This window comes from Oncorhynchus mykiss, chromosome 11 (assembly GCF_057628025.1).
Source record: "Oncorhynchus mykiss isolate SJ-2025 chromosome 11, ASM5762802v1, whole genome shotgun sequence".
In the NCBI taxonomy this organism is placed as follows: Eukaryota; Metazoa; Chordata; class Actinopteri; order Salmoniformes; family Salmonidae; genus Oncorhynchus; species Oncorhynchus mykiss.
In genome coordinates, this window is record NC_143032.1 from 16949810 (window position 1) to 17017599 (window position 67790).

Below are 67790 nucleotides of genomic sequence, written 5' to 3' on the forward strand. Positions count from 1 at the left end.
TCATGTCTGCTTCAAGTAAGGCCCACACTCTTCAGGAGAAGTATGTTCTTCAATAACAATTATTTTTATTGGTCAAGTGATCAAGTAAGTTTTCCTAGCAAGTCACACACAGTTTTATCTGATGGCATAGGTTGGGGAGCTGAGGTAAAAATAACCTTGGGGATCTGAGGTAAGGATAACCTTGGGGAGCTGAGGTAAGGATAACCTTGGGGAGCTGAGGTAAGGATAACCTTGGGGAGCTGAGGTGAGGATAACCTTGGGGAGCTGAGGTAAGGATAACCTTGGGGAGCTGAGGTAAGGATAACCTTGGGGAGGTGAGGTAAGGCTAACCTTGGGGAGCTGAGGTAAGGACAACCTTGGGGAGCTAAGGTAAGGATAACCTTGGGGAGGTGAGGTAAGGATAACCTTGGGGAGCTGAGGTAAGGATAACCTTGGGGGGGTGAGGTAAGGATAACCTTGGGGAGCTGAGGTAAGGATAGCCTTGGGGAGCTGAGGTAAGGCTAACCTTGGGGAGCTGAGGTAAGGATAACCTTGGGGAGGTGAGGTAAGGATAATCTTGGGGAGGTGAGGTAAGGATAACCTTGGGGAGGTGAGGTAAGGATAACCTTCAGGAGAACTATGACATTGTTCTATGAAAATGATTTTTCTAGAAAGGAAAGCAGTGTAGTAATCTTTTCAATTCAGTAACTGTTGGGGGATGATGTGACCCTTGAACGAGATGGACACATTTAACAGAGCTACGCACAAGTAATTTCCAATTCTTAATCTTACCTCCACATTTCAAGTCAACCCCATTAGCTTAAGTCAAAAAAGACATGGCGGCTACAAAAGGTGACATCAAATGTGACATTTTTACCCGGACTCGAGCAATAGCCACAGATAAAGCCTCAAAGAAACAGTTAGCTTCAGAAAAAGCTAGCGCCAGGAGCAAGAGGACCGGCCCACTGTCACTGGCTTACCAATAAGTGTATTGAGGACTTCATCCCCACAGTGACTGTACATACATACCCAATCAGAAGCCATGGATTACCGGCAACATTCCCACTGAGCTAACGGGTAGAGCTGCCGCTTTCAAGGTGAGGGACTCAAACCCGGAAGCTTATAAGAAATCCTGCTATGCCCTCCGACGAACAGGCAAAGTGCCAATACAGGGCTAAGATTGAATGGTACTACACTGGCTCCGACGCTCGTCTTATGTGGCAGGGCTTGCAAACTATTACAGACTGCAAAGGGAAGCACAGCCACGAGCTGCCCAGTGACACGAGCCTACCAGATGAGCTAAATAACTTCTATGCTCGCTTCGAGGCAAGCAACACTGAGGCATGCATGAGAGCATCAGCTGTTCCAGATGACTGTGTGATCATGCTCTCCGTAGCTGACATTCACAAGGCCACAGGGCCAGACAGTGCTCTGGGCATGTGCTGACCAACAGGCAATTGTCTTCACTGACATTTTCAACATATCCCTGATTGAGTCTATAATACCAACATGTTTCAAGCAGACCACCATAGTCCCTGTGCCCAAGAACACCAAGGCAACCTGCCTAAATGACTACAGACCTGTAGCACTCACGTCCGTAGCCATGAAGTGCTTTGAAAGGCTGGTAGTGACTCACATCAACACCATTATCCCAGAAACCCTAGACCTACTCCAATTTGCATACCGCCCAAACAGATCCACAGATGATGCAATCTCTATTGCACTCCACACTGCCCTTTCCCACCTGGACAAAATGAACACCTATGTGAGAATGCTGTTCACTGACTACAGCTCAGCGTTCAACACCATAGTACCCTCAAAGCTCATCACTAAGCTAAGGATCCTGGGACTAAACACCTCCCTCTGTAACTGGATCCTGGATTCCTGACGGGCTGCCCCCAGGTGGTGAGGGTAGGTAGCAACACATCTACCATGCTGATCCTCAACACTGGAGCCTCTCAGGGGTGCGTGCTCAGTCCCCTTCTGTACTCCCTGTTCACCCACGACTGCGTGGCTAGGCACGACTCCAACACCACCATTAAGTTTGCAGACAACACAACAGTGGTAGGCCTGATCACCGACAACGACGAGACAGCCTATAGGGAGGAGGTGTGAGTGTTGATGAGGACAAGGCTGGAGATCACTCTGTCATGCTGATTGAGTTCGAATAACATACTGGAAGCTTCAAAATGAGGGTGGTGCTTGGAATCATTGTTCTTCCTCTGTCAACCATGGTTACCTGGAAGGAAACATGTGCCGTCATCATTGCTTTGCACAAAAAGGGCTTCAAAGGCAAGGACATTGCTGCCAGTAAGATTGCACCTAAATCAACCATTTATCAGATAATTAAGATCTTCAAGGAGAGCGGTTCAATGTTGTGAAGGCTTCAGGGAGCCCAAGAAAGTCCAGCAAGCGCCAGGACCGTCTCCTAAAGTTGATTCAGCTGCGGGATCGGGGCACCACCAGTACAGAGCTTGCTCAGGAATGGCAGCAGGCAGGTGTGAGTGCATCTGCACGCACAGTGAGGCGAAGACTTTTGGAGGATGGCCTGGTGTCAAGAAGGGCAGCAAAGAAGCCACTTCTCTCCAGGAAAAACATCAGGGAAAGACTGATATTCTGCAAAAGGTACAGGGATTGGACTGCTGAGGACTGGGGTAAAGTCATTTTCTCTGATAAATCCCCTTTCTGATTTTTTGTGGCATCCAGAAAAAAGCTTGTCCGGAGAAGACAAGAATGGTACCAACACATCCTCCGAGAGCAACTTCTCCCAACCATCCAGGAACAGTTTGGTGACGAACCATGCCTTTTCCAGCATGATGGAGCACGTTGCCATAAGGCAAAAGTGATAAATAAGTGGCTCGGGGAACAAAACATCGATATTTTGGGTCCATGGCCAGGAAACTCCCCAGACCTTAATCCCATTGAGAACTTGTGGTCAATCCTCAAGAGGCGGGTGGACAAACAAAAACCCACAAATTCTGACAAACTCCAAGCATTGATTATGCAAGAATGGGCTGCCATCAATCAGGATGTGGCCCAGAAGTTAATTGACAGCATGCCAGGGCGGATTGCAGAGTTCTTGAAAAAGAAGGGTCAACACTGCAAATATTAACTCTTTGCATCAACTTCATATAATTGTCAATAAAAGCCTTTGACACTTAATGATCGCTACCTGCACCTACCCGCCTGTCCAACATCACTACTCTGGACGGCTCTGACTTAGAATACGTGGACAACTACAAATACTTAGGTGTCTGGTTAGACTGTAAACTCTCCTTCCAGACCCATATCAAACATCTCCAATCCAAAGTTAAATCTAGAATTGGCTTCCTATTTCGCAACAAAGCATCCTTCACTCATGCTGCCAAACATACCCTTGTAAAACTGACCATCCTACCAATCCTCGACTTTGGCGATGTAATTTACAAAATAGCCTCCAATACCCTACTCAACAAATTGGATGCAGTCTATCACAGTGCAATCCGTTTTGTCACCAAAGCCCCATATACTACCCACCATTGCGTCCTGTACGCTCTCGTTGGCTGGCCCTCGCTTCATACTCGTCGCCAAACCCACTGGCTCCATGTCATCTACAAGACCCTGCTAGGTAAAGTCCCCCCTTATCTCAGCTCGCTGGTCACCATAGCATCTCCCACCTGTAGCACACGCTCCAGCAGGTATATCTCTCTAGTCACCCCCAAAACCAATTCTTTCTTTGGCCGCCTCTCTTTCCAGTTCCCTGCTGCCAATGACTGGAACGAACTACAAAAATCTCTGAAACTGGAAACACTTATCTCCCTCACTAGCTTTAAGCACCAACTGTCAGAGCAGCTCACATATTACTGCACCTGTACATAGCCCACCTATAATTTAGCCCTATCAACTACCTCTTTCCCAACTGTATTTAATTTATTTATTTATTTTGCTCCTTTGCACCCCATTATTTTTATTTCTACTTTGCACATTCTTCCATTGCAAAACTACCATTCCAGTGTTTTACTTGCTATATTGTATTTACCTTGCCACCAAGGCCTTTTTTGCCTTTACCTCCCTTCTCACCTCATTTGCTCACATTGTATATAGACTTGTTTATACTTTATTATTGACTGTATGTTTGTTTTACTCCATGTGTAACTCTGTGTTGTTGTATCTGTCGAACTGCTTTGCTTTATCTTGGCCAGGTCGCAATTGTAAATGAGAACTTGTTCTCAACTTGCCTACCTGGTTAAATAAAGGTAAAATAAATAAAAAAATGAAATGCTTGTAATTATTCTTCAGTTTTCCATAGTAACATCTGACAAAAATATCTAAAGACACTGAAGCAGCAAACTTTGTGAAAATGAATATTTGTGTCATTCTCAAAACTTTTGGCTGTACATATTACCTCAATTAGCCCGACTAACCGGTGCTTGTATATAGCCTCGCTACGGTTATTTTTCACTGTATTGTTACTGTTGTTTTTTAGTTCTTTACTTATCTATTGATCACCTATACCTATTTTTAACTTGAAAATGGCACTGTTGGTTAGGGCCTGTAAGTAAGCATTTCACTGTAAGGTCTACTACACCTGTTGTATTCGGCACACGTGACAAATAAACTTTGATTTGATCTGATTTGACACTTCAAAACTCCTGAAGAGGCAAAGAGTTTTTTGAAGTACAATCATGGCCACTGAGAAATAGACCAATGACTAAAAGAGATTATTGTTATTACTAATGAAGGTAAGACAACCTATAGCTGCTATCGAATGACCCACCCGCCCTGACAAATGTCATTATAGCCGTCTAGTTTGTATTTATTTTATTTTAGCTGAGAGAGGGATAGGCCCTATAGCATATCCTAGGCCTACTAACGTTTTAGCCTACTTTTATTTCCCCTTTTATGTCAAGTGAGAGAATGAACCATTTACAGCCTGTTATCTTGTCTGTAGAACATATAGGATATTGGCAGACAAAGTGATCAGATACTGTCAATTTATATTAGGCCTATAGCCTACTTTTGTTATTTGTATTTCTAATTTTCACATAGGCCTTCACCATTGATAGCCTTTGATTACGACACATCTACACACCTAACGAGAGGTTCAGTGTGTCCATTTTATGCCTATGGTTATGACCGCCTTATCCTGTTGATATTTCGTTTTAATAATAACAAACTTATTCTATAGATCCCTCTTAGGTATTTGCTCCCTCATTTCGGTTTTATTTAGTCCAAACGATTAGGCCTATGTCCTTTGGGGGATGTATTTGTAGGCTGGGCTATTGATTTTATTTACTTAATTTCTCCCTCTCTTTTTTACTGTGGTCTGGATGGGGGCTAGGTTGTCACTTACTTAATGTGGGGCGGAGAGAATCAGGCATTTTTTTATTTCTCTCTTGGGAGACGTTGTGCGTTGCGAACTGTTCCCATTTTTCGGAACACAGAATTGTGCATATCCAACAGGATATGTCGAGTTGTTTAGCAACTCGGCTGGGGTTTTCTTAGGGTAATTTCCTGCTGGAAGATGAACCTCCGGCCCAGTCTCAAACCTCTTAGAGACTGAAACAGGTTTCCCTTAAGAATTTCCCTGTATTTAGCGCCATCCATCATTCCTTCAATTATGACCAGTTTACCAGTCCCTGCCGATGAAAAACATCCCCACAGCATGATGCTGCCACCACCATGCTTCACTGTGGGGATGGCGTTCTCGGGGTGATGAGAGGTGTTGGGTTTGAGCCAGACAGCGTTTTCCTTGACGTCCAAAAATAAACATTTTAATCTCATCTGACCAGAGTACTTTCTTCCATATGTTTGGGGAGTCTCCCACATGCCTTTTGGCGAACACCAAGCGTGTTTGCTTATTTGTTTCTTTAAGCACTGGCTTTTTTTCTGGCCACTCTTCCGTAAAGCCCAACTCTGTGGAGTGTACGACTTAAATTGGTCCTATGGACAGATACTCCAATCTCCACTGTGGAGCTTTGCAGCTCCTTCAGAGTAATCTTTGGTCTCTTTGTTGCCTTTTGCCTTTTGGTAGGCCGTCATTGTAAATAAGCATTTGTTCTTAACTGACTTGCCTAGTTAAATAAGGGTTAAATAAAATAATAAAAGTACCCACCACAAACCCTAGATCGGCAAAGATGTTGAACTCTCTTACTAAAGAGATGAGACTGATATATATCTAGAGAGACTTATAGCTCATCTATGGACTACACATACTACTGTAATGTCCATAACACCTACTCCTGAATAGATTACATTTTTATACAAAAGTGTTCCATACATTCTGCCCCTTGTACAATCGGACCCATAGCACTTTCAGATCACGCCTTTGCCTGCCTCCACTTTGACCTCTGTAAATACATCCCGAGGTCAAAGAGTTGTAAATTCAACACCTTAATGTTATCAAACAAAGCATTCCATAAATTGGTTACTACATCGATAGGCAACTACACACAAGACATCAAAGACTCTCCTGTTTCTCTGGCCACAATGCGGGATGCTGCCAAAGCCACACTTAGAACTCATCTAATTGCATATGCTTCCTCTAAGAAAAAAGCAATGGAAGCACACAGGTTAGATCTTGAGAGGGAGCTGGAATGCTGCGAAAAAGTACATAAACAATCCCCAGACAGCGCCTCCTGGAGTCAACTTAAAGTAGCCAAAACCAAACTAAACTTGGATTATTGTCATGTTGTGTCTTGTCTCTGTCCTTTCCCTTCACCCTGTCTCCCTCTGCTGGTCGTTGTTAGGTTACCTTTTCTCCCCCGCTTTCTCCCAGCTGTTCCTTGTCTCCTCTAACTACCCATTCACCCCGTTTCCCACCTGTTCCCTTTTTCCCTCTGATTAGGTCCCTATATCTCTCTCTGTTTCTGTTCCTGTCCTTGTCGGATTCTTGTTTGTGTTTCATGCCTGAGCCAGACTATCGTCATGTTTGCTGTAACCTTGTCCTGTCCTGTCGGAATCTGCCGGTCTATCTGAGCCTACCTATGTTTGGTTATTAAAGAAGCTCTGTTTAAGTTAGTTCGCTTTTGGGTCCTCATTCACTCACCATAACAGAAGAATCCGACCAAGAATGGACCCAGCGACTTCGGATCCTCTCCACTCAGCCGTCGGGATCCAGGGAGCGATGCTAGGCAGACACGAGCAGGAAGTGTCTGCTGCTCGACATGCCGTTGAGACCCTGGCCACCCAAGTCTCCAACCTCACAGAACAGGTTCACCATCTCCGCCTCGATCCACCGGCCACTTCCAGGGCTTTCGAATCTCCGGAGCCCAGAATCAATAACCCGCCGTGTTACTCTGGGGAGCCCACTGAATGCCGCTCGTTCCTCACCCAGTGTGATATTGTGTTTTCTCTCCAGCCCAACACTTACTCCAGGAGCACTGCTCGTGTCGCCTACGTCATATCTCTCCTTATGGGACGGGCTCGTGAGTGGGGCACGGCAATCTGGGAGGCAAGGGCTGAGTGTACTAACCAGTATCAGGACTTTAAGGAGGAGATGATACGGGTTTTTGATCGATCTGTTTTTGGGGAGGAGGCTTCCAGGGCCCTGTCTTCCCTATGTCAAGGTAATCGATCCATAACAGACTACTCTATTGAGTTTCGCACTCTTGCTGCCTCCAGTGGCTGGAACGAGCCGGCTTTGCTCGCTCGTTTTCTGGAGGGTCTCCGCGCAGAGGTAAAGGATGAGATTCTCTCCCGGGAGGTCCCTTCCAGCGTGGATTCCCTGATTGAACTCGCTATTCGCATTGAGCGACGGGTTGATCTGCGTCACCGAGCTCGTGGAAAGGAGCTCGCGTTCTCCGTTGCCCCCCTCTCCGCATCACTACCATCTTCCTCTGCCGGCTCGGGAGCTGAGCCTATGCAGCTGGGAGGTATCCGCATCTCGACTAAGGAGAGGGAACGGAGAATCACCAACCGCCTCTGTCTCTATTGCGGTTCTGCTGGTCATTTTGTCACTTCATGTCCAGTAAAAGCCAGAGCTCATCAGTAAGCGGAGGGCTACTGGTGAGCGCTACTACTCCTGTCTCTCCTTCAAGATCCTGCACTACCTTGTCGGTCCATCTACGCTGGACCGGTTCGTCAGCTTCCTGCAGTGCCTTAATAGACTCTGGGGCGGAGGGCTGTTTTATGGACGAGACCTGGGCTCGGGAACATGACATTCCTCTCAGACAGTTAAAGGAGTCCACGGCCTTGTTCGCCCTGGATGGTAGTCCTCTCCCCAGGATTCAGCGTGAGACGCTACCTTTAACCCTCACTGTTTCTGGTAATCATAGCGAAACCATTTCTTTTTTGATTTTTCGTTCACCTTTTACACCTGTTGTTTTGGGCCATCCCTGGCTAGTTTGTCATAATCCTTCCATTAATTGGTCTAGTAATTCTATCCTCTCCTGGAACGTCTCTTGTCATGTGAAATGTTTAATGTCTGCTATCCCTCCTGTTTCCTCTGTCTCTTCTTCACAGGAGGAGCCTGGTGATTTGACAGGGGTGCCGGAGGAATATCACGATCTGCGCACGGTGTTCAGTCGGTCCAGGGCCACCTCTCTTCCTCCACACCGGTCGTATGATTGTAGTATTGATCTCCTTCCGGGAACCACTCCCCCCCGGGGTAGACTATACTCTCTGTCGGCTCCCGAACGTAAGGCTCTCGAGGATTATTTGTCTGTAGCTCTTGACGCCGGTACCATAGTCCCCTCCTCCTCTCCCGCCGGAGCTGGGTTTTTTTTTGTCAAGAAGAAGGACGGGTCTCTGCGCCCCTGCATAGATTATCGAGGGCTGAATGACATAACAGTTAAGAATCGTTATCCGCTTCCTCTTATGTCTTCAGCCTTCGAGATCCTGCAGGGAGCCAGGTTTTTCACTAAGTTGGACCTTCGTAACGCTTACCATCTCGTGCGCATCAGGGAGGGGGACGAGTGGAAGACGGCGTTTAACACTCCGTTAGGGCACTTTGAATACCGGGTTCTTCCTTTCGGCCTCGCTAACGCTCCAGCTGTCTTTCAGGCATTAGTCAATGATGTCCTGAGAGACATGCTGAACATCTTTGTTTTCGTTTACCTTGACGATATCCTGATTTTTTCACCGTCACTCTAGATTCATGTTCAGCACGTTCGACGTGTCCTCCAGCGCCTTTTAGAGAATTGTCTTTTTGTGAAGGCTGAGAAGTGCACTTTTCATGCCTCCTCCGTCACATTTCTCGGTTCTGTTATTTCCGCTGAAGGCATTAAGATGGATCCCGCTAAAGTCCAAGCTGTCATTGATTGGCCCGTCCCTAAGTCACGCGTCGAGCTGCAGCGCTTTCTCGGCTTCGCGAACTTCTATCGTCGTTTCATCCGTAATTTCGGTCAGGTGGCCGCTCCTCTCACAGCCCTTACTTCTGTCAAGACGTGCTTTAAGTGGTCCGTTTCCGCCCAGGGAGCTTTTGATCTCCTCAAGAATCGTTTTACATCCGCTCCTATCCTTGTTACACCTGACGTCTCTAGACAGTTCGTTGTCGAGGTTGACGCGTCAGAGGTGGGCGTGGGAGCCATTCTTTCTCAGCGCTCCCTCTCTGACGACAAGGTCCACCCATGCGCGTATTTTTCTCATCGCCTGTCGCCGTCGGAACGTAACTATGATGTGGGTAACCGCGAACTGCTCGCCATCCGGTTAGCCCTAGGCGAATGGCGACAGTGGTTGGAGGGGGCGACCGTTCCTTTTGTCGTTTGGACTGACCATAGGAACCTTGAGTACATCCGTTCTGCCAAACGACTTAATGCGCGTCAGGCGCGTTGGGCGCTGTTTTTCGCTCGTTTCGAGTTCGTGATTTCTTATCGTCCGGGCTCTAAGAACACCAAGCCTGATGCTTTGTCTCGTCTCTTCAGTTCTTCAGTAGCCTCCACTGACCCCGAGGGGATTCTCCCTGAGGGGCGTGTTGTCGGGTTGACTGTCTGGGGAATTGAGAGGCAGGTAAAACAAGCGCTCACTCACACTCCGTCGCCGCGCGCTTGTCCTAGGAACCTTCTTTTCGTTCCCGTTCCTACTCGTCTGGCCGTTCTTCAGTGGGCTCACTCTGCCAAGTTAGCCGGCCACCCTGGCGTTCGGGGTACGCTTGCTTCCATTCGCCAGCGTTTTTGGTGGCCCACCCGGGAGCATGACACGCGTCGTTTCGTGGCTGCTTGTTCGGTCTGCGCGCAGACTAAGTCCGGTAACTCTCCTCCTGCCGGCCGTCTCAGGCCGCTTCCTATTCCCTCTCGACCGTGGTCTCACATCGCCTTAGATTTTGTCACCGGACTGCCTTCGTCAGCGGGGAAGACTGTTATTCTTACGGTTGTCGATAGGTTCTCTAAGGCGGCCCATTTCATTCCCCTTGCTAAGCTTCCTTCTGCTAAAGAGACGGCACAAATCATCATCGAGAATGTTTTCAGAATTCATGGCCTTCCGTCAGACGTCGTTTCGGACAGAGGTCCGCAATTCACGTCTCAATTTTGGAGGGAGTTTTGCCGTTTGATTGGGGCTTCCGTCAGTCTCTCTTCCGGCTTTCACCCCCAGTCTAACGGTCAAGCAGAACGGGCCAATCAGACTATTGGTCGCATCTTACGCAGTCTTTCTTTTCGCAACCCTGCGTCTTGGTCAGAACAGCTCCCCTGGGCAGAATACGCCCACAACTCGCTTCCTTCGTCTGCGACCGGGCTATCTCCTTTTCAGAGTAGCCTCGGGTACCAGCCTCCGCTGTTCTCATCTCAGTTCGCCGAGTCCAGCGTCCCCTCCGCTCAGGCTTTTGTCCAACGTTGCGAGCGCACCTGGAAGAGGGTCAGGTCTGCACTTTGCCGTTATAGGACGCAGACTGTGAGGGCTGCTAATAAGCGTAGAACTAAGAGTCCTAGATATTGTCGCGGTCAGAGAGTTTGGCTCTCCACTCAGAACCTTCCCCTTAAGACGGCTTCTCGCAAGTTGACCCCGCGGTTCATTGGTCCGTTCCGTATTTCTCGGGTCATTAATCCTGTCGCAGTTCGACTTCTTCTTCCGCGATACCTTCGTCGCGTCCACCCGGTCTTCCATGTCTCCTGTATTAAGCCCGTTCTTCGCGCCCCCGCTCGTCTTCCCCCCCCCCCCCCCATCCTTGTCGAGGGCGCACCCATCTACAGGGTCCGCAGGATTTTGGACATGCGTCCTCGGGGCCGTGGTCACCAGTACCTTGTCGATTGGGAGGGGTACGGTCCTGAGGAGAGGAGTTGGGTTCCCTCTCGGGACGTGCTGGACCGTGCGCTGATCGAGGATTTCCTCCGTTGCCGCCAGGTTTCCTCCTCGAGTGCGCCAGGAGGCGCTCGGTGAGTGGGGGGGTACTGTCATGTTGTGTCTTGTCTCTGTCCTTTCCCTTCACCCTGTCTCCCTCTGCTGGTCGTTGTTAGGTTACCTTTTCTCCCCCGCTTTCTCCCAGCTGTTCCTTGTCTCCTCTAACTACCCATTCACCCCGTTTCCCACCTGTTCCCTTTTTCCCTCTGATTAGGTCCCTATATCTCTCTCTGTTTCTGTTCCTGTCCTTGTCGGATTCTTGTTTGTGTTTCATGCCTGAGCCAGACTATCGTCATGTTTGCTGTAACCTTGTCCTGTCCTGTCGGAATCTGCCGGTCTATCTGAGCCTACCTATGTTTGGTTATTAAAGAAGCTCTGTTTAAGTTAGTTCGCTTTTGGGTCCTCATTCACTCACCATAACAATTATACTCGGGAGACATACCAGAAATACCATGAGTATAGCAATAGGCCTCTGAATTGCTTCCTTATCAATTAAAAAAAGAGCAGTCAGAACGTACAATCATGGCCATCTGAACAGCAGAGGACGAGGTCACATATGATCCAAATGAGATACATTTAACTTTCATGATTTTTACTGCTAATTATATACTTCTGAGAGAAAAGATACGGAGGCAGAACTCCATTCCTGCCTAGAGGGAATCTTGCAACCAAAACTATCAGAGACCGACCAAGAAGATCTCAACTCCCATTTTACTCCTGAGGAGGTCCTAGAGGCAATTATCTCCATGCCACCTCACAAGACCCCAGGCCCAGACGGATTTCTCAGAGAGTTCTACAAAGCTTTTTGGCCCCAGCTAAGCCCTATTTTCATGCCAACACTGGATGACTTTTACAAAAACAGTGCTCTCCCAGACTCTATGTACACAGCCCGCATTACGGTGTTGCTCAAAAAAGACAATTACCCTCTATCCTGCTCGTCCTTCCAGCCCATAAACTTGTTGAATTTCAACTATAAAATAATTACCACATTGCTTGCTAAAAGACTAAACAATCTTCTTACCAAAATATTACAAGCGGACCAAACTGGATTTATTAGAGACAGGTACTCTTCTGATAACATCCACCGTCTTTTTGATATTATAGATCAAGTAAATGAACAGAAGACCCCTGTCCTGCTGGCTTCACTGGGTTCTGAGAAGGTGTTCCACACCCCTGTCTTGTTGGATCACTGTATGCTGAGAAGGTGTTCCACGTCCCTGTCCTGCTGGCATTACTGGGTGCTGGGAAGGTGTTCCACGCCCCTGTCCTGCTGGCTTTACTGGATGCTGAGAAGGTGTTCATTGCCCCTGTCTTGTTAGATCACTGGATGCTGAGAAGGTGTTCCACGCCCCTGTCCTCCTGGCTTTACTGGATGCTGAGAAGGTGTTCCACGCCCCTGTCCTGCTGGCTTTACTGGATGCTGAGAAGGTGTTCCACACCCCTGTCTTGTTGGATCACTGGATGCTGAGAAGGTGTTCCACGTCCCTGTCCTGCTGGCATTACTGGATGCTGGGAAGGTGTTCCACGCCCCTGTCCTGCTGGCTTTACTGGATGCTGAGAAGGTGTTCATTGCCCCTGTCTTGTTGGATCACTGGATGCTGAGAAGGTGTTCCACGCCCCTGTCCTCCTGGCTTTACTGGATGCTGAGAAGGTGTTCCACGCCCCTGTCCTGCTGGCTTTACTGGATGCTGAGAAGGTGTTCCACACCCCTGTCTTGTTGGATCACTGGATGCTGAGAAGATGTTCCACACCCCTGTCTTGTTGGATCACTGGATGCTGAGAAGGTGTTCCACACCCCTGTCTTGTTGGATCACTGGATGCTGAGAAGGTGTTCCACACCCCTGTCTTATTGGCTTCACTGGGTTCTGAGGTGTTCCACACCCCTGTCTTGCTGGCTTCACTGGGTTCTGAGAAGGTGTTCCACACCCCCTGTCTTGTTGGCTTCACTAGGTTCTGAGGTGTTCCACACCCCTGTCTTGCTGGCTTCACTGGGTTCTGAGAAGGTGTTCCACACCCCTGTCTTGTTGGCCTCACTGGGTTCTCAGGTGTTCCACACCCCTGTCTTGCTGGCTTCACTGGGTTCTGAGAAGGTGTTCCACACCCCTGTCCTGCTGGCTTCACTAGGTTCTGAGGTGTTCCACACCCCTGTCTTGTTGGCTTCACTGGGTTCTGAGAAGGTGTTCCACACCCCTGTCCTGCTGGCTTCACTAGGTTCTGAGGTGTTCCACACCCCTGTCTTGTTGGCTTCACTGGGTTCTGAGAAGGTGTTCCACACCCCTGTCCTGCTGGCTTCACTGGATGCTGAGAAGGCGTTTGACAGGATGGAGTGGAGCTTTCTGTTCTCAGTCTTAGAAAAGTTCAATATGGGCCCAAACTTTATTAAATGGATTAAGTCCCCATATTCTCATTCAAATGCCATGGTGACTACTAACGGTCTGAATACTGACAGATTCCCTTTGGGAGGTGGCACAAGACAAGGATGCTTGCTGTCCCCCTTGCACTATTTGTTGTGGGCGGAGCCTTTGGCGGAGTTGATAAGGGGCAATCCAAGTATTATGGGTGTTTCTGCAGGCGGCCTTCAGTACCTCTGAAAGTGGAACCTGTATGCATGTATTTCGGAGTTGTAGAGAGATTATCAGATTTTGTCAATCTATACATACTGCTGCACAGAAAATATTAGATGTACAGTTTTATATGACCCTGTGTCTCTAAATTCTTAATGCCCAGCAGGACTTTGTTCTTGAGCCAGACAGAGAAAATGTGTTTATGACTATCACATACTTTGCTAAGAAATGTATTCTTCTACTGAGGGCTTTTAATTCTTCTCCTACATTTAAAATGTGGATTGACCAGATTGTGTATTTCTTACTCTTGAAAAGCTCACGTATGACCTTGGCAAGAGACAGCCCAGGTTTGATAGACTCTGGTCTCCACTACTCAACTATATTTGAAATTGGACAGAGAGAATGGGGTGATTTGGGAAATTAGTGTATATACATGTTATGTCAGATGCTGTAAAAATAAAAATTATGATTTGCTCATTGTCTCAGCTAAAGCTGGAAATAGCTAACATGATCCCAGATAGTGCTGCTGCAAATTTGTTGCTTTGTTTGATATTTTATTTGATACTATTATTTATATCTGCCACATCTGTGAATGTGGAATGTGTTTTGTTTGTGGATTGAAAAACAAGAAAACGTTTAAAATCTCGGAACCATGCAGCTCAAAGATGCACTGTCCTATTTCAGTCTATAATAACTGTCAGAGGTGGTTTGGTGTAGGACCCTTGTGTGATGTGTACCCTTGCCTAAGACCTGAAGATGTGTGTTAGCTCTCTTTGCTAATGCTTTGGCATACAACACAGTATTGTGGCATCCAATCAGTCACAAACACAAACGATGGCCTCCGCTCAGTTAAAACCACTAAACCAGGTGTCTGGGATAAATCCACTGCATTCTTCCTACTCAGCTATTTGAAGGTAGAAATGTTACATATAGCTCCCAAATAAACAAAAGAGTAATTAGTTGACTTAAACCCTTGGCCTAAGTAGCATAGGCTGTTGGCAAATGTAAAATATTCATTATTGGTAACTATCAGGAAACGACACTATACCATTACCATGTAATTGCTGAGTACATATCAGGTAGAGAACAGTAAAATAAATCTTGTCTCTGTCTGAAAGGTTTTTATGATTGGATCTGTCCATCCTATTTGTTTAGGGAGTTTTTATTAGGTTGCTAGGCAGAGTGAGGGGTGGAGGTATAGAGAGCGGGAATATCAGTTACTCACCCCTCCCAGTCCCAGCTCCCTCCCACTCCAACTATTAATAATAACCACAGAGGTCCGTATTAGACTGAACACTGGGTTATTCATAGGACTTACCATTAGGCCGTGAGACAATGTAGACATTAATTGTGCCTGTGTGCCATTCAAAGGGTGAATGGGAAAGACAAAAGGTTTAAGTGTCTTTGAATGGGAGAAGGCAGTAGGTGCCGGTTTGAGTGTGTCAAAAATTGCAACGCTGTTGGGTTTCCCGTGTGTATCAGAACGGTCCACCAGCCAGAGGACATCCAGCCAACCTGACACAACTGGAGTCAACATGGGCCAGCATCTCTGTGGAACTCTTTCGACACCTTGTAGAGTCCACACCCCAACGAATTGAGGCTGTTCGGAGGGAAAATGGGGTCTCAACTCAATATTAGAAAGGTGTTCCTAATGTTCTGTATGCGCTCAGTGTATACACGTACTGCGACATACACACATGCACGTGCACGCGTGCCCACGCACACACACAGTTACAGAGGAAAGGCCCTTCATACACACACACACACACATGGTTTTAGTGCATCTAACAATCTCAAAACAATTTTGAGCAATGAACAATCTCACTTAATTTGAGATGTCATCTAATTTCCAACCACTACAGAAACGACAGTTCCTTCCTGTGTGTGTTAGTCAATCTGACTCCACTACGTCCACTATGAGGAACATATAGGTCACTTTTTCCTACTCAATGCACATGACTGTAGTGTAAGCATAGCCGTATATGGCTATTTCTGTCAGTTACATAAATATGTATAGAGGACTCTAGTAACCAAAAGTCAATTTTAGCATAGGCAGCACCATTGAGGGCTTTCACCATTTTGAAGTAGTCAACTGGGTGGGACACCTTATGGGTTAAAGAAAGATCACATAATTCCATCCAGGTCATGAGGATGGGAGGGATCAGCCAATTAATTATAATTGAGAGCAAGCATTCCAGACTGCAGGTGGCAGTAAACCGCCAACCTTGGCCTTGATACCTTCTCCACCCTCAGCAGGACGGACACAACCAGATGCATCCGGTTTTCAGGGGGAATGGAATGGAAAGAGAGCCTGTGTCATGACTTCCTCTTTTTGATCAAGGCAACACTCCAGCTTAACTCCTCATCCACATTTACTGGATTGGTTGAACAGTGCAAAAGAGAACCTCCTCACACAGTTTTCTGAAGAAGAAAAGAAACGCTGCTCAGGCGTGTCTTTTACGCCTGCTACATTAGGTTATACCTGTTCAAACTACACACTTAAGGTGGCAGTTTCCGTTTGTTTACCAACTCATACATGTAGTAGAAGAAGAAAATTGCCTCCTTCTACTATATTTTGACATAAGAAATACATTCTTCCCCAAAATTGTAAAACAATATGAAACATTTGAAAACCTAAATGATGAAGACAAACTTAAATAAATACCAAAATGCTCTGTTTTGGCAGCCAAATTTGTGGCCAGAGGAAGGCCCAATAAAGGCCCAAAAAATTGTCAAAGACTCCAGTCACCCAAGTCATAGACTGTTCTCTCTGCTACCGCACGACAAACGGTACTGGAGCTTCAAGTCTAGATCCAAAGTGCTCCTCGACAGCTAATACCCCCAAGCCATAAGACTGCTGAACATTGACACCCCTCCCCCCCTTGTTTATACACTGCTGCTACTCTCTGTTTATCATCGATGCATAGTCCTACCTTTACCCCTACCATGTACAAAATACCTCGACTAACCTGTACCCCCGCACATTGACTTGGTACCGGTACCCACTGTATATAGCCTCACTATTGTTATTTTATTGTGTTGCTTTTTGGTTTATTTAGTCAATATTTTCACAACTCTAATTCTTGAACTGCATTGTTGGTTCAGTGTTTGTAAGTAAGCATTTCACAGTAAGGTCTACACATGTTCTATTTGGTGCATGTGACAAATAACATTTGATTTTATGATTTGAACATGAGAGACAACCAGTGAAACGTGTGGTGTGATTATTCATATTTGCCTATTCATTATTATTAGAGGTTCAAGCAGCAAAGCTGGTGAAACACTATTGTATTTTTTTAATGGTTTATTATTATTATTATTATTATACGTATTCCGCCAATTAGGTGGAAAAAAATGCTAATTCCCATAAGATGGTGAGGCCTAGGAGGTTGCAACCTTGCATGAGGGTAAAGGGCCAAGAGCCACACCCTCGCCTGCAATGCCATGCCAATTATCCACATGGTGCCATGATAACAACCGCTTGAAAATGCTAACTTTGAAAGCTCACTCCCCTCCGCCCGTTTGAGTTGAGTCCTGAAATTGGGTATATGGGTCCCCCTCCTCAGGTTATCACTAGTTAATACAACCACAAAGTCAAAATTGGCTATATCTGAAAAATTAATGGAGAAAAAAAAGACATTTTGATCTTAATTTAAGGTTAGGGTTAGGCATAAAGTTAGCAGTGTGGTTAAGGTTAAGGTCAGGTTTAAAATCAGATTTTAAGAAAATAAATTGTTGAAATGGGAAGGGTTTATAACTTTTTGGCTGTGGTAACTAGTGACAACCCATTCCTCACAAAGAACAAATTTGCCTCAAGGACTCATAAAATCTGCCATGATGTATTTTCCTCCATTTAGAATTTGTATTAAAAACACTTAAAACGCCACTCCTCAGGCACTGAATGACCAATTTGCACAAAACTTGATACAGGGCATCTATGAACCAAGTTCTCACAATGCAACATTTTCCAGGTTAGCATCTCAAACAACACGGCATCTACAGACCAATAAACATTCAGATGGGCGTGACCTAGCACATAAATGCATATAAATTAAACACAGATATTCGTATTGTAACAAAACTTGGTACACGTGTTCCAAACACTGTCAAGACTCAACATATGCAACAGCACATGTTTATATCTCTTTAGTCTGTTTGACTTAGAGTGATGGAATTTGGCATACATTCTCAGAGATATGAGTCAAGCTAACCTGTAAAGTATGGTTCAGTTTGGCTGCATGGTGGTGCTGTTGGACAGGAAAAAACATTCATGCATGCTCATTGGCTTATAGCGGTCATATTGTTCGAGCTAGAGTCCTAGAAAAATAGGTCCCTCGGTTCTGGAGAAGAAGACATTTAAAGTAGTTAACATCATTATACGTGCGCTGGAGATAAGGGTGAGGGATATTGGGTCTGGGCAAGTGTGATGTAGTTGAAGTTTGTATAATGTTGTTGTTGTTACCGCCCCAATAGATGCACAGACGATGCAATCGCCATCGCAGTGCACATTGCCCTATCCCATCTGGACAAGAGGAATACCTATGTAAGAATGCTGTTCATTGACTATAGCTCAGCATTCAACACCATAGTACCCTCCAAGCTCATCATTAAGCTCGGGGCCCTGGGTCTGAACCCCGCCCTGTGCAACTGGGTCCTGGACTTCCTAATGGGCCGCCCCCAGGTGGTGAAGGTAGGAAACAACACCTCCACTTAGCTGATCCTCAACACAGGGGCCCCACAAGGGTAGGTGCTCAGCCCCCTACTGTGCAATAGCGCCTCTTCAACCTCAGGAGGCTGAAGAAATTTGGCTTGGCACCTAAAACCCTCACAAACTTTTACAGATGCATAATTGAGAGCATCCTGTCTGGCTGTATCTCTTTCTGGTACGCCAACTGCCCGCAACCACAGGGCTCTCCAGAGGGTGGTGCGGTCTGCCCAATGCATCCCCGGGGGCAAACTACCTGCCCTCCAGGACACCTACAGCACCTGATGTCACAGGAAGGCCAAAAATATTATCAAGGACAACAACCACCCGAGCCACTGCCTGTCCACCCCGTTATCATCCAGAAGGCAAGGTCAGTACAGGTGCATCAAAGCTGGTCCTGACCGACTGAAAAGCAGCTACTATCTCAAGGCCATCAGACTGTTAAATAGCCATTACTAGGCGACTTCCACCCGGTTATGTAACCCTGCACCTTAGAGGCTGCTGCCCCATATACATAGACTTGAAATCACTGGCCACTTAATAATGGAACACCAGTCACTTTAATAATGTTTACGTATTTTTGCTATACTCATCTCATATGTATATACTGTATTCTATTCTACTGTATTTTAGTCTATGGCACTCTGACATTGCTCATCCTAATATTTATATATTCCTTAATTCCATTATTTTACTTTTAGATTGTGTGTATTGTGTGTATTGTTAGATATTACTGCACTGTTGGACCTAGAAACACAAGCATTTCACTAGATCCTCAATAGCATATGCTAAATGTGTATGTGACAAATACATTGATTTGATTTAATCTATTCAACAAGCTATAGTGGATGTTGAAAGATGGTCGATTGACTGGGGTTTTAAACTGTCAGTCTTGTTGTATGTTCTTCTCAAAGAAAAAGTTGCTAATAATATACAGTTGTTTCTGTATGGACAGCCTATGGGGAGGGAGACTAAGTATAAATATTTGGGTCTATGGTTCAATGGGCAAATTACATGGAAAGATCATGTCATAAATGTTGAAACAACGTGTAAGCAGGTCGTGAATCTTATCCGCTCGGTCTCTGGATATGAATGGGGTGCTGACAGACACTCGTTGATTGATGTTTATAGAGCTCTGATCAGGATGACAATTGATTACAGGTGTATAGTTTATGGAACAGCGGCAAAAACTTGGCTTCAGAGGCTGGACAGAATCCAATATATAGCTTTAAGGATATGTATTGGTGCATTTAAATCAACATATGTGCCTTACTAGTGGAGGCAGGTGAGATGCCTTTGGATGTATGGCGTAAAAAAGTGTCATTAGCTAATTTTGCACGCCCAATTTTTCAGTTTTTGATTTGTTAAAAAAGTTTGAAATATCCAATAAATGTCGTTCCACTTCATGATTTTGTCCCACTTGTTGTTGATTCTTCACAAAAAAATACAGTTTTATATCTTTATGTTTGAAGCCTGAAATGTGGCAAAAGGTCGCAAAGTTCAAGGGGGCCGAATACTTTCGCAAGGCACTGTATAATTGATATTAATGTTCCACTGGGTAGAGGTGAGGCCAATTGTAAGATCAGAGCCATTTTGATAGATGTGTGGCAGAAGAGATGGCCCAAGGGCCGGCATTTCCAGTGCATCGGAAAGTATTCAGACCCCTTGACTTTTTCCACATTTGTTACTTTACTGCCTTATTCTTAAATATATTTTTTAAAATTTTCCTCACTCTACACACAATAACCCAAAATGATCATGTGAAAACAGATGTTTTAATTTTTTTGCAAATGTATAAAAAAAAAAAACAGAAATAACTTATTTACATAAGTATTCAGACTCTTTGACATGAGACTCGAAATTTAGCTCAGGTGCATCCTGTTTCCATTGATCATCCTTGAGATGTTCCTACAACTTAATTGAAGTCCACCTGTGGCAAATTCAATTGATTGGACATGAGGTCCCATAGTTGACGGTGCATGTCAGAGCAAAAACCAAGCCATGAGGTCGAACGAATTGTCCATGGAGCTCCAAGACAGGATTGTGTCGAGGCACAGATCTGGGGAAGGGTACCAAAAAATTATGCAGCATTGAAGGTCCCCAAGAACATAGTGGCCTCCATCATTCTTAAATGGAAGAAGTTTGGAATCACCGAGACTCATCCTAGAGCTGGCCGCCCAGCCAAACCAAGCAATCTGGGGAGAAGGGCCATGGTCAGGGAGGTGACCAAGAACCTGATGGTCACTCTGACAGAGCTCAAGAGTTCCTCTGTGGAGATGGGAGAACCTTTCAGAAGGACAACCATCTCTGCAGCACTCCACCAATCAGGCCTTTAAGCTAGAGTGGCCAGGCGGAAGCCATTCCTCAGTAAAAGGCACATGACAGCCCGCTTGGAGTTTGCCAAAAGGCACCTAAAGGACTCTCAGACCATGAGAAACAAGATTCTCTGGTCTGATGAAACCAAGATTGAATTCTTTGGACTGAATTCCAAGCGTCACGTCTGGAGGAAACCTGACACCATCCTTATGGTGAAGCATGGTGATGGCAGCATCATGCTGTGGGGATGCTTTTCAGCAGCAGGGAGACTAGTCAGGATCGAGGGAAAGATGAACAGAGCAATGTACAGAGAGATCTTTGATGAAAACCTGCTCCAGAGTGTCCAGGTCCTCAGACTGGGATGAAGGTTTACCTTCCAACAGGACAACGACCCTAAGCACACAGCCAAGACAACGCAGGAGTGGATTCAGGACAAGTCTCTGAATGCCCTTGAGTGGCCCAGACAGTGCCCGGATTTGCACCCAATCGACCATCTCTGGATAGACCTGAAAATAGCTGTGCAGCGACGCTCCTCATTCAACCTGACAGAGCTTGAGAGGATCTGAAGGGAAGAAACTCCCCAAATACAGGTGTGCCAAGCTTGTAACGTCATACCCAAGAAGACTCGAGGCTGCAATCGCTGCCAAAGGTGCTTCAACAAAGTACTGAGTGAAGGGTCTGTGATCAGTTTTTTTTTAAAAATGTTATACAGTTGTAAAAAATAAAAAGTAAAAACTGTTTTTGCTTTGTCATTATGGGGTATTGTGTGTAGATGGATGAAAATACATTTCCTAATAAGGCTGTAACATAACAAAATGTGGAAAAGTCAAGGGGTCTGAATAATTTCCGAATGCACTGTATATACCCTCCAAAGAAAGGTTGGTGGACCAAGATTCAGCAGTCAGATTAGGAAGGAAAAGGTGGTATCTGGTTGGCATGCATGTGAATGGTTTGTGTCTGGAGTGTATGGTCAAAGAAACAGACCATGTGTTATTACATTGTTGTTAGTATGTTGAAGAGATGGAAAGATTGAAGTGTAGGGTCATTGAGGTTGGACGAGGTTGGGGGGGTTTGGAAGGGATTTTCAGGATGGGGGAGAGTCTTTTAGAAGTTAGTGGGGGTCTTGTTTATTTTCGCAGAAGTACTGAGTTAGGTAGGAGGATTTAGAAATGTTGTAAACCGTGGTTGACCACACACTCCAGCACAGGTGGTGGCGTGCACCTTTAACGGTTGTTTTCCGACCGCCATTATATCATAGAATAAGAAATAAAAGAAGAGAGCAACAGCACCCCCTGTTTGATTGACTGCAGGGAGGAAAAGGGAAGGGAGAAGAACATCCACAGCTAACAATAGCAGCAGGCTACACAAACCTATTTCCATATTAGCTACTCCAATAGTACAAAGAAGTGTTCTTCGAAAGCTGTGGTCCTGGTGATGCAGCCGGTGCAAGTTTGCGCGGCTGGCATAAATGATGTGTACCCTTGCCTGAGACCTGAAGATGTGTGTTAGCTCTCTTTGCTAATGCTTTGGCATATAACACAGTATTGTGGCATCCAATCAGTCACAAACACAAACGATGGCCCCCGCTCAGTTAAAACCACTAAACCAGGTGTCTGGGATAAATCCACTGCTTTCTTCCTGCTCAGCTATTTGAAGGTAGAAATGTTACATATAGCTCCCAAATAAACAAAAGAGTAATTAGTTCACTTAAACCCTTGGCCTAAGTAGTATAGGCTGTTGGCAAATGTAAAATATTCATTATTGGTAACTATCAGGAAATTACACTATACCATTACCATTTAATTGTTAAGTACATATCAGGTACATAGACAACAGTAAAATAAATATGGTCTCTGCCTGAAAGGTTCCGATCAGCTTCAGTAAAATATGACATTTGATTTTATGATTGGATCTGTCCATCCTATTTGTTTAGGGAGTTTTGATTAGGTTGCTAGGCAGAGAGAGGGGTGGAGGTATAGAAAGCTGGAATATAAGTTACTCACCCCTCCCAGTCCCAGCTCGCTCCCACTAAAACTATTAAAAATAACCACAGAGGTCCGTATTAGACTGAACACTGGGTTATTCATATGATTTACCATTATAATAAAAGATCCATACACCAAGTGTACAAAAGATTAGGAACACCTGCTCTTTCCATGACATAGATTGACCAGGTGAATCCAGGTGAAAGCTATGATCCCTTATTAATGTCACCTGTTAAAACCACTTTAATTAGTTTAGATGAAGGGGACGAGACAGGTTAAAGAAGGATTTTTAAGCCATTGAGACAGATTGTGCCTGTGTGCCATTCAGAGGGTGAATGGGCAAGATAAAAGATTTAAGTGCCTTCGAATGGGGTATGGTAGTAGGTCCCAGGTACACCGGTTTGAGTATGCCAAGAACTGCAACGCTGCTGGGTTTTTCATGCTCAACAGTTTCCAGTGTGTATCAAGAATGGTCCACCAGCCAACTTCACACTACTGTGGAAAAGCATTGGAGTCTACATTGGCCAGCATCCATGTGGAACGCTTTCGACACTTTGTAGAATCCATGCCCCGATAAATTGAGGCGTTCCTAATGTTCTGTACACTCATAGTATACTCATACTGCTGCACACGCACGCGTGCCCACGCACACTCACAGTTACAGAGGAAAGACCCTTTATACACACACACACAGTTTTAGAGCATCTAACAATCTCAATTTGAGATTATCAATTATCTAATTTCCAACATCTGTGCAGAAATGACACTTCCTTCCTGGGGGGGGTTAGTCAATCTAATTCCCCTATCTCCACTGAGGAACCTATAGGTCAGTTTTTCCTACTCAATGCACATGACTGTTGTGTAAGCATTTCTGTGTCAGTTACATAAAGATGTATAGAGGACTCTAGTGCCCAAAAGTCAGTTGTAGCATAGTCAGCACCGGAGGCCATTTTGAAGTAGTCAACTGGGTGGGACTTCCTATGGTTGAAGGAAGGATCACATAATTTCATCCAGGTTATGAGGAGGGGGGGATCAGCCAATTAATTATAATTGAGAGCAAACATTCCAGACTGCAGGTGGCAGTAAATCGCCAACCTTGGCCTTGATACCTTCTCCACCCTCAGCAGGACGGACACAACCAGATGCATCCGGTTTTCAGGGGGAATGGAATGGAAAGAGAGCCTGTGAGGTGACTTCCTCTTTTTGATCAAGGCAACACTCCAGCTTAACTCCTCATCCACATTTACTGGATTGGTTGAACAGTGCAAAAGAGAACCTCCTCACACAGTTTTCTGAAGAAAAGAAACGCTGCTCAAAATGTCTAAAAAACGGTTTTCGCTCTGTCATTATGGGTTATTGTGTGTATTGATGAGGAAAAACATGTATTTAATCTATTTTAGAATAAGGCTGTAATGTAACATGTGGAAAAAGTGAAGGGGTCTGAATACTTTCTGAATGCACTACATGTCCCTCTCCTCAGGTTGTCACTAGTTACCACAGCCACAAAGTCATAATTGGCTATATCATAAAAATTCACAAAAACATATTACATTTTTGGTCTTAATTTAAGGTTAGGCACAAGGTTAGCAGTGTGGTTAAGGTTAGGTTTAAAATCAGATTATAATAAGATAAATTGTAGAAAGAGGCAGAGTTTATGACTGTGGCAACTAGCGATGAGAAACAAAATTGCCCTTTGGCCCATAAAGTCCGCCATGACGGATTTTCAGTGATTTTGAATAAAAACACAAAATGCTACTCCTCAGGCGCATATTGACCAATCTGTTTTCACAACATAAAGATTTTACAGGCTAGCATCTCAAACAACATGGCCGCTGACCAATAAATACTGACCATTAAAAACATTCAGATGCGTGTGACCTGGCACATAAAAGCATATAAATCAGACATGGATATTCGTACTGAAACAAAACTTGGTACACATGTTCCAAACACTAGTCAAGACTCAACATTTGCAAGCACATTCAGATTGACCACACGGTGGCGCTATAACCGACACGTTTATATCTCTTGATCTGTTTGACTCAGAGTGATGGAATTTGGCACACATGCTCAGGGATGAGTCTAGCTTACCGGTAATGTACGGTTCAGTTTGGCCGAATGGTGGCGCTGTTGGACAGGAAAAACATTAATGCAAGCTCATTGGCTTATAGCAGCAATATTGTTTGAGCTTGTCCTAGAAAATCTTGCGTTTAAAAACATGGGTGTATACAGTGCCTTCGGAAAGTATTCAAACCCCTTGACTTTTCCGCATTTTGTTAGGTTACAGCCTTATTCTAAAATATATTTTTTTCCATCAATCTACACACTATACCCCATATTGACAACGCGAAAACAGGTTTAGACATTTGCTAATTTATAAAAAAATAAAACTGAAATATCACAGTTGAAGCACCTTTGGCAGCGATAACAGCCTCGAGTCTTCTTGGGTATGACGCAACAAGCTGGGCACACCTGTATTTGGGATGTTTCTCCCATTCTTCTCTGCAGATCCTCTCAAGCTCTTTCAGGTTGGATGGGGTGCATTAATACACAGATTTTTTTAGGTCTATCCAGAGATGTTCGATTGGGTTCAAGTCCGGGCTCTGGCTGGGCCACAAGGACATTCAGAGACTTGTCCCAAAGCCACTCCTGCGTTGACTTGGCTGTGTACTTAGGGTTGTTGTCCTGTTGGAAGGTGAACCTTCACCCCAGTCTTGAGGTCCTGAGGTCTCTGGAGCAGGTTTTATCATGGATCTCCCTGTACTTTGCTCCGTTCATCTTTCCCTCGATCCTAACTAGTCTCCCAGTCCCTGCCTCTGAAAAACATCCCCACAGCATGATATTGCCACCACCATGTTTCACCGTAGGGATGGTGCCATGTTTCTTCCAGACATAACGCTTGGCATTAAGTCCAAAATGTTTAACTTGGTTTCATCAGACCAGAGAATCTAGTTTCTCATGGTCTGAGAGTCTTTAGGTGCCTTTTGGCAAACTCCAAGCGGGTTGTCATGTGCCTTTTACTGAGGAGTGGCTTCCGTCTGGCCACTCTACCAAAAAGGCCTGATTGGTGGAGTGCTACAGAGATGGTTGTCCTTCTGGAGCTCTGTCAGGGTGACAATAGGGTTCTTGGTCACCTCCCTGACCAAGGCCCTTCTCTCTCGAGATTGCTCAGTTTGGCTGGGCGGCCAGCTCCAGGAAGAGTCTTGGTGGTTCTTCCAATGAAGAATGATGGAATCCACTGGGTTCTTGGGGACCTTCAATACTGCAGAAATGTTTTGGTACCCTTCCCCAGATCTGTGCCTCAACACAATCCTGTTTCAGAGCTCTACGGACAATTCCTTCGACATCATGGCTTGGTTTTTGCTCTGACTTGTACTGTCAACTGTAGGGCTATGTAGACAGGTGTGTGTCTTTCCAAATCATGTCCAATCAATTGAATTTACCACAGGTGGACTCCAAACAAGTTGTAGAAACATCTCAAGGATGATCAGTGGAAACAGGATGAACCTGAGGTCAAACTCAAGTCTAATAGCAAAGGGTATGAATACTTATGTAAATAAGGTTTCTTTTTTGGGGGGGCAAAAGTTTCATTATGGGTTATTGTGTGTGGATTGATGAGGATATATATATGTTTTAATACATTTTAGATTAAGGCTGTAACGTAACAAAATGTCAAGGGGTCTGAATAGTTTCCGAAGGCACTGTAAAGGGAATGTACTAAATTTGGTGCAGATTGGTCCAGCTGTTCTCGAGATGAAAGCGTTTAAAATAGTCAACATCATTACATATGGTCCAAAATGTGTCCGATGTCCTGATTGGGGCACATTGGGTGAACAGCTTGAACCCTGGCATTACCTAGTTAAATTAATGTTAAACAAAAAATAAATAATTTGCTGCATTTGTTGCAATTGCTATTAATATGATTACTACCCTCATTATTATTGCTTGATTACAAACAATCTAGTATATTCCTGTCTTTGACCATCTTTGGTATATGTTTACATTGACAATGTAAGTGTTTACTTTCCATGTCAATATAATATATTGACTTGAGAGAACACTTATGTAACCAAGGGAACCAGTTTGAATTGTATTCTCGCGAGATGTGAGCAACAGCGCCCTCTGTTTGATTGCCTACGGACGGGGGAAGAAAAAGGAGGGGCGAAGAACCTCCGCGGCTAGCGATAGCAGCAGGCTACACGAACCTATTCCAATATTAGCTACTCCAATAATACACAGGAGTGTTCTTCGAACGCCGACAGAGGACTTCGTAACACCGACTGCTTTTCTGCTCATACCCAACCGGAGAGGTGGTAAAAAACGAGGGACTAACTCCAAAAAGAGGAAAAGCGGCCTATTTTTGTTCCTGATGCCGCCGCTCCAAACTGGCGCGGCTGGCGTAAATATACTCCGGTGCTCTCACGGGCGCTTATTTTACTTCAACAAAGGTTTCCATACTATCTTTCCATCTCCACTACCTCTTCCAGTATACCCCCTCTTATTAGCTATCCTGCGCTAACTGGCTTTACCTTTAGCTCAGTGCGCTAGCAGGAGCCAAGACGGCCTGTTTTGTTTTCGCGGCGTAGCCGCCATGAACCACAGACAACAACAGAATCTGTGTTGCTCGCTAACATTAGCTATCCCTGCCTATTTGCCCCGAATATGCAGGCCAAAAGGAGAGGAGCCAACTTTAGCTAAGAATGCGAATAATAAAAATGCGAATAAGGATGGTGGAAGGAGGGAGAATGAACGAATAAGTTATAACTATTAACATTAACAAAGCAGCTATTTTTGAATTTGGTACGAAGGTGGCTAGCAGTGTATAATTGGAGGCCGGAGAAGGAGAAAGAGCGCCACCGACCACACCAGTGACTGTATTGTTGTCGAATAACCAGCGAGGTCTGCTCGCACCACGGATTTCGTGGAAGACATGCGAACGGACTTTGATGAATTTATTCAATTTTGAAAACATTTTTGCTCCAGATTTATTTTTATATAGCTAGCTATGCTATTAATGGGATTTACAGATTTATTTTTATGCCATGATGATCATTTGGGCATATTTTGTGCCATGGAAAAGGGGGAAGCGATAGTCTTAAAGATGGATTGGTTGTGGTTATGAACACAGTAATGTAATGTTCAACCCGTACTACCAGATCATATACTTCATGTGTGTGTGTTTTGTAGTTGTGATTTGCTGCATCACACATCAATTTGCCTATTTGGTGCATATAATATACCTTAGCCAAAATAGTGCTGGTGTCAAGCTAAACTAAGTTAGCAGCTAACTACATCACCCATCTATGCCCTCGACACAGCTCGCCTGCTCCCCGCCTCCTTTGGCCAATAATAAAACGGACAAAAAGAGAGTCGCGAGCCCCATCCCCGCTTAACGGGAGCCACGGGACTTTCGTTGAGGTCGGACGTGTGCGTTTGTTTTGCTTTTTTCTCGGACTGGATGTTTCTGTCTCTTGGCTGTTGAGATGAACCCGGTGAATGCGACCACACTGTACGTGTCCGCGTGTCGTTCGGTGCTGCAGTGCGACCCTCGCGACCCACGGGCCCTGGCGGAGCTCTACAAGCTGCTCCCGTTCTTCCGCCAGTCGCTGTCCTGCCTCGTGTGTGGTAGGTGCACTGGTATTATTATTTTAACAGTCTCGGTTCCCCTGTAGATATCCAGCTAGCTGCAATAGCTAACTAGCCTAGCTCTCCCCGCCATGACACACCCCCATTTCTATTGAATGTCGGAGCAACTATTTAGCCGATGGCGTAGAGCTGTCTAGCTTCGCAAGCTAGCTACTGCACATTTCACCATGATCCAATAAAATGTATCTCATAGCTATACACACTGATCCAGGGTGGCTAATTTGACCGGTTTGTTTGCATGTGTTAGCTATTGAACTGGTTAGTTAGTTCCGCATGCATCATAGCTAGCTAACCTCCCTTCTCCGCCTCCATATGTAACTAAATCACTTTCAGACAGGTGCATGTAGGCAGAAGAGGTGTCTTCCCCCCCAAAATGTATTCATTAAGCATCCATCGTGTGTGCGCAGTCTTTAAAAATGCATCTCTAGATTAACCCCCCAGTGCGGAGCAGATGCAAGAGCGCGGTATAGACTACTAGTGCTGTGTGTTTTCTCCTTTTTTTATTATTTGGAACGGTTGCCTAAGCATAGATATAGCCGTCACCGTTACAAATTATTAATGAGTATGATGTTCATTCAATGGGGTGATGTTTTCCCCTGTTACTCCAGTCCTCACACGCAATGTTTACTTTGACAGGTGCATAGTAGAATACGTATTTTGTTGTGTGTAGGCAGCGACTCGGGTAACTGCCAAAATAAAGCAAACGCCAACAGTGTCTTAATAGGGGGTTGGGCCGACACGAGCCAGAACGGCTTCAATGCACTGTGGCATATATTCTACAAGTATCTTCAAATCAAATTTTATTCGTCACATACACATGCTTAGCAGATGTTAATGCGAGTGTAGCGAAATGCTTGTGCTTCTAGTTCCAACCATGCAGTAATATCTAACAAGTAATCTAACAATTTCACAACTACCTTATACACACAAGTGTAAAGGAATGAATAAGAATATGTACATATAAATATATGGATGAGCGCTGGCCGAAAGGCATAGGCAAGATGCAGTAGATGGTATAGAGTACAGTATATACATATGAGATGAGTAATATAGGGTATGTAAACATGATATAAAGTGGCATCTTGAACTCTATTGGAAGGATGCAACACCCTCTTCCACGAGAAATTACATAGTTTAGTGTCTTGTTGATTAATGGTGGTGGAAAACACCAAGGCGCTGCTCCTTAATATCCTATAAGTATTCAATTGGGTTGAGATGGCATATGGTTTACATCAAACAATTCAGTGACCACTCGTGCCCTGTGGGTAGACAAAATAATGGCATCCTGGCATTTTTATACATTACCCTATGCATGATTGTATGTTAATTGTCAAATGTATTATTATTATTTTACCTTTATTTAACCAGGTAGGCCAGTTGAGAACAAGTTTTTCGTTTACATTAAACCAGGAACCACACCTGTGTGGAAGCACCTGCTTTCAATATATTTTGTAGCTCTCATTTACTCAAGTGTTTCCTTTATTTTGTCAGATACCTGTACATTTGATTTTTGGTGCCATAAAACTGCAGTCTTGTTTAAACTTTTTGTTGCACACTTTCATGATACTTTTTCATTTTAGAGTATATTAATGAATTGTGTGTGTGTGACGAGTAGAGGATGCATCCTAGTCTGTCCTGTATCTAAGGCATGTTTGTTGTCCTTTATAAATGGAACTCCCTTCATCCCTCCCACAAGCCCCCTCAGCTGCCGTCCCTAACAACCGGCGTAGCTAAGGAAGCTGCTTTCAAAGCACAGCTGTCATCAAGCCTTGCAGAGGCAGTCGGTCTTGAGCAGCCTCTTAATTTTACCTTTTATAAATGGTTGAAATAAGCATACAGAATAGGAACCCTCTACACTTACTAACTTGAATCATGTTAAACTACACAGAACAAAAATATATAAGCACATGTAAAGTGTTGGTCTCATGTTTCATGGGCTGATATAAAAAATCCCAGAAATGTACCATACGCACAAAAAAATGTATTTCTCTCAAATATTATGCACAAATTTGTTTTCGTCCTTGTTAGTGAGCATTTATCCTTTGCCAAGATAATCCATCCACCTGACAGGTGTGGCATATTAGAAGCCGATTAAACAGCATGATCATTGCACAGGTTCACCTTGCACTAGGGACAATAAAAGGCAACTTTAAAATGTGCCGTTTTGTCACACAACACAATGCCACAGATGAGGAGTATTTATGTCTGTAATAAAGCACTTTTGTGGAGAAAAACTCATTCTTATTGCCTGGGCCTGGCTCCCCAGTGGTTGGTCCTGGCTGCCAAGTGGGTGGGCCTATGCTCTCCATGGCTGCATCCCAGCCCACTTATGTGTAATCCAAAGAAATCCATAGATTAGGGCCTAATTTATTTCAATTGACTGATTTCCTTAAATGAACTGTGACTCTGTAAAATCTTTGAAATTGTTGCATGTTTTGTTTACATTTTTGTTCAGTATATTAAGATGGCAAAGGGGTTAATTTAAACTTTTATGATTTAAAGTTGTTACACTTAATTGATATGCTGTTGCTTTGGTGTTGTGCTCATTGCATTAGAGTTGAATATTCAGAGCTGAACAGCAATTGAATTAATCACTTTTATATATAGCCCACCTCAATACTCATATCAGTCCACCGCTAAGCTTCATATCATTGACTTGTTATGAATAATTATGGCTCCTGTTTATGGTTTGAGTTGTCATGTTGCATGGACGGGTTATAATGCTGCCGCGGGAGAGATTTCCCTCAATGGTTCCTACCCAATTGAATAAAGGATAAGTCAATGTTGTCTTGCCATAAATTACATCTAACTTTTCTCCGTCTCTGTCCAGGTAACCTGCTGCAGGACCCCATAGCACCCACTAACTCCCAGTGCCAGCACTATGTGTGTCGGGGCTGTAAGGGCCAAAGGATGCTGCTAAAGCCGTCCTGTTCCTGGTGTAAAGACTACTCCCGCTTCCAGGAGAACAGGCAGCTCTCCTTATTGGTCCACTGCTACAGGAAACTCTGCCTCTACATCGCCCAATCACCGCTCGCCCCGCACATCGCCAGTGCAGCCAGCGATTCGCCCGACCTCCTCGCCATTCTTAATGAGGGCCTTTTATTGGCCGAAAGCGGGCAGGAAGGGGAGGACACTGCGAGCCAGTCTCCCCCGACGGCCCCCTCAACGTCTGGCCTCAGACCTGATGAGGCTCCGGCTGAAGAGGAGAAGCAGGAGGGCCTTAGCCCTGTGGGCGGGGTTAATGGGCTGCATGACTGTAACGGCCTGACCAATCAGGATGTGCCACCACCTGTTACCTTAGCTACAGGGGGAGGTGTTCTGAAGCAGGAGAGCTTGGGGGAGGAGCTACCTGTGTGTGTTGGCATGTTAGGTAGTGGGGAGGTGGGACTTTGTGACATAAGCACATTTGGGGAGGAGCTTAATAAACATGGCGGAGATACGCTATTGTTGAGCGTGGAGGAGGTTCTTAGGACCCTGGAGCCCGAACCTGAACCGCCTGACCCCCAGCCAGACTTTCCCTCTGTTCCCCCCCACAACGGATCTTACTGCCATCCTACCCGTGACTCCCCTTGCCTCACCCCCTCCCTCCCCCCAGAGAACATCCCTAGACTTCCCCTGCCTCTCCCCCAGCCCATCCCTGTTCTCTCCCGCCTACCCCCTCGCTGCCACCGCAAGCGTTCACGCTCTGAGAGCGACAGTGAGAAGGTGCAGCCCCTCCCCATCGCCAGCATCCTCAGAGGCTCACCCCTGAGCACCACCAACACCTCTCACCTCCCCAACCCAGCCACCACTGTCAAACGGGAGCCCAAACTTCACTCCGCCATCACCCCGACTCACCTGGCACCCGTGCCCAATGGCGGGCCTCCAAAGTTGGGAAAGACAATGCTGGTGTCATCCAAGGGCCTGAAGAAGAGCCTGGAGCACCACGGGGGCCCTAAGAAGGCCTACTCCAAGGCCAGGCAGGGAGTCCCCAAGCCCCGCGCTCAGCCCCGTGACCGCCTGCCACCCCACGGCCATGCTCACCCTCTCTCTCACCCACCCAGCCCCTCCAAGCCCCTGTACAAGAAGCCGGTGGAGAAGAAGGGCTGTAAGTGTGGGAGAGCCACTCAGAACCCCTCTGTTCTCACCTGCAGAGGGCAGCGCTGCCCCTGCTACTCAAACCGCAAGGTGAGTTACTATGGCTTTGTCTGAAATGACATTGTTCCCCTGTAGTCCACATGTAGTTCACTGATTGTAAATTTTAATAATATGAATATTTCTCCTCCAAGGCATGTCTGGACTGTATCTGCCGCGGCTGCCAGAACTCCTACATGGCAAACGGGGAGAAGAAGCTGGAGGCGTTTGCGGTTCCAGAGAAGGCTCTAGAACAGACGCGGCTCACACTTGGCATCAACCTCACCTCCATCACCGCTGCTGCCCTGCGCAGCCCGGCAACCAGCAACACCCCACATGGCAACCAGCTCATCACCACGGCAACAGGAGCGTCTGGGGTGACGGGAGTGTCCTTCCTGTCCAGTGTGGGGGCGGGTCATGAGGACAGGGGGTTTGATGATTCGCTGGACATGAGGTTTGACTGTTGAAGACATGTCCTCCTCAGACATTATTGACCAATGGGCTGTGAAGAGGGACCTGGAGGGGTGGGGTTAAGAATAAGGCAGCTACTGTGACGGGCGGGAGAGGAAGTGTGACTAAGAGACACATGCACACTGTCCAGCCAGCGCCCGGAATGTGCTTTTGGTCTTACGTACTGATGATGGAGGAAGAGGGATATCGTTACTGTATGTTCAGAGATTTCATTTTGTGAGGGTTAGAAGTTTTGTTTTGTACTATCAGTGATGTGTAGGGCATGACGTTTCGGCTTGAGATGGACTTGTCGCACTCTTTGTCAGAGGGGGGAGGGGTGGTTCAGTGAAAAGTGAGTGTCCCAAATGGCATCCTATTCCCTAGATAGTGCACTATTTTTGGTTAGGGCCTCAGTCCACTAGATGGGTAATATGGTGTTGTTTGAGGCTGGCCCTGGGTTTGAAGGACCCAGACACAGACAGACATCCATAGACTGGCTGTAATTTATGAACTTTTGTTTTTGTACACAGAACTTATCAAATTCCATTTAAAAGGACATTTTATGATATATTTTATAAGTTACATTAACAACAAACATTTGCAGTATTTATTGGAGGTCACCTAACCTAGGTAGCGGTTGGCCACACCCACACCAGCTGCCAGCCTATCAGATCCAGTGTGGGCGGTTCTGTCTAAATTATGTCGCTGTCCTGTTAGTGCTAGTTTCTGCTGTCTCCAACTGTCCTTTGGTTTCATTTTCCCTCTGGGCATTTAAAAACCTGTAATATAAGTGTAACATATTTCCACAAAAAAGAAAATCAAAACCTAAGATGTGTCTCTCTTTTCCACACTCAAACAGAAATCATATCCAATAAGATAATCACAATTCACTTTACATTACTTAAAGGAAATTGTTTCATTAGTCCACTGTTGACAGTCACAGAATATTAAGCATGTTGGACATTTCAGAGTTTCCTAGTTCCGACTAGCATGTGAACGCACCATAAATATCTTTGGTATGACCCTCTGGTTCTGTTGAGTCAGCTGCAGTCTTCAGTATCAACACTAGTTTGCGATGTTTAGTGATACACTACCTGCACAACCCACATGGTGGCAGCAGAAACTCGTAAGCTTGTTACCAGGAGGTACATGATGTAATGTCCACTCATAACAGACAGCCTTGGCCCAGCTGTTTTGTTGTGCTAGACTGTTACTGAAAGACTAACCTCTGAACGCTTTCAACTGTGACTACTATACAGCTGTGGTAGCCTAATACTATACAGTACCAGATTTAACTAAAAAAAAATCATTTTCCACCATTTAGCAGACATTCTTTTCCAGAGCAATTTACAGAAGCAATTAGGATTAAGTACCTTGCTCAGGGGCATGTCGACAGATTTTTCACCTAGTTGGCTCTGGGATTCTGGCCCAACGCTCTTAAACGCTAGACTACCTGCCGCCAAAGCAGCTATGGTAGCCTACTCGTGTTGAGAAATGATTAGAGTGCATCCTTTTCATTTGGACAGTGTCTTTATTGTACACACATACTTACAGATTCCGTTCTACATTAGTCAGAGTACTAGTCGTTTTAGCTAGCATTCCACTACTTGCCACATGTCATTTACCAAAAGAGTATGCACCTCTGGCAAATTACACGGAGCACAAGAAGTGGAATGAAATGGCTGAAAAGAGACAGCAACCAGGCTAATTCTACATGAACATGAGAGCAGTTGGACTCGTGCATGAGTCTGATTCATATTGATGAAAGATTTAGTGTGAGTCTCCATGGTAACCGTCGCCTCCACAGCCCACACAAACACTATCTGGAGTCATGATTGTAGGGGCTGTGAAAACAATTCTTCCCCAAAAACATCTGCATATAATTCTCCTCTATTGAAGCGGCTAAACTGACAACCCTATCCAGACCCCTGTCTCACTGCATACTGGTCTGTATGTATCTACAGATACATCTATATCAGTCCACCTGTCTGTCGGTGGGAGAATCAAGAAATATTTTAGTAAAGTCCTCAACATTACCCATGTCCTAGCATTGGTTCCAATAGCGACGGTAGGCCTGGGCTACAGTAGGGCTTCCTGGGTCATGGCCTGAAACGTTTAAACTGAAACGAAAGTGAAAAAGTGCTGAATTGAACATGTGGTTGCAGGCAGTGTCGCTCAGGTGAGAGCTTGGGGTTGTGTTAAGAACGTAAAAGTCTACAATCAAGCAACATACATTCAATGTATTTACAGTTATAACACAGACTCACAACACAAAAACACCCTACATTCAAATATTACATTGAAACCCATCTCTGAGAGTAAAAAAAAAACAGGAAAAAGAGACACTCATCCTTTTAATATGAAAAGAGCAGTAAGACAGTTATCCACAATCATCCCCTCGCTGATTCATTGTCGGTCAGTTGTCCTGAAGTTCTAAAGCAGACATTGGCCCCCGACCTCACGCCACTCATCTGCTTTTCATCTAATCAGCACAGGCCTGCTGGCTTCAGGCACAGCTAATTGGATGAGCCATGAGGGAAGGCTAGGCCATCGGCACCAGAGTGGAAGATAATAGGATAACCACACCAGCTCTGCTCACGCCTCCTCGCATGTCCAGCCTAGCAGTCAGAGAGCTTAAAGCTTTGTACATCTGTACACCCATACAAACACACATACTCACACACAGCTCTCAGAATGATCTGTCTGTCAGTACACACACACATATGGCTCCCAAACGGTGAGTATGCTGGTGTCCGTTAGCCCCAAACCATCCAAGCCACCATATAGACTAACCCCTGACCACTAGCTGACCAGGACAGCCCCGAAAAAGCTGCTCCTCTCATCCATGTCGATGGCGGAGGCGTTGCTAACGGTGACGAGGAGGCGGTCCCCGGTGGCCAATGGGAACAGCCCTCCCTGGTGGGCCGAGTGTAGAGAGAACTGGGAATCCCGGGACCAGCAGGAGGTACGGCTGGTCTTCATTAGCAGGATGGGTACCGGATAGGAAGACACCTGGAAGAGGGGGCACACAGCACCACCACTATGCAGTGAGATATAACTGTTGAAACTGGAAAAACGTATTGGACAAGTTCAGATGGCACCTTAATTTCAAACCATTTTCTTGTTTAATGTCTACAAGCCCCCTGAACATGACCCTGGCCCTGTGAACTCACTTTCTTATAAACATACTGCAACATAGGCCTCCCCCTCTGCTCCCTCTCCTCTTCCACCTCTTCCTCCCCCTCCTCTCCCCCAGGGTGGGTGTGTCTGAAGTAGGTCTGGGCATAGATATAGTAGAGTCCTGGGCAAGGCACCACCAGCTCTCCATCAATCAATCGAACGTCCTGAAGGAATGCCAGCCCTTTATGCCCCTCCCACCACGAGATCTTCTGCCCCTGCACACGCCGCCCGGGAGAAGCTGTGGCCAGACAGGAAGGAGACAGGTGTTAGTAGGCAGGGTCAAGGGTCAGGATTTAGACAGGGCTGGGTCTTAAGACAAAATAGAATCAGTTAAGAATAATATAGAACAGCTCTAGTGAAGTAATATTTGATATATAAATATATATGCATACCTCACATGCGACCCATAATAACACTATGTAATTAGTATGATCAGAGTATTAAAATATTTATTTGACTCCATAGAGATGAGTTACATAAATTGTTTATCAAGAAAGGTTGGAGAGTTGATATTATCAAAGGCAGTAATGAATGAACTCACACAAGGCATAAACTTAAGTTACAAGGCATTATTAATCTGGGAATGATCAGAGAGATGGATACAAAGAATCCATGGAAAGAGAGAGAAGTCATAGCCTGAAAGGCCATGCCCCAAGAGTCCCCGGGGTGGAGAAAGAAAGCGCCAGAGTGTATCGCACCAGAGCAGATCAGGAACAAAGAGAAAGAGTCAATGAATCTGAGACTCCTTTATAAACATCTGATTGTTTGGATTCAAAAGCTGAGTTGTTAACCAATAGCATTAGTGTAAAGTTAACATCTAATCACATAGAGCTACAGGATGTTATCACAACAGAACCTCTGCTTCACAGACGTGTGTGACAGAATGGGGGTGTCAAGAGCAACACAGAGAAGGCTGATTTCCTGAGAAGACAATAAACCCTCTTGCCTACAGTAGATAGGGCTGGGTCTTAAAACAGAATAGAATAGGTTAAGAATTGAACAGCCTCAATCCCTTGAATACCTACTGTATTATGGAAAGTGTGCTGCTCTAAAATGCCATAGAGCTCACATGGGACAGATATACTGCATATATTACCAGTTACTGTAGTGATATAAACTCAGCAAAAAAAGAAACGGCCCTTTTTCAGAACCCTGTCTTTCAAAGATAATTCATAAAAATCCCCAAAATCCAGATTTTTATTGTAAAGGGTTTAAACACACACACACATATGGCTCCCAAATGCTTGTTCAATGAACCATAAATCGGGGCGGAGTGTAGCCTAGTGGTTAGAGCGTTTGACTAGTAACCGGAAGGTTCAAATCCCCGAGCTGACAAGGTACAAATCTGTCGTTCTGCCCCTGAACAGGCAGTTAGCCCACTGTTCCTAGGCCGTCATTGAAAATAAGAATTTGTTCTTATCTGACTTGCCTAGTTAAAGGTAAAATAAACAATTAATGAACATGCACCTGTGGAACGGTTGTTAAGACACTAACTAACAGCTTACAATTAATATCACAGTTATGAAAACGCAGGACACTAAAAAGGCCTACTGATTCGGAAAAACACCAAAATAAATATGCCCAGGGTCCCTGCTCATCTGCGTGAACGTGCCTTAGGCATGCTGCAATGAGGCTTGAGGACTGCAGATGTGGCCAGGGCAATAAATTGCAATGTCCGTACTGTGAGACGCCTACGACAGCGCTACAGGGAGACAGACAGCTGATCGTCCTCGCAGTGGCAGACCACGTGTAACAACACCTGCACAAGATTGGTACATCCGAACATCACACCTTCGGGACAGGTACAGGATGGCAACAACAACTGCCCGAGTTATGCCAGGAACGCACATCAACCTCCATCAGTGCTCAGACTGTCCGTAATAGGCTGAGAGAGGCTGGACTGGCTTGTAGGCCTGTTGTAAGGCCGGCAGACATCACCGGCAACAACGTTGCTGGACCAGACAGGACCAGACAGGACTGGCAAAAAGTGCTCTTCACTGACGAGTCGCGGTTTTGCAATGACTGAGCTTGTTGTCATTGCAGGCAATCTCACCATTGCTGGACCAGACGTTACCGGGAAGACATCCTCCCTCATGTGGTACCCTTCCTGCAGGCTCATTCTGACATGACCCTCCAGCATGACAATGCCTCCAGCCATACTGCTCATTCTGTGCGTGATTTCCCGCAAGACAGGAATGTCGTGTTCTGCCATGCCCAGCGAAGAGCCCGGATCTCAATCCCATTGAGCACGTCTGGGACCTGTTGGATCATAGGGTGAGGTCCATTCCCCCCAGAAATCTACGGGAACTTGCAGGTGCCTTGGTGGAAGAGTGGGGTAACATCTCACAGCAAGAACTGGCAAATCTGGTGCAGTCCATGAGGATGAGATGCACTGTAGTACTTAATGCAGCTGGTGGCCACACCAGATACTGACTGTTACTTTTGATTTTGACCCCCCCCCCCCCCCTTTGTTCAGGGACACATTATTCAATTTCTGCTAGTCACGTCTGTGGAACTTGTTCAGTTTGTCTCAGTTGTTGAATCTTATGTTCCTACAAATATTTACGCATGTTAAGTTTGCTGAAAATAAACTCAGTTGACAGTGAGGGCGTTTCTTTTTTTCCTGAGTTTTTATAATCACTTTGAAGCTCTCCCCTCACTGTGGTGTACACACACACACACCTGAAAAACATAGCACACACAAGTGTGAGCCACATGCCCCCAGAGTCTAACCTGCGTTCATCTAACACTCATCATCAGTATTCAAAGGGTTATACACACACACCCACACACATAGTGTCTCTAGAGTATGAAGGGTGTAAACTAAAACATGTCTCACCTCCTCCCTCCCTCGCTGCTTTGGGAGCGAAGCTGCCAGTGACGTGGGCGGCAACTTTGGGACGAGAAGAAGCCTGGTCCTCCATTGCCAGTGAGGGCAACACCCTGGACATCTCGTCTGACAGAGAGAGAAAGAACATCAGTTAGTGTGGTCATCAGTCAGTGATAACAGCATAGAACTTGAAAAATAGACACAGGGAACAAGGTGCTGTTTTGCTCCAGTTGTGTGACTTAGTTCTATAGGTCAGACAGGTAATTACACTATATATACACAAAAGTATGAGGACACCCCTTCAAATTTGTGGATTCAGCTATTTCAGCCACACCCGTTGCTGACAGGTGTATAAAATTGAGCACACAGCCATTCAATCTCCATAGACAAACATTGGCAGTATAATGACCTTACTGAAGAGCTCAGTGACTTTTAACGTGCACAGTCATAGGATGCCACCTTTCCAACTAGTCAGTTTGTCAAATTTCCGCCCTGTTAAAGCTTCCCTAGTCAACTGTAAGTGCTGTTATTGTGAAGTGGAAACGTCTAGGAGCAACAACAGCTCAGCTGTAAAGTGGTAGGCCACAGAAGCTCACAGAACGGGACCGGCGAGTGCTGAAGCGCGTAGCACATAAACATTGTCTGTCCTTGATTGCAACACTCACTACGAGTTCCAAACTGCCTCTGGAAGTAACGTCAGCACAATAACTGTTCTTTGGGAGCTTCATGAAATTTGTTTCCATGGCTGAGCAGCTGCACACAAGCCTAAGATCACCATGCGCAATGCCAAGCATCAACTGGAGTGGTGTAAAGCTCGCCGCCATTGGACTCTGGAGCAGTGGAAACGCGTTCTCTGGAGTGATGAATCACACTTCACCATCAGGCAGTCTGAAGGACAAATCTGGGTTTGGCAGATGCCAGGAGAACGTTACCTGCCCTAATGCATAGTGCCAACTATAAAGTTTGAGGCTGTTTTTCATGGTACGGGGTTGACCTCAGTTCCAGTGAAGGGAAATCTTAACGCTACAGCATACAATGACATTCTAGACGATTCTGTGCTTCCAACTTTGTAGCAACAGTTTGGGGACGGCCCTTTCCCTTTGCATACAGAAATGGTTTGTCGAGATCGGTGCGTAAGAACTTGACTGGCCTGCACAGAGCCCTGACCTCAACTCCATCGAACATCTTTGGGATGAATTGGAACGCTGACTGCGAGCCAGGCCTAATCGCCCAACATCAGTGCCCAACCTCACTAATGCTCTTGTGGCTGAATGGAAGAAAATCTCTGCAGTAATGTTCCAACATCTAGTGGAAAGCCTTCCCAGAAGAATAGAGGCTGTTATAGCAGCAAAGGGGGAGCAACTCCTTTATTAATCCCCATAAATTTTGAATTGAGATGTTCGACAAGCAGGTGACCACTTACACGACATGACCAAAAGTATCTCACCTCTAACTGCTGAGGAGATCTCCCTCTGATATCGCTGAAACAGAGACTGGAGAGAGACAGAGAGACAAAGAGAGAGATAAGGATAAGATACAGGCAATTTGTTTAACACATTTAAAATAAAAGCACAAAACAGTACTGCACAAACTGTGTGTGTGTGTGTGTGTGTGTGTGTGTGTGTGTGTGTGTGTGTGTGTGTGTGTGTGTATGGGGTCTGTGTGTCTCTGGCCAGGTGAGTACATTCCAGTGCTGATTAAACCACAGCGGATCCCATCCCGGACTGCACCATAAAGACCCCATTGTATGTCTGAAACTCTGCTGAGGGGAGTGAAGTTGCTGATCTTAGGTCAGTTTTGCGTTTCCCCTCCTAATGGTTAAAGGCCCAGTGCAGTCAAAATTGTGTTTTTTCCTGTGTTTTGTAGCATATTGTACAACAGCTGATGAAACTAACACTGTAAAAGTGTGAAAAATGATAGCTGTTATTACCAGATAGATTCTGGTAGAAAATACAATCTATACTGAACAAAAATATAAACACAACATGCGACAATTTCAAAGATTTTACTGAGATACAATTCATGTAAGAAAATCAGTCAATTTAAATAAATGCATTAGGCGCTAATCTATGGATTTCACATGACTGGGCATGGGTACAGCCATGGGTGGGCCTGGGAGGGTATAGGCCCAACCACTGGGGAGCCAGGTCCAGCCAACAATAATTAGTTTTTCCCCACAAAAGGGCTTTATTACATTGGAGGTAGCTTATGGTAGAGAAAGTAACAAAATTATGTGAAAACAGCTATGTTGGACATTCCTGCAGTCAGCATGCCAATTGCACACTCCCTCAAAACTTGAGACTTTAGTGTTGTGTAACAAAACTGCACATTTTAAAGTAGCCTTTTATTGTCCTCCAGCACAAGGTGCACCTGTGTAATGATCATGATGTTTAATCAGCTTGTTGATATGTCACACCTGTGAGCTGGATGGATAATCTTGGAAAAGTAGAAAAGTAGAAATGCTCACTAATAAGGATGTAAACAAATTTGTTTTGGATTTTTTTATTTGAGCTCATGAAACATGGGACCAACATTTTACATGTTGGCCAGTGTACACAGGACTTTCTAATCAGCATATTTTGCATGGGTGGAGTTTTGGCTAGCTTGGTGACATTACTAGGCGGTAAATTAGACCAATAACAAAGAGTTCCAAACCTCTTTGCCAATAACAGCTAGTTTTCCCCTCCCAGGCAGACCAATCCCAGGCTGTTTTAGCAAAATTCTTACATGAGAAATAGTTTTTGTTAAAAGGCCATTTTTGTTTATTTTTGACCATTTTTATGAAAACCTCTGTAATAGTACATACAGTACTTACTTGTTACCCAGAAATGATTTGATATTGATATAAAAAATGGTTGCATTGGACCTTTTAAAATTAGGATTAAGGGAGAATAATCTGATCCTAAATCTGTGGTTAATGGTAAATTCCATAGGGAGCACCTCTGTCCTTTTTATTTTATTTAGCTAGGCAAATTAAGGCAAGTTAAGAACAAATTCTTATTTAAAATGACGGCCTACCCCGGCCAAACCCTAACGACGCTGGGCCAATTGTGCGCCGCCCTATGGGACTCCCAATCACGGCCGGTTGTGATACAGCCTGGGTCTGTAGTGACACCTCTAGCACTGAGATGCAGTGCCTTAGACCGCTGCACCACTCGGGAGCCCTCCTGGAAGATCTGGGCCCCGTGCCAGGCAGATACCTACTCGATGAGGATATGTGTGTGTGTGTGTGTGTGTGTGTGTGTTACCTTCTCTATGAGGGTGTGTAGTTGCTGTGTGACCTGCCAGCAGGGGTCTCCTCTCCCCTCGGTCGGAGAGCGCACGTACCCCCCTCTGAGGTCAGACCGTGTCAGACAAGACACACTGCTCCTTGCAAATGTCTCCTTCATCTGAATAACACACACATTTAATTTCAATAATACACACCTCCTACATAACACAATGTGTATTGTCGTTGGGGGTACTTGGGGGACCGGAGTTGAGAAACAAAACTGTAGTTTACTTCAGGGCCTCCCTTTTACACTGTAATGAAACTAATACTGCCATGTTCAAATGGAGTGACTGTCTAAAGTCTTTATAAGTAACATTCCTCTGTATATGTATTTTAGGTTTCAGTTTCCTACTGTATACAGGTTGGTAATGATTAACATCCACAAACACTGATGACAATCACTGAGAGGCAGACAGAGAGAAGTAGAGGGGGACAGAGGAAAGAGAGCTGGGGGAGTGCTAGGGGGAGGGAGAGAGGGGGGAGTATAGGGAAGCAGAGAGGGAGAGGGGGGAGGGAGAGAGGGGGGGAGTATAGGGAAGCAGAGAGGGAGAGTCAGCATTGTTGCTCAATCATTATGGAAATAATCCAGGTTACTAAAGTACAATCAAATCAAACTGCATTTGTCACATACTTCATAGACAACAGGTGTAGACTAACAGTGAAATGCTTCCTTACAGGTCCATTTCCAACAATGCAGAGAGAAAGAGAAGATAGAACATGTCATAAAAATAGAGTTCAGCTGTAGGAGAGGATAACACAGAAGGCCTAACAAAAAGTCAATCATTTACAGTTTCACTAGCACTTGAACAATGCACTTGAGAACGCACTAAACTTTCCCTGCAAAAATAAGGTGAAACAACAAGCAAACAATAAAGCTGGAAAATTGGCATATCAATAGTCTGAGTTTTGGTTCTCTACACAGAACTTCCTTGTATCCCAGCACAGCACTACAACTCACAAACACTTTATTTTACAGAATGCACTGAGCGTTCTCTGCAGTGCACACATTGGCAATTTTTATTACAATATTATTTTCCCACCTTTATTTAACCAGGTAGGCCAGTTGAGAACAAGTTCTAATTTACAACTGCGACCTGGTCAAGATGAAGCAAAGCAGTGCGACACAAAAACAACACAGAGTTACACATAAACAAACGTACAGTCAATAACCCAATAAAAAAAATCATTTTTTAACATTAAACAAACAATTCAGGTAATTAACTTGCAAGGCAACACGTTTTCCTGCAAAAGCTTTATTGGAGAAAACCTACTTTCTCCAACTGTATGCGCACTGCCACTGCGCAAGACATCGCATAAGCACAAACAACCCGTGTCAAATACATTTCAAATGCTTTCATCGTTGGCCTACAGACTTTGTTTGCCCGAAACAATGGGGCCAATGGAATAGTCCCAAAAGTGCAAATGTCAAGCTACATCAAGCGACCTCATATACTTTAATAGTAAGTGTCTGTATACTACACTCCTTCTTTCCTGGTTCTTACCGTGTTGAGGACGTTAGTGAAGTAGAGCACGGTGACGGTAACGGCCACGGTCTGCAGCAGAATGGCCGCGAGCAGCAGAACCCCGAGAAATGTGAAGCCGCTCGAGCCTCCCGCCATACCGACCACCGCCTCTCGCCCTGCTCTGCTACGCTCCGGTTTCAGAACAAAAGCGATGAAGAGAGAGTAACTATAACTTCTGCCCCCCTTCCTCCCGCACAGAAAGAGAGAGGTAGAGGGAGGAGAGGGAAAGAGAGAGGGAGGAGCAGGCAAGGCCACGGTGAAGAACAAAAACATGACTTGAGTCATGGAGAAGATTTCGGTTCTGGCTAGAGCTGAACCAACACTGATACGCAGTTATTATTAGGCTAGGAAGTCAGTCTGCTATAGACTATCTGTTGTTGATCACAGAGATTTAGGCCCAACGCTATAGGCCTATACATCTGCCCTTCTATTCAACCACTGTAGGTATTGCATATAGCTACGTGGCAATAATAAATGTTTATATTATTCAATTGTTCTATTCCAAACGAAAAACAGGATTATTCTGTTCGGTTTATACATGGATCTTGTTTCTCTGTTTCTGTATTGTAAACATCTGGCCTCAATCTGTGCTCCATGCATGCGTGTCCCCTGAGAGTCTCGGACTTATTCGGTTTCACTTGGTATTCTGAGTGTGGGGGGGTTCAGTCAGTTCCTTGTTCTTATTAATTCCAGTTGAAATGTGTGTGTGTGTCTGTCCTCTCCCAGCCAGCTCTGTTTCGGGGACATGGGGAGGTCTGAGTGATAGAGTCATCATCATTATCCCTGCTGAGAGTGGGTGGACAGGAGTCACTTTATCTATGATTTTACACACACACACACACACACACACACACCATAAGATAACTTTTTTACTCCCCAAATCCCTCCCCCTTTCTCCAATTTTTCAGTTCTTTCCCAACTTTGTCCTCTAAAAATACTCAACTACTAATGCTACTACTACTACTAATAATAATACTGTACTACTACTACTACTAATAATAATAATAATACTGTACTACTACTAATAATACTGTACTACTACTAATAATAATAATACTGTACTACTACTACTAATAATAACTGTACTACTATTAATAATAATACTGTACTACTATTAATAATAATACTGTACTACTATTAATAATAATACTGTACTACTATTAATAATAATACTGTACTACTATTAATAATAATACTGTACTACTATTAATAATAATACTGTACTACTACTACTAATAATACTGTACTACTACTACTAATAATACTGTACTACTACTAATAATAACTGTACTACTACTACTACTACTACTACTAATAATAATAATAATAATAATACGGTACTACTACTCTACTCCCCCACTCTCTATTTTCTGTTTCTTTCCAAACTCTCTCTCTAGACCTTGATGTTGACATGACCTCTTCAGAACTCTCTCCCAGCTAAACAATTCAGTCAACCACACGGCTGTAACACACACACAGACAGACACACACACACAATACAGCTAAACAATGCATCCATGACCATTGCAGTAATATCTGGCACACGCACACTACAGGGGGGAGGAAGGCGGGAGACAATAGAATGGGCCAATTGAAAGATTGGGAATCAAAGAACCGACCAATGGCCAATGAGGAAATGTTGGGTTTTCCAGAGTTCTGTTTTTTGGCATTGTTTATTTTTTCTGACGCCAGGAAAAGCCCCAACTAAAGTTGATATACTGACTGTGTGACTGTATGACTGTGTGTGTGTGTACCTAGCACCATTGTAGTGGGAGCTGCTAACTCAATGCCTCATTTCACTTCAGGAATCAGGCAGTCAGTCAGAACCAACCTACAACGTGGGGGGAAGAGAGAGGGGAAGAGAGTGAGATACAATATCAGAAGGCCTTTTCTACCTGGTGCTAACATGCGCCCTTTGTCATGATCTGGTCCACATCCTCATTGTGCCCACATTTTTAGACAGGTGTAAACAATTAAAGGACACACGGATTTGATTGTGATCAGCTCATCCTGACCGCCTCCTCAATCAAGTGTAAACATATCTGGATGGTCAAACCATTTCAAATATCATTATACCAGCCTCTAATTTCATTGGCAGGTAGCACTGTTGACTTATTGCATCAGTAATTGTCTTAAAATAAATACATTCATATTTTTTTAAAAGAATATCCATTGGATAATTTGCATACACGGAAGCCCCAGCTTATATACAGTGCCTTGCGAAAGTATTCGGCCCCCTTGAACTTTGCGACCTTTTGCCACATTTCAGGCTTCAAACATAAAGATATAAAACTATATTTTTTGTGAAGAATCAACAAGTGGGACACAATCATGAAGTCGAACGACATTTATTGGATATTTCAAACTTTTTTAACAAATCAAAAACTGAAAAATTGGGCGTGCAAAATTATTCAGCCCCCTTAAGTTAATACTTTGTAGCGCCACCTTTTGCTGCGATTACAGCTGTAAGTCGCTTGGGGTATGTCTCTATCAGTTTTGCACATCGAGAGACTGACATTTTTTCCCATTCCTCCTTGCAAAACAGCTCGAGCTCAGTGAGGTTGGATGGAGAGCATTTTTGAACAGCAGTTTTCAGTTCTTTCCACAGATTCTCGATTGGATTCAGGTCTGGACTTTGACTTGGCCATTCTAACACCTGGATATGTTTATTTTTGAACCATTCCATTGTAGATTTTGCTTTATGTTTTGGATCATTGTCTTGTTGGAAGACAAATCTCCATCCCAGTCTCAGGTCTTTTGCAGACTCCATCAGGTTTTCTTCCAGAATGGTCCTGTATTTGGCTCCATCCATCTTCCCATCAATTTTAACAATCTTCCCTGTCCCTGCTGAAGAAAAGCAGGCCCAAACCATGATGCTGCCACCGCCATGTTTGACAATGGGGATGGTGTGTTCAGGGTGATGAGCTGTGTTGCTTTTACGCCAAACATAACGTTTTGCATTGTTGCCAAAAAGTTCAATTTTGGTTTCATCTGACCAGAGCACCTTCTTCCACATGTTTGGTGTCTCCCAGGTGGCTTGTGGCAAACTTTAAACGACACTTTTTATGGATATCTTTAAGAAAAGGCTTTCTTCTTGCCACTCTTCCATAAAGGCCAGATTTGTGAAATATACGACTGATTGTTGTCCTATGGACAGAGTCTCCCACCTCAGCTGTAGATCTCTGCAGTTCATCCAGAGTGATCATGGGCCTCTTGGCTGCATCTCTGATCAGTCTTCTCCTTGTATGAGCTGAAAGTTTAGAGGGACGGCCAGGTCTTGGTAGATTTGCAGTGGTCTGATACTCCTTCCATTTCAATATTATCGCTTGCACAGTGCTCCTTGGGATGTTTAAAGCTTGGGAAATCTTTTTGTATCCAAATCCGGCTTTAAACTTCTTCACAACAGTATCTCGGACCTGCCTGATGTGTTCCTTGTTCTTCATGATGCTCTCGGCGCTTTTAACGGACCTCTGAGACTATCACAGTGCAGGTGCATTTATACGGAGACTTGATTACACACAGGTGGATTGTATTTATCATCATTAGTCATTTAGATCAACATTGGATCATTCAGAGATCCTCACTGAACTTCTGGAGAGAGTTTGCTGCACTGAAAGTAAAGGGGCTGAATAATTTTGCACGCCCAATTTTTCAGTTTTTGATTTGTTAAAAAAGTTTGAAATATCCAATAAATGTCGTTCCACTTCATGATTGTGTCCCACTTGTTGTTGATTCTTCACAAAAAAATACAGTTTTATATCTTTATGTTTGAAGCCTGAAATGTGGCAAAAGGTCGCAAAGTTCAAGGGGGCCGAATACTTCCGCAAGGCACTGTATGTAACCATTTCACTGTTAGTCCACACCTGCTGATTACAAAGCATGTGACAAATAAGATTTGATGTGATTTCACTTTCCAGATCTGTCTACATTAGTAAGATATCTAGGCACAATGCGTGCCTGACTACCTCCGGAGGTGGTCAAAAAAATCTGATCACAATGCATCTTTTAATCATCTACATTTGTCTGAAAATGTGGGCACAATCAGAATTTGGAAGTCATCTTTTTTAATTTAACTAGGCAATTCAGTTAAGAACAAATTCTTATTTACAATGACGGCCTACACCAGTCAAATCAAGACGACACTGGGCTAATTGTGCGCCGCCCTATGGGACTCCCAATCACAGCCAGTTGGGATACAGCCTGGATTCAAACCAGGGTGTCTGTAGTGACCCTTCTAGCACTGAGATGCATTGCCTTAGACCGCTGCGCCACTCGGGAGCCCAAGACAAAGGATGCATGTTAGAACCAGGTATAAACAGGGCTAGATACAGACTGTCTTTATGTTAGTCTCTAGCACACTGCCCTGAAGCACAAACTCTCACTCTTTCTACCCCTCTTCCTCCCATTCTCTCTCTCTCTTTCCCTACTTCTTCCTCCCCTACTCCCCCCTCCATCTCTCTCCCTAATTCTCCCTGTCAGGAAGCAGTGAACAATGTAACCTTTACTCTCAGTGATAACATTCTCCTCTCACATTACCCCATCGACTCCCACACTTCTTTTTTCACATCCTCTCCATTTTCATTCTGTAGGTTTTGTTTTCTTTTGAAATAATCATCCAGCAGCATGTGATTAACAGGTTACTCCCCAGGGCACAGAGACTAACTCCCCAAACAAGGTCAGGGACACGCACAAACACACTGACATGCAGTCACTAACATGTAGTCACTTGCGTACACACACACACACTCAGATGTGTTGATCGAGCATGTACTGTACCTGTTCACTTTCTACTGTCATGTCACAGGTCATGTGATCATCTGATGGGTCAGGTTACCCTCTTCCTCTTCAGGGTATGAGAAAGAAAAGAGATAGGGAGACAGAGACCAGGAAAGAAAGGAAGGCAGAAGTCGAGAAAGAGAATGCGAAGGGAGAGCATGAAAGATAGAAAATTAGAACAGGTTCCCTAATTCTCAATTTGGGACACCATCTCCTGCCTAAAACCTTCTGCTACCATTCAATTCACACACTCCCATATAGCTGGCGTGCTAGTGTGTGTGTATGTGTGTGTTAGTGTATGTGTGTGCACTGTATGTATGTATGTATGTATGTATGTATCTGTCTGTGTGTGTGTGTGTGTGTGTGTGTGTGTGGTTTTACCCTGTAGCAATAAAGAGACGTGCCACTCAGTTTCAAAACACCCTGGAGGTTCAAACTGCATTCTTTAAACTGGAACAGCACACACACACACACACACACAATTGTTATTTTTAACAGGAAGAACATTTTTCACCTCCTGAGTGGCGCAGCAGTTTAAGGCAATGCAACTCAGTGCAAGAGGCGTCACTACAGTCCCTGGTTCGAATCCAGGCTGTATTATATCCGGCCGTGATTGGGAGCACACAATTGGCCCAGTGTCGTCCGGGTTACGGTTTGGCTGGGGTAGGCCATCATTGTAAATCAGCATTTGTTCTTAACTGACTAGTAGTTAAATAAAGTAAAAACATTTTTCACCTGTAAGTACCCTGCTCAAAAAAATAAAGGGAACACTTAAACAACACAATATAACTCAAAGTCAATCACATTTCTATGAAATCAAACTGTCCACTTAGGAAGCAACACTGATTGACAATAAATTTCACATGCTGTTGTGCAAATGGAATAGACAACAGGTGGAAATGATAGGTAATTAGCACTCCCAATAAAGGAGTGGTTCTGCAGGTGATAACCACAGACCACTTCTCAGTTCCTATGCTTCCTGGCTGATGTTTTGGTCACTTTTGAATGCTGGCGGTGCTTTCACTCTAGTGGTAGCATGAGACGGAGTCTACAACCCACACAAGTGGCTCAGGTAGTGCAGCTCATCCAGGATGGCACATCAATGCGAGCTGTGGCAAGAAGGTTTGCTGTGTCTGTCAGCGTAGTGTCCAGAGCATGGAGGCGCTACCAGGAGACAGGCCAGTACATCAGGAAACGTGAAGGAGGCTGTAGGAGGGCAACAACCCAGCAGCAGGACCGCTACCTCCGCCTTTGTGCAAGGAGGAGCAGGAGGAGCACTGCCAGAGCCCTGCAAAATGACCTCCAGCAGGCCACAAATGTGCATGTGTCTGCTCAAACGGTCAGAAACAGACTCCATGAGGGTGGTATGAGGGCCCGACGTCCACAGGTGGGGGTTGAGCTTACAGCCCAACACCGTGCAGGACGTTTGGCATTTGCCAGAGAACACTAAGATTGGCAAATTCGCCACTGGCGCCCTGTGCTCTTCACAGATGAAAGCAAGTTCACGCTGAGCACATGTGACAGACGTGACAGTCTGGAGACGCCGTGGAGAACATTCTGCTGCCTGCAACATCCTCCAGCATGATCGGTTTGGCGGTGGGTCAGTCATGGTGTGGGGTGGCATTTCTTTGGGGTGCCGCACAGTCCTCCATGTGCTCGCCAGAGGTAGCCTGACTGCCATTAGGTACCGAGATGAGATCCTCAGACCCCTTGTGAGACCATATGCTGGTGCGGGTTGGCCCTGGGTTCCTCCTAATGCAAGACAATGCTAGACCTCATGTGGCTGGAGTGTGTCAGCAGTTCCTGCCAGAGGAAGGCATTGATGCTATGGACTGGCCCGCCCGTTCCCCAGACCTGAATCCAATTGAGCACATCTGGGACATCATGTCTCGCTCCATCCACCAACGCCACGTTGCACCACAGACTGTCCAGGAGTTGGCGGATGCTTTAGTCCAGGTCTGGGAGGAGATCCCTCAGGAGACCATCTGCCACCTCATCAGGAACATGCCCAGGTCTTGTAGGGAGGTCATACAGGCACGTGGAGGCCACACACACTACTGAGCCTCATTTTGACTTGTTTTAAGGACATTACATCAAAGTTGGATCAGCCTGTAGTGTGGTTTTCCACTTTAATTTTGAGTGGGACTCCAAATCCAGACCTCCATGGGTTGATAAATTTGATTTCCATTGATAATTTGTGTGATTTTGTTGTCAGCACGTTCAACTATGTAAAGAAAAAAGTATTTAATAACAATATTTCATTCATTCAGATCTAGGATGTGTTATTTTAGTGTTCCCTTTATTTTTTTGAGCAGTGTATATTACAATACTGTGCTCAGAACAGGAAGTTAGCTGAACCAAGCCACTGACACTTCAGATCCATTTAGACTCAACATCAGATAAAATATATATTTTATGTACATATATTCATTAGTTTAAATTCTCTCCAGTGATAATATAAAACTTCACAGTTTAAGCTCAAACGGAGGCCTTTGTTCCCTACCAGTTTACAGTCAGGTGATTCTTGGAAGGGGTTTTCTAATCTGTAGGGCACAACAGTGTCACCATCTGTCTAGTAGTGGTATTACACCCAGGGTCAATAGCCAGGCCCAGAGACATATGTCTAAATGTATGACTTTGGCCAGGCCTAAAGTACATTGAAATGTCCGAGTGGTCAACAAATAGCAGGCAAAAGGAAAACACAACATAATACGCCAAACCAACAGCTACGTACATTGTGTGAGAAAGGAGGACAGCCCATTTGGAATACCTGGAATTCCTGGTTCACGTGGCTTTATATCTTCACATAACACAAACACCTGATCCTTTGACGGATTTAGAACAGACAACATTCCTTATACTAAAAAAACACACACGTTCTATGGTCAATGTTCTCTCTGCACATAACATATTTTCACACTGGGCACAGACATCATTTCAATGTGTAGTTTTGATTTACATTTGGTTGAGTTGTCAATAACGTAAATTCAACGTGAAATCAACAAACAATTTCACCATGTCATTGGATTTAGGTCAAAAGTTGGGTGAAAAAAATGACAAAATTCCCTTAGGTTAATGACTTTTTGCGAATCCAATCAATTTTCCATCACAGATTTTTTTTAAGTGGAAAAAATGCTGATTCAACCATTTTTGCCCAGTGAGTTACTTCATTTCTAAAATAATATCTATAAAAATACTTTTCAGCCTGTCTGGTCTCATGCCGTGTCAGATTCTCTCTTAGTGGTCCTATACCCTGGTAAAACACTGTTCCTCGGGGGCTGTAGTTAAAACATGTGGTGAGGTCTGTTTTTGGCCCTCTTCTGCCTGCTTCTCTATGCTTGGAATGGTCAAATAAATAAATACAACATATTATTGCACAACCCAGAGATTCCACACAGATGTGTATGTTGGTCAGTCTTTCAGTGTATCAGACTGTTAGCATTCAAAGCTTTAAATCAGTTTCCATAGACAGCTGACAGTTCACGGTCTTTACATTGAACAACCACAGGATCAGCTAGGTAGTCAAAAGGAAAGAGGCATGGGAGGTGTGGTTGTCTGGTTGCCTGGACATTTTAGTCCTAGTGGTGCTCCTATTGGGTTCTAGGTTGTAATCCTATAGTTTTGATTCTCAACATAACTTGGGTTCCATAGGGTTCTGTCGTGGTCTAGACTACTATTTTAGATGGTCTGGTCACACAAATTTCCTAAGTGGCAAAGGTCGGTCCGGATGGGTATTGTCATCTGTCGGCGTAGTAACAAACCCGCCCTTCGCAACGCATGTAACTCTAAACTGTTCAAACAATTCACACCCCTTCTGCTGGCGGAGAACAAACGTAGCAGTTTTAAAGCAAATTTCTTGCAATTCTACACATTTTGCCATGTCTTCTTATGTGTGTTCATATGATACCTGAGTGATTCAACAAAATCCATGGGGGCCCCCTTGGGGTCGAGTCCCCTGCCCATGATAACTACTCAACAGCAGTAAGTTTAAAGCCTGATTGATTTCTTAAAAAATAGATTTTAAACACACTGTCCGTATCGACCCTCTTCTGGGTCCGGTTCCAGACCGCGGTCCGCCTGTTGAGTATGGCTGTTCTAGAGGTTGTCGTCTAGCCACTGGATGTAGTTGTCCAGACTCCTCTGGCCAACGGAGGACAAAAACGGCCAAAAGGAGAAGACCATGCAGCCGTGGAAACCGTCGTCATAGTGAACACTGGTAACCGTGACGCCCGCGTCCTGTAGTCTCCTGGCGTACATCAACCCATCGTCCCTCAGAACATCAAACTCACACGTCATCACGTACGCTCGCGGCGTTCTACCCAGAATCCCCTGTTCTGCAAGCAATGGCGCCGCTCGCACATCCACCAACCCCGGCACTATCCCCGTGACCTCCCGCGACCCAGTCTCCATGCCAACGGGACGGTAATGCTTTTGGTGTTTGGCCGCGAGCAGGGAGGTCCAGTTGAGATGAGAACGGATGGAAGGAGAGATGGAGGGATGAAGGAGGGAGGAGGGTGAGGAGAGGAGATGAGGGAGGAGAGAGGGATCAGCCCCCAGGTAAATCAGCCAGAACCTAGAGAGTGAAAGGAAGGTTAGTAACAGGTGTGTGTGTGTGTGTGTGTGTGTGTGTGTGTGTGTGTGTGTGTGTGTGTGTGTGTGTGTGTGTGTGTGTGTGTGTGTGTGTGTGTGTGTGTGTGTGTGTGTGTGTGTGTGTGTTGTACCTGGCCATGAGGTGTCGGTGCAGGATGGGTACGTTGTGGTTCTGTTGGTAGGACGGGGTGTTCAGGTCTAGAGCCTGGAGGACTGGGTAGATCAACGCCTGGATACTGAACTTCACACTCATACTGTCATCTGCAGAAATCTGTGGCCAGAAAAAAAATGTGAGTGTGTGTGTGTGTTTATGTGTGTGTGTGTGCATGTGTGTAAGTTTACATGTGTGTACCCGCTGGGCCACGGCTGCAGCGAGGTTCCCTCCAGAGCTGTCTCCAGACACCCCCACCCTGGCTGGGTTGACCCCAAAGCGCTGCAAGACCTCTGGGGACAGGAAGGCCCTGGACGCTGCTAGAGCATCATGGTACTGGTCTGGAAACACTGAATCAGGGGCCAAGCGGTAACTATGGTAACAACAATTAACACGCCATAAGTTAAGTTAGTATAAGTGCCTTGCTCATGGGCACAATGGTAGCCTTACGGTTTACAGTTCGGTTCCCATATGATTTATGTAGATATTTTTTAAGTATTATTCTGATACTCACTCAACTGACACAACGACTGTATCCAGCTCTTCAGCCATCCTCCTACACAGCAGGTCATAAGATCTCATTCCTACACATACATACAAATGCAGAACATTTTGTGCATAAACACATATGGAATGTTTAAAAAGACACTCTAGCACACACACACTTACGTCCGCTGCCAAGGGCCCATCCCCCACCATGGAAGTAAAGCACTCCCCTCCTGAGCTTGGCTCCTCCTCCAACTGGCTGGAACACTCGTGCGGGCACGCCCCCCAAGGCGGAGTCAGTGACACGTACAGTAGGACTAGACCATGGCTCAATCACCTCCAACCGAGACACCACAGAATTCAACATATGAACACTGTGACACACCCCTAGAGCTTGCGCCGCATCACCCTGGAACACACACACGCTCAGTTTAATATCTGCACACAGTGATGGGATGTATAAACAACAACCAGCCATCCAGATATACTGTATAGGGTGTGGGGACTGGTACTGCAGGTCCCAGTGTGATCAGTGTGTGTAATCTTCTACAGTATTACTAATAAGCTAGGTAGGTGTTTGGACTGGTAGTTCAGGTTAGAGGGAGGTTAGGTAGAGACACAGGTTAAGGCGTGTTGATGACTCTCAGCCACTCCCCACTCTCTATTTCATCAGATCCTTACTGTTGTTGACCACTGTTGCACAAGGCCAGTGACCACTGTGACAATTTTCATGATGTATTTATTTGAATGGAGTCACTATTGAGACCAAGGTCTCTTCTGCAAGGGAGCAAGGAGCCCTGCATATACACAATTCTCCCCCCAAAAAATAACACACAATGTAAAAAAATAATACAAATGGTCAAGAAAAACAACCACATTCCACAACAAGGAGGTCTCCAATCTGTTCTATACATGGGCTGCAAATGAACTAAAAGCAGTTTTACCTAACTCTGAGGAGACCAAAGGGATTTTCAGGGTTAGCCATCCCTGAGATCGGATATAGTAACTAAAGATGAATAATGATGTTAGGCACGGCGGGAGTTTTTGTAAGAGAGATTTATAGATAAAAAGAGATCGATGAATCAACCTACGTGGCTTCAAAGAGGGCCAGGCTACTTTCTGGAAAAGAATGCAGTGTACTGAACTTATCACCACACAAGGCCTGTGTGTATGTCCTCATTGTAGCTGGCCAATGATAGAGGTTCAAAGTTCAGACAGTCTGGTCAAGTAAAGGCCTATAATGTCATTCTACTATTCTCCAACCCAAAACACTATTACCAGAGGCGTCATGCCCATAGGGGTTTTCATTTTTTCTCTGTAACACTACTAGCCTACCTGGTTAAATAAAGGTGAAATAAAAAAATACTCAAAAAAATAAAAAATGTTTCAGAGGACGCATGTCTCGACCTTCGCCTCTCCCAAGACTGTTAGGGAGTTGCAGCAATGAGACAAGGTCGGGGTAAAATGGGGTAAAATTTTTAAAATATATAGAAATAGACCGATTGTTTTTACAAAGAATTAAGCATATTTATTATGGCTCAAGATTGCTGTCTCAGGTGTTTGAAAAATGTTCAATTCTCAAATGTATTCCCCAGACCACATCCCTTACATACTTTGTGCCCCCACAGATTTTTGGGGTGCATGACGCCCCTGATTGGTGCCCTTAATGGACTGTCAAGGTACTATCCTGACTGTCCTGTGGGCTGTATGACCTGATGGGACCCATAGGCTAACCAGTTCACTGCACTAATGTCATGAACCGACTAATTCTAGTATTCAATACTATTTACAGCAAAACACCTGCCTTAACGAATACGTTCTATTCTATTTTCAAGTCATTACCAGTCAGTCCTACCGCATGTATGAAGCTCCGGAACAGCGCGTCCAGCAGAATGAGCTTCCAGGGCTCGCTCACCGCACTCGGTAACGGAGTATAGACGTAGTAGGCAGCCGCCACCGACAGCAGCACGCCCCCGGACCAGCGGAGCCTCATAACTGCAGGGAAAACGGACTGTCACCGGGGCACGTTCACCCGATAAAAGAGATGTGAATTGAATTCACGGTGACTCGTTTTTTTCTGTATCCCCGTGGTTGGTAGAGGTCGGTTTAACATTGGGGGTAAACCAGAAACGTAGACAAGAATGAGGATTAATAGTGGTGTCAGAATAAAAGTCCTGTTATGATTGAATCTTTTATTGGATTCCACGTATTTTTGTTCAACAAGCCCATTAGAGTCCAGTAGGCCTACAATATAAAATCAAATACAAGAGCATCTGTTATCAATATTATACCGTTCAAAATAGGCCTAGATGTTGTGGATTTCAGTCTGAGGTGGCTTTTATTTTGAAGTTTGCTCCCGGCTTTTGCTTTCGAAAGTTAGCTGCATTACGTAAAAGCTGATAAGAAATCCTCAGACGCGTAGCGCTCATGGGAACTGTAGTTTATACTAGTCAAACTATTCAGACTCAACTACAACAAGATGGAGAACTTGACGAATGTTTCGTCAGGAATAATTGAATACGTTTGAAGGGACAACCACAAAGTAGATATATGTAATTAATAAGGAGTGACAATCAGTGCCGGGATTGAACGTCTACTCACCCGTAGCATGAAGGCACAGAGTTTCTAAACCCAGTAAACCCAGAGACGCAACATCGCAAACTGTCACGTTTTCATGTTCGTCAAAAACAACTTTAAGGAATGCCTGATTTGACGTTCGCATTTCTGCATGACACGACCATTACACCCGTCGACGTGTTTCTACGCATGAGTTTAACTAGCCAACGTAGCCATCACATCGCCTACAAGTGTTCTCGGGGATTTCTATTGCAGAAGCAGTTTCTACCTATCTTCACACTGTACTGTATTTGATAAAGGTCTCTTGCCTTTTTATGTGAAAGTGTCATTCTCTTCTTCTGCCACCAGATCGCAGCATCTAAATGGCCTCAAAAATACACTGCCTTCTGAAAGTATTCAGACACCTTGACCTCAACATTTTGTTACGTTAGAGTCTTATTCCTCATCAATTTACACACAATACCCCATAATTACAAAGAAAAAACAGGTTTTTAGACATTTTTGCTAATTAATATATTTATATAAAAAACTTTAATATCACATTTATGTAAATGTTGTCTTAGGTCTCTCTTTATGTAGTGCTGTGTTGTCTCTCTTGTCATGATGTGTGTTTTGTCCAATTATTTATATATATATATATATATATATATATATATATATATATATTTTGTATTTTTTTTTATTTTTTATTTTTTATCTCAGTCCCCATCCCCGCAGGAGGCCTTTTGCCTTTTGGTAGGCCGACATTGTAAATAAGAATTAGTTCTTAACTGACTTGCCTAGTTATTAATTTTTTTTTTTTTAAAGTATTCAGAGCCTTTACTCAGTACTTTGTTGAAGAACCTTCGACAGCGATTACAGCATTGAGTTCTCTTGGGTATGACGCTACAACCAAATACAATGCTTTTATTTTTTATATTTTGTTTATATTTAGGAATAACTTGTTCCTTGCCACACATTCTGAAACTAACTGCAGCTCTTTAAGTGTTGCAGTGATTTTACTCACTATAGTAGCTGATGTGCATAGTGTTGAGTCATCCGCATACATAGACACACTGGCTTTACTCAAGGCCAGCGGCATGTCATTAGTAAAGATTGAAAAAAGTAAAGGGCCTAGACAGCTGTCCTGGATAATTCCTGATTCTACCTGGATTATGTTGTAAAGACTTCCATTAAAGAACACCTTCTGTGTTCTGTTAGACAGGTAACTCCTTGTCCACACTATAGCAGGGGGTATAAAGCCATAACACATATGTTTTTCCATTAGCAGATCATGATCGATAATGTCAAAAGACGCACTGAATTCTAACATAACAGTGGCCACAATCTTTTTATCATAAATTTTTCTCAGCCAATCATCAGTCATTGGTGCTTACTAAGGGTCGGTTATAGGCTGATTGGTCGGCTATTTGAGCCAGTAAAGGGGGCTTTCCTATTCTTGGGTAGCGTAATTACTTTTGCTTCCCTCCAGGCCTGAGGGCACATACTTTCTAGTAGGCTTAGATTGAAGATGTGGCAAATAGGAGTGGCAATATTGTCCGCCATTATCCTCAGTAATTTTCCAGCGTTTGTTGCTGTCATGTCATGCCTAAGTTTGATAATCTCCTCAATTAAATAATCATTAAAGTAATTGGCAATATCAGTGGGTTTTGTGATGAATGAGCCATCTGACTCAATGAATGATGGAGCTGAGTTTGCCTTTTTGCCCAAAACTTAATTTAAAGTGCTCCAAAGCTTTTTACTATCATTCTTTATGTAATTTATCTTTGTTTCATAGTGTAGGTTCATCTGCTTTTTATTGAGTTTAGTCTCATGATTTCTCCATTTGCAGTACATTTGCCAATCAGTTGTGCAGACAGACTTATTTGCCATTTTGCCTCATACCTCGCAACCATACAATTTTTTAATTCCTCATCAATCTACGAGGATTTAACAATTTTCAGTAATTTTCTTAATGTAACTGGAATAAGCAATTTCATAAATGTGTCAAGTGCAGTGTCTGTTTGCTCCTCATTACACACCACAGACCAACACATATTCTTTACATCAACAACATAGGAATAGCTACAAAACTTATTGTATGACCTCTTATAAACTATATTAGGCCCAGTTTTTGGGACTTTGGTTTTCCTAGATATGGCTACTATCTTGTGATCATTACATCCAATGGATTTGGATACTCCTTTAAAGCACATTTCTGCAGCATTAATAAAGATGTGATCAATACATGTTGATGATTTCATTCCTGTTTGCAACTACCCTGGTAGGTTGACTGATTCAGGAACTAGTTATAGTTTGAAGATTTCTCTTGAATATACCTCTCTGTTGATATCACATACATTTTCAAGCATTTCACACTGTTATCCAGATACTGACTATTAACACTTTGTAGTCTATAGCAGCTTTCCACCAGAATGGCCTTTAGGTGAGGCAGATGAACCTGTGCCATCTTACTTCAGCAGCATTAAAAATTAGATCCTCGCTAAGCTTTACAGGAATGTGGTACTGAATATAAACGGCAACACCTCCACCTTTGGCATTTCTGTCTTTTCTGTTGATGTTATAACCATGTATTGTTCCTACTGTATCATCAACGGTATTATCTAAGTGAGTTTCAGAGATTGTCAGAATATGAATGTCATCTGTTACTTGCAAATTATTGATTTCATGAACCTTGTTTCTTAAGCTACATATGTTAACGTGAGCTATTTTAGTACTTTTCTGGGATGCTTGATTGCTTTCATTGCAAGAGAAGCTGAGCAGAAGAGAAGCTTAGCAGAAGTAGACATGCTCATGTTATTTATGTTAGTGCAGGTTCAGCTTCACACAGTGGACTTCCTACTTGGGCACAATGCCTCAGTGCTAACAGTATAACTCTGGTTCATAGGCACATGATTTCTGCATACAATAGCTGTAGGATCAGGTTACTTACATTGTGACTTCCAACACACCTGGGATAATGTACATTTGCTGAAGCATTATGACAACTCACTGACAAAATGGTAGGGATTAACTGAGCTGGCCTTGGGTCATTGATAAGTAATTGTCTCAACGCAGCCTTATAATGCTGTGAAAGGATCCAGGAACACAAATGATTTGGGTGGATCCCATCCTCCTTATAAAACAATCTTTGTTTCCAGAAGGTATCAATACACGTTAGACCCACAGAGCTGCAATAGTCCCGTAGCCAGTTATGGAGGGTTAAAAGTCTGCTGAACCGTTCAATGCCACGATTTAGGGAGGGCAAAGGGCCAGATATTATGGGGCGTTTGTTGGTGTAGAGACCCAATCAGTTAAAAAAAAAATCAATCTTCAGTTGTTCTGAGTTGCCCTTCATAATGTCATTGAATCTCACATGAACTGTGATATACTAAATTTCATGATGCAGGTTTAAAATGTTTGGGAGCAGCTTATTGATGTCCTGTACTCGTGCTCCTAGATAGCAAAACGTTTTTGCTCCAGGGACATTTCTCACCATTGAACTGCCCAATACAATGGCCGGACAAAGGGATGGAGATATCCGCCCATTACTACCCTTCATACAATTTGTTGAACCTTTTACAGGCCCACAAGAAGCAGGATAGCATACTCCCACTGCTCCCGGTGATAGGTCCAGACCTCCCACAGCAGGCAGTGCCCTGTCAGATCCAGACCTCCCACAGCAGGCAGTGCCCTGTCAGATCCAGAGAGAGGGAAAGGAGCCGAACTCAACGACAAAGTCTCTGCTGGAGTCAGCATAGTTGGAGTCAGCACAGCCGTTGCAGACACAGGCAATCCCGGCGATGAAGACACAGGTAGATCAGGCACCAGAATGAGAAGCTATTCCTTATGTCAATCTGCTCCGAACCTCTCGCAGACACTCCAGTCCTCTTAGCAGCATGCCACTGCCTTCAGTTTCCACGACTTGTGACATGGGACCAACACTAATTGGAATAATCCTCTTGCTGTTCTCCGTCCACTCCACTACAAGATGGAGGAGGACAAGAAGATGGAGACGACTTCCTCTGCAGGCAAGTTCCAGGTAGCAAAGGCCATTCGGGTAGGGACAGATGACAAGGCGGGTATACCTCCATCAGGCCGGAACGGCGTCCAGTCACAGGAGTTAAGAATGAGAAAGTTCCAATTTGCGTTTTCCCCATAAGTTCATGCAGAATTGAAATGTGCTTGCTAAGGATAGCTACCTCATTCCTGTAAACCTCTGCAAGCAAACAATTGCTGCATTGTCAATATTGTTCCGGAAAAGAATGTAATAAACACAGCTTCTACATCGCTGGAAAAGTTAGTTTGCTATTCCTGTCACGACTTCTGCTGAAGTCGATGCCTCTCCTTGTTCGGGCGGTGCTCGGCGATCGACGTCACCGGTCTTCTAGCCATCATTGATCTATGTTTCATTTTCCATTGGTTTTGTCTGGTCTTCTTACACACCTGGTTCCAATCCCATTCATTATATGTTGTGTATTTAACCCTCTGTTTCCCCTCATGTTCTTGTCAGAGATTGTTTATTGTTATGTTCATGTTTTATGGATTGGTGTGCAACGGGTTTCTTGTACCCACATTTTATTATGGACTTTGGTTTTGGAGTTTTTGTTTTGAGTTATTAAAATACTCCAGTTATACCAAGTTTGATTCTCCTGCGCTTGACTTCCCTGCCACCTACATACACGACGTGACAATTCCAGGCGATGTGGGCTCCATTGCAACCTAGCTAGCTAGCTGGTAGCTGGTGTTGACATATACCCCAAAATAAAAACAAAATACACATCGGAAACAACAGTGCGGAACAATAGGTCGAGGTGTGTTGAATTGTGTTTGGGAAATAAAGATAGACATGGTTTTATAAAGGTAGTGGTCATATTTAATTCAGTACAGAAATTTGTAGGCGGCTTAACTTACCCTGTCCTGGGACTAAACTTGTGTGCCAAGAGAACACTCTTTTTGGAAAAGCTATATGTTTTCAAAACTGCAATATGTACATGAATTCAGATTATGTCTGGGGATACACAACATCCTGAAATATACAGCACCAGTCAAAAGATTGTGTGCAAAGCTGTCACCAAGGCAAAGTGTGGCTACTTTGAAGAATCTCAAATATAAAATATATTTTGATTTGTTGAACACTTTTTTGGTTACAACATGATTCCATATGTGTTATTTCATAGTTTTGATGTCTTCACTATAATTCTACAATGTAGACAATATTACAATTATAGAAAAACCCTTGAATGAGTAGTCCAAACTTTTGACTGGTACTGTGTATATACAGTTGAAGTCGGAATTTTACATACACCGTAGCCAAATACATTTAAACTCAGTTTTTCACCATTCCTGACATTTAATTCTAGTAAAAATCCCCTGTCTTAGGTCAGTTAGGATCACCAATATATTTTAAGAATGTGAAATGTCAGAACAATAGTAGAGAAAATAATTTATTTCAGCTTTCATTTCTTTCATCACATGCCCAGTGGGACAGAAGTTTACATACACTCAATTAGTATTTGGTATTATTGCCTTTAAATTGTTTAACTTGGGTCAAATGTTTTGGGTAGCCTTCCACAAGCTTCCCACAATAAGTTGGGTGAATTTTGGCCCATTCCTCCTGACAGAGCTGGTGTAACTGAGTCAGGTTTGTAGGCCTCCTTGCTCGCACATGCTTTTGCTTCTGGTTCTGCCCACAAATTTTCTATAGGATGGAGGTCAGGGCATTTTGATGGCCACTCCAATACCTTGACTTTGTTGTCCTTAAGCCATTTTGCCACAACTTTGGAAGTAGGCTTGGGGTCATTGTCCATTTGGAAGACCCATTGGCGACCAAGCTTTAACTTCCTGTCGATGTCTTGAGATGTTGCTTCAATATATACACATCATTTTACTACCTCATGATGCCATCTATTTTGTGAAGTGCACCAGCCCCTCCTGCAGCAAAGCACCCACACAACATGATTATGCCACCCCCGTGCTTCACGGTTGGGATGGTGTTGTTCAGCTTGCAGACCTCCCCCTTTTTCCTCCAAACATAACAATGGTCATTATGGCCAAACAGTTCTATTTTTGTTTCATCAGACCAGAGGATATTTCTCCAAAAAGTATGATCTTTGTCCCCATATGCAGTTGCAAACCATAGTCTGGCTTTCTTATGGCGGTTTTGGAGCAGTGGCTTCTTCCTTGCTGAGCGGCCTTTCAGGTTATGTCGATATCAGACTCATTTTACTGTGGATGTAGATACTTTTGTACCTGTTTCCTCCAGCATCTTCACAAGGCTGTTTGTTGTTCTGGGATTGATTTGCACTTTTCACACCAAAGTACGTTCATCTCTAGGAGACAGAACGCGTCTCCTTCCTGAGTGGTATGACGGCTGCGTGGTCCCATGGTGTTTCTACTTGCGTACTATTGTTTGTACAGATGAATGTGGTACCTTCGGGCGTTTGGAAATTGCTCCCAAGGATGAACCAGACTAGTGGAGGTCTACAATTTTTTTTCTGAGGTCTTGGCCGATTTCTTTTCATTTTCCTAAGATGTCAAGCAAAGAGGCACTGAGTTTGAAGGTAGGCCTTGAAATACATCCACAGGTACAGCTGGAAACGGCTGATTTTTTTATGGAATATCTATATAGGCGCACAGAGGCCCTTTATCAGCAACCATCACTCCTGTCTTCCAATGGCATGTTGTGTTAGCTAATCCAAGTTCATCGTTTTAAAAGGTTAATTAATCATTAGAAAACCCTTTTGCAATTATGTTAGCACAGCTGAAAACTTCTGATTAAAGAAGCAATAAAACTGGCCTTCTTTAGACTAGTTGAGTATCTGGAGCATCAGCATTTGTGGGTTCGATTACAGGCTCAAATTGGCCAGAAACAAATACCTTTCTTCTGGAACTCATCAATCTATTCTTGTTCTGAGAAATGTAGGCTATTCCAATGCGAGAAATTGCCAAGAAACTGAAGATCTCCCTTCACAGAACAGCGCAAACTGGCTCTAACCAGAATAGAAAGAGGAGTGTCTAGAGTGTCTAGTTTGAGAAACAGACCCCTCAGAAGCCCTCAACTGGCAGCTTCATTAAAAAACACCAGTCTCAACATCAACAGTGAAGAGGCGACTCCAGGATGCTGGCCAATTAGGCAGAGTTGCAAAGAAAAAGCCATATCTCAGACTGGTCAATAAAAATAAAAGATTAAGATGGGCAAAAGAACACAGACACTGGACAGAGGAAGATTGGAAAAAAAGGGTTATGGACAGACTAATCTAAGTTTGAGGTGTTCGGATCACAAAGAAGAACATTCGTGAGATGCAGAAAAAATGAAAAGATGCCATCTGTCAAGCATGGTGGAGGCAATGTGATGGTCTGGGGGTGCTTTGGTGGTGGTAAAGTGGGAGATTTGTACAGGGTAAAAGAGATCTTGAAGAAGGAAGGATATCACTCCATTTTGCAACGTCATGCCATACCCTGTGGACCGAGCTTAATTGGAGCCAATTTCCTCCTACAATAGGATAATGACAACAAACTATGCAAGAACTATTTAGGGAAGAAGCAGTCAGCTGGTATTCTGTCTATAATGGAGTGGCCAGCACAGTCACTGGATCTCAACCCATTTTTTTATTTAGCTAGATAAGTAATTTAAGAACAAATTCTTATTTACAATGACAACCTACCAGGGAACAGTGGGTTAACTGCCTTGTTCATGGACAGAACAACAGATTTGGACTTTGTCTGCTTTGATCTAGAAACCTTTCAGTTACTGGACCAACACTCTAACCACTAGGCTACCTATTGAGCTGTTGTGGGAGCAGCTTGCCCATCAAGCCAATCCAACTTGTGAGAGGTGCTTCAGGAAGCATGGGGTGAAATCTCTTCAGATTACCTCAACAAATTGACAACTAGAATGCCAAAGGTCTGCATATGTGTTATTTCATTGTTTTGATGTGTTCACTATTATTCTACAATGTAGAAAATAGTAAAAATATTGAAAAACCCTTGAATGAGTAGGTTTGTCCTTACCTTTGACTGGTACTGTAAGTAGATATCTGTGTTAGAAAGACAGAGTGATGCTGAAGGTAAAGAAACGTACCACACTCTCACCTACTGCCTCCTTTCCTTCACAAACAGACAGACTGACATAGAGAGGGAAAGGGAGTGTGGAGAGAGAGATAATTGAAAGTAACAATTAACCTATTGGAATGATTTAATTGCATTGCCTTGACAACAGTCGTACCCATTTATGCCAATAAAGCTCATTTCAATTTATTTGAGTTGAAAGAGAGAAAGAGGGAGGCTGAATTCCCTAACAATTGTCCTCCACCTAATCTTCCCACCTAACTGTCCTGACATGTTCGAGCAGGAGGGTCACAATAGCATGGAGCTTAGACTAGAAAGGATTGTAAAGCAGTGCTGTAGACTGCTGGAGTAATATCATAACAGCACACTAGAATCCTGTCCTGGCAGGCAGGAAGGTCCATTATGTCATTATCAGATTGAAACAGAGCCAAAGTCTTCTGCTAGAGAATGTTACATTGGCACTATGGCACTCAGTCTAACTGTAGCAACCCTCAATGTGAGGGCACTACAGCCTCCACCCAGAGGTCTGGACCTCGTGAGCTTGTCCTAAAGTAGCAAGGTTGCCAGTTCAAGCCCTGTGTTGGCTGTTCTTGCTCTATCACCACAACACCATGATTTCTTAGCAGTTGGTTGCATCATGCTCACTCCATCTCAATTTTTTTAAACTGCTTGTATTGTAACAGGAACAGGTAGGAGAGGAAATGTGGTCATTAGAGCAGACATTCTGTTGAACCGGAAGGGTGATTACTTTCTCCCTTCCTCCCACTCTCCCCCTCTCCGGGCTGCCTGCATTGACCCTTTTTTTAAATAACTCTCTTGCTCTGACTTTATGCAGACACACTGGACTCTACTCCCACAGTCGCACATAGACTGACACCCCTACACACATATACACCCACACACACATAACATGCACACACATGCATACTGATGCCACACACACACACACACACACACACACACACACACACACACACACACACACACACACACACACACACACACACACACTTTCAGACTCACCACATATGCTGCTGCAACTGTCTTTTATCTATCCTGTAGCCTAGTCACTTTAGCCCTACCTACAGTGCCTTCGGGAAAGTATTCAGACTCCTTGACTTGTTCCACATTTTATTACGTTACAGCCTTATTCTAAAATGTATTAAATAAAATAAAAATCTCAGCAATCTACACACAATACCCCATAATGACAAAACAAAAACAGGTTTTTAGACATTTTTTCAAAAAATAAATATATGTAAAACGTATTTACATAAGTATTCAGACTCTTTGCTATGAGGTGCATCCTGTTTCCATTGATCATCCTTGAGATCATCCTTGTCTATATAAGGTCCTACAGTTGACAGTGCATGTCAGAGCAAAAACCAAGCCATGAGGTCGAAGGAATTGTCCATAGAGCTCCGAGACAGGATTGTGTCGAGGCACAGATCTGGGGAAGGGTACCAAAACATTTCTGAAGCATTGAAGGTCCCCAAGAACACAGTGGTCTCAATCATTCTTAAATGGAAGAAGTTTGAAACAACCAAGACTCGTCCTAGAGCTGGCCGCCAAGCAATCGGGGGAGAATGGCCATGGTTTGGGAGGTGACCAAGAACCCGATGGTCACTCTGACAGAACTCTAGAGTGCCTGTGTGGAGATGGGAGAACCTTCCAGAAGGACAACCATCTATGCAGCACTCCACCAATCAGGCCTTTATGGTAGAGTAGCCAGACGGAAGCCACTCCTCAGTAAAAGGCACATGACAGCCCGCTTGGAGTTTGACAAAGGACACCCAGTAAGGGAAAAAAACGATTTAATCCATTTTAGCATAAGGCTGTAACCTAACAAAATGTGAAAAGTCAAGGGGTCTGAATACTTTCTGAAGGCATTGTATATGTACAGTACATAGCTATCTCAATTACCTCATACCCTGCACATCAACTTGGTACTGGCACTAGCAGTATATAGGGCTCCCGAGTAGTGCAGCGGTCTAAGGCACTGCATCCCAGTGCTAAAGGTGTCACTACAAACCTTTGTTCGATTCCTGGCTGTATCACAAACGGCTGTGATTGGGAGTCCCATTGGGCGGTGCAAAATTGGCCCAGCGTTGTTTGGGTTTGGCAGGGGTAGGCCGTCATAGTAAGTAAGAATTTGTTCTTAACTGACTTGCCTAGTTAAACATTTTTATGCAAGTTTAGTGAAATTAAGGTTAAATAAAAATAAATATTGCCATGTTATTTTGTACTCCGTATATATAGCCTTGTTATTTTCTACTCCCTGTATACAACCATGTTATTTTCTGCTCCCTGTATATAGCCATGTTATTTTCTACTCCCTGTATACAACCATGTTATTTTATACTCCCTGTATATAGCCATGTTATTTTCTACTCCCTGTATATAGCCATGTTATTTTCTACTCCCTATACAGCCATGTTATTTTATACTCCCTGTATATAGCCTTGTTATTTTCTACTCCCTGTATACAACCATGTTATTTTCTACTCCCTATACAGCCATGTTATTTTATACTCCCTGTATACAGCCATGTTATTTTCTACTCCCTGTATATAGCCTTGTTATTTTCTACTCCCTGTATACAACCATGTTATTTTCTACTCCCTGTATACAACCATGTTATTTTCTACTCCCTGTATAAAACCATGTTATTTTCTACTCCCTGTATACAACCATGTTATTTTCTACTCCCTGTATACAGCCATGTTATTTTCTACTCCCTGTATACAACCATGTTATTTTCTACTCCCTGTATACAACCATGTTATTTTCTACTCCCTGTATACAACCATGTTATTTTCTGCTCCCTGTATACAACCATGTTATTTTCTACTCCCTATACAGCCATGTTATTTTATACTCCCTGTATACAGCCATGTTATTTTCTACTCCGTATATATAGCCTTGTTATTTTCTACTCCCTATACAGCCATGTTATTTTATACTCCCTGTATACAGCCATGTTATTTTCTACTCCGTATATATAGCCTTGTTATTTTCTACTCCCTGTATACAACCATGTTATTTTCTACTCCCTGTATACAACCATGTTATTTTCTACTCCCTGAATACAACCATGTTATTTTCTACTCCCTGTATACAACCATGTTATTTTCTACTCCCTGTATACAACCATGTTATTTTCTACTCCCTGTATATAGCCATGTTATTTTCTACTCCTCTATATATAACCATGTTATTTTCTACTCCCTGTATACAACCATGTTATTTTCTACTCCCTGTATATTGCCTTGTCATTTTCTATTCCCTGTATATAGCCATGTTATTTTCTACTCCCTGTACAACCATGTTATTTTCTACTCCCTGT

General features: G+C 44.1%; 3 protein-coding genes across 5 annotated transcripts; 1 reads left to right on the top strand and 2 right to left on the bottom strand.

Moving 5' to 3' along the window:
* Window positions 1–26894: 26894 nt before the first annotated feature.
* On the top strand, window positions 26895–33840 carry LOC110535395 (E3 ubiquitin-protein ligase MSL2). 2 transcript variants are annotated; one of them, XM_021620373.3, is made up of 3 exons: window positions 26895–28427; window positions 31279–32615; window positions 32717–33840. In XM_021620373.3, exons 1-3 carry the CDS (start codon window positions 28286–28288, stop codon window positions 33026–33028), a joined length of 1791 nt encoding a protein of 596 aa, XP_021476048.1. In that variant the 5' UTR covers window positions 26895–28285; the 3' UTR covers window positions 33029–33840. The 2 variants fall into 2 exon arrangements, with proteins under 2 accessions (XP_021476048.1, XP_021476049.1); XM_021620374.3 differs by having other exon boundaries at window positions 26923–27250.
* A 1507-nt stretch (window positions 33841–35347) lies between these two features.
* tnfsf10 (TNF superfamily member 10) lies at window positions 35348–43930 on the bottom strand. The gene is given in 6 exon segments (NM_001124565.1): window positions 35348–36023; window positions 36185–36429; window positions 39031–39147; window positions 40469–40514; window positions 42270–42410; window positions 43795–43930. Coding segments are annotated over 6 exon segments (876 nt in total). The 5' UTR covers window positions 43912–43930; the 3' UTR covers window positions 35348–35813.
* Window positions 43931–50873: 6943 nt separating this feature from the next.
* LOC110535396 (neutral cholesterol ester hydrolase 1) lies at window positions 50874–56735 on the bottom strand. Of its 2 annotated transcripts, XM_021620375.3 has the most exons (7): window positions 56420–56735; window positions 55674–55813; window positions 54002–54227; window positions 53847–53916; window positions 53534–53705; window positions 53313–53452; window positions 50874–53164 (listed from the first exon to the last, which is right to left on the bottom strand). In XM_021620375.3, exons 1-7 carry the CDS (start codon window positions 56538–56540, stop codon window positions 52687–52689), a joined length of 1347 nt encoding a protein of 448 aa, XP_021476050.2. In that variant the 5' UTR covers window positions 56541–56735; the 3' UTR covers window positions 50874–52686. The 2 variants fall into 2 exon arrangements, with proteins under 2 accessions (XP_021476050.2, XP_036790953.1); XM_036935058.2 differs by lacking the exon at window positions 56420–56735 and having other exon boundaries at window positions 55661–55794.
* Between the last annotated feature and the right edge of the window lie 11055 nt (window positions 56736–67790).

Bases quoted from the DNA above. Each gene is read 5' to 3' on its own strand.
- LOC110535395 (XM_021620373.3), top strand. From the start codon at position 28,286: ATGAACCCGGTGAATGCGACCACACTGTACGTGTCCGCGTGTCGTTCG. The intron at 28,428-31,278 runs GTAGGTGCACTG...GTCTCTGTCCAG, and splicing joins GCTGTCCTGCCTCGTGTGTG to GTAACCTGCTGCAGGACCCC. The intron at 32,616-32,716 runs GTGAGTTACTAT...TTCTCCTCCAAG, and splicing joins CCTGCTACTCAAACCGCAAG to GCATGTCTGGACTGTATCTG.
- LOC110535396 (XM_021620375.3), bottom strand. From the start codon at position 56,540: ATGCGAACGTCAAATCAGGCATTCCTTAAAGTTGTTTTTGACGAACAT. The intron at 55,814-56,419 runs GTGAGTAGACGT...TTTTCCCTGCAG, and splicing joins TCTGTGCCTTCATGCTACGG to TTATGAGGCTCCGCTGGTCC. The intron at 53,165-53,312 runs GTACAACACACA...TTCACTCTCTAG, and splicing joins CACCGACACCTCATGGCCAG to GTTCTGGCTGATTTACCTGG.